The sequence below is a fragment of the Acanthochromis polyacanthus genome, chromosome 23, assembly GCF_021347895.1.
Source record: "Acanthochromis polyacanthus isolate Apoly-LR-REF ecotype Palm Island chromosome 23, KAUST_Apoly_ChrSc, whole genome shotgun sequence".
NCBI classification, from domain to species: domain Eukaryota; kingdom Metazoa; phylum Chordata; class Actinopteri; family Pomacentridae; genus Acanthochromis; species Acanthochromis polyacanthus.
The window spans coordinates 12481514-12552501 of NC_067135.1; the positions used below are offsets into that span (position 1 = coordinate 12481514).

General features: G+C 39.6%; 6 protein-coding genes across 6 annotated transcripts in view; 3 read left to right on the forward strand and 3 right to left on the reverse strand.

Annotated features, from left to right (window-relative positions):
- The first annotated feature begins 2657 nt into the window (after positions 1-2657).
- LOC110946458 (H-2 class II histocompatibility antigen, E-S beta chain-like) lies at positions 2658-6124 on the forward strand. Its single transcript, XM_051943802.1, has 7 exons — positions 2658-2961; positions 3069-3341; positions 4241-4454; positions 4526-4593; positions 4674-4787; positions 4984-5036; positions 5657-6124. Exons 1-7 carry the CDS (start codon positions 2907-2909, stop codon positions 5681-5683), a joined length of 804 nt encoding a protein of 267 aa, XP_051799762.1. The 5' UTR covers positions 2658-2906; the 3' UTR covers positions 5684-6124.
- A 1658-nt stretch (positions 6125-7782) lies between these two features.
- Positions 7783-14642, forward strand: tfr2 (transferrin receptor 2). Its single transcript, XM_022223123.2, has 18 exons — positions 7783-7902; positions 9507-9536; positions 9610-9820; positions 9909-10095; positions 10561-10701; positions 11139-11247; positions 11317-11559; positions 11647-11786; positions 11857-12032; positions 12164-12283; positions 12368-12450; positions 12524-12587; positions 12671-12738; positions 12821-12891; positions 12970-13054; positions 13146-13370; positions 13454-13594; positions 14061-14642. Exons 2-18 carry the CDS (start codon positions 9516-9518, stop codon positions 14310-14312), a joined length of 2337 nt encoding a protein of 778 aa, XP_022078815.2. The 5' UTR covers positions 7783-7902; positions 9507-9515; the 3' UTR covers positions 14313-14642.
- Positions 14643-25678: 11036 nt separating this feature from the next.
- Positions 25679-46512, reverse strand: LOC110972683 (uncharacterized). The gene is made up of 10 exons (XM_022223045.2): positions 46319-46512; positions 44757-45107; positions 39123-39336; positions 37702-37766; positions 37130-37243; positions 33874-34511; positions 29676-30030; positions 29309-29554; positions 27886-28041; positions 25679-25740 (listed from the first exon to the last, which is right to left on the reverse strand). The coding sequence occupies exons 1-10, from the start codon at positions 46362-46364 to the stop codon at positions 25679-25681; spliced, it is 2247 nt and encodes a 748-aa protein (XP_022078737.2). The 5' UTR covers positions 46365-46512.
- A 7594-nt stretch (positions 46513-54106) lies between these two features.
- LOC110971813 (butyrophilin subfamily 1 member A1-like) lies at positions 54107-56450 on the forward strand. The gene is made up of 3 exons (XM_051943806.1): positions 54107-55171; positions 55257-55538; positions 55626-56450. Exons 1-3 carry the CDS (start codon positions 54829-54831, stop codon positions 55724-55726), a joined length of 726 nt encoding a protein of 241 aa, XP_051799766.1. The 5' UTR covers positions 54107-54828; the 3' UTR covers positions 55727-56450.
- Positions 56451-56698: 248 nt separating this feature from the next.
- On the reverse strand, positions 56699-60027 carry LOC110946080 (H-2 class II histocompatibility antigen, E-S beta chain-like). Its single transcript, XM_051943801.1, has 7 exons — positions 59922-60027; positions 59542-59814; positions 58405-58618; positions 58248-58315; positions 58020-58133; positions 57710-57823; positions 56699-57185 (listed from the first exon to the last, which is right to left on the reverse strand). The coding sequence occupies exons 1-7, from the start codon at positions 59974-59976 to the stop codon at positions 57163-57165; spliced, it is 861 nt and encodes a 286-aa protein (XP_051799761.1). The 5' UTR covers positions 59977-60027; the 3' UTR covers positions 56699-57162.
- Positions 60028-70903: 10876 nt separating this feature from the next.
- The window catches only part of LOC110971812 (type-2 ice-structuring protein-like), a 1734-nt gene continuing 1649 nt past the window's right edge, over positions 70904-70988 (reverse strand). The window contains exon 7 of the mRNA XM_022222220.2: positions 70904-70988. This exon is cut by the window's right edge and continues 284 nt beyond it. The gene's annotated coding sequence lies outside the window, so the exon portion shown is untranslated.

Genomic DNA, 70988 nt, shown 5'->3' on the forward strand with positions numbered 1-70988 from the left:
GTCTATATGGCACAAAACTATTGATTCAACTAACGTTTTCCTTATACTACGTGGAATACATTTTTTGCAATGGCGCACCATTGCCATACATTTTCCCATTTTATTCAAGATATTTTTAATTTGATTGTTCCATGTAAGCATACAATCAACAGTCAAACCCAACAGCTTGGCCTCAGCCACTTGTTCAATAGTGGTACCTCCAACAGACAAATTTAATACAGGAGAGTCTTTTAAAAGGTAAGATGATCCTATCATTAAAGATTTAGTCTTCTCGGTATTAATGACTAACTTATTTTCATTAATCCAGAGCTCTACTAACTTTAACTCTTTTTTCAAAATTGTATTTAGTTGCACAGAATTATGAGCTGACACATAAATAATTGAATCATCTGCATATAGTACAATAGTGGCATTCTCCAATATAAAAGGCAACTCATTCATAAAAATAGAAAATAACAGTGGCCCAAGACAACTACCTTGCGGCACTCCACAAGAGAGACTTATCTCAGAATAACTGCCATTAAATGCAACCGTAAACTCTCGATTATTCAAATAGCTATTAATCCACTGCAAAGCAGAATTTTGGAACCCATACAAACTTAACTTTTCCAAAAGTAAATTATGATCTAGTAAATCAAACGCTGCGCTAAGATCTAACAATACAGTTCCAACTAATCTTTTGTTTTCAATATCATTTAACCAATCATCAGTCATCTGAGTTAAAGCTGTCGTTGTGGAGTGCCCTTTCTTATATGCATGTTGTGATGGCGAATTCAGCCCATTTTTACAAAAATAAAAATTGATTTGTTCATATACTATTTTTTCCATTACTTTGCTCAAAGCTGGTAGAATACTTATAGGTCTACTATTTTTTGCAGAGAAAGGCTCTTTAGTATTTTTAGGAAGAGGCACAATTTTAGCGACTTTCCACTTAACAGGGCATCTACATTTTTCTAAACTGATGTTGATAATATGACTCACAGGTATAGCAACAATATCAGCCACTAATTTTAATAACCTTATATCAAGTTCATCTATACCTGAGGGTTTTACTTTCATTGATATTAAAACACTCTCTGTAGTAAATACACTCACTTTTTCAAAAACGAATGCACAAGATTTGTTTTCCATAATATTATTCATGATAGTACTACATCCTAAATCAGTCTTTGACTTTGAATTCATGTTATTTCTCAAGGTTTGCACTTTTTTTATAATAATCATCTAAATAATTAGCAATATCAACTGATTTAGTCAAAAACAAATTATCTACTTCCAAAAATGATAATACTGGTTTTGAGTTTCTTTTACTTAATTCATTTAGTGTATTCCATGTTTTACTACTATTTAATTTTACGTCCTTGAATCTATTTTCATAATAAGCCCTCTTCTTTATTCTGTTTAGTTTTGTCACGTAATTCCTTAACTTTTTATATCTGTCCCATAAAACAACATCACCTAATGAAATTGCCTCAGCTTTTAGCACATTTCTCTGCCTGAAATATTCTTTCAATTCATTGTCCACCCATGGAGATGCAATACTCCTCACCGTCATACGTTTTAATGGTGCATGCCTATCAATAATTGGCATGATTAAATTCATAAACAGCTGTGTTCTGTGGTTGTCTGTTCTAATTGTTCTCTCAGCTTTATTGTAAATCAGGGCTTCATGATTGTTGCTGATTTGAATAAAAACTGAATGACTGGTAAATATAACTTCAGAGACAAAGTATGACTTACTTAAATCAAAGAAAGCTGCTCTATACTGAGTCCACTGCCTCCTGAGAGCTTTGAAAGGACAAAATGGTTTCTTCTCACTTCCAGTGACTTTGGTAAGAACAGATCTGTAAAAGAAAGCAGGTCCATAAAGTCCAGCACAGAGTAGAGCAGCAACTCCTCAGGAAGACTTCTTCTGATAGAAGGGATCAGTTTATCTCTGGAGTGAAGATTTTCCATCCAGAGAAAGTTTTTAGTCTGTAGCTGTGATCAGGAGGATGAGACAAAGAACAGCCACATTAAAACACCAGAGCAGGAAAATGAAGCTCACTAATTTAGTGATAAAGAATGTTTAAATCAAGAATGGAGGTTTTAGACTGGTGTCCCCAAAACCCCATTAACAATCTGTAAACTGATGAAGAAACAAGGCTGAGTCAAAAAGCCAACAAATTTAGCTGCATTGCACCAATTCTGTCAAGAAGAAAGACTTGTGGATGGAAACCAAAAGGTGAGTTGATGTGAAAATGGCCAAACAGTATTTAACCAGATATAAGCATTGCTGTATGTATATTTTGATCTGGCAGATTTTGTCGTATTTCCAGAAAACCTGGAATAAATTTATTAAGGAACTGAAATAAATGATTGTTTATATGACAAAGATTCATGTGTTTTCATGATTCTATCAGAGAAAATTAAGAGTTGTAGGAGTCACTGGAAAATCCAGACTGACACGATATACATGATCTCTACAGGTGATCATGACGGCAAGAAGTCGCTAACTACCTCAACGTATAAAACTGTTTCTGACAGTGAAATCTTTGGTATAAATGAGGCGATGTGTTTGTAGTGGAACACATTCACTACAGTTCACTCTGGAAGGACAAGATTTACTGTGAAGAAACGTGTTACAGACAAACAACAGAATGGAACATGTTAAATTAGATTTACTGTAAGGTTCATTTGATTGTCTACAGTTATTATTACTCCGCCAAGGAGGCGGAGCATCTGCAGTTATGTGACAACTGGCATTGGTTTATCTGTCTGTCAGCAACATTACTCAGAGCACCTGAGGCGGAGACTGGTGTTCGTTTTCTGCCTGGTAACAGCTGATGCTGCAGGTCACATGATCCTGTTCTGTTTTAAACAGCTGCTGACAGTCAAACAGAATCAGTGTTAGTTTACACAGGATCATGGCTTCATCCTCTGTCACCTTCTTGCTTCTCTTCATCATTGTCCACTTAGCAGGTAGGACCAATACTCTGATCTGTTTTCTTTATACTTCATCACTGTCCACACAGCAATCACTGATCAATTCTCACTGAGGTTTAATCTCTTTCTGTTTTGTCCCACAGATGGATTTATGCATTATTCTATGAAACATTGTGCATTTAACTCCACTGAGCTGAAGGACATTGAGTATATCCACTCTTTCTATTACAACAAACTGGAATATTTGAGGTTCAGCAGCAGTTTGGGGAAGTTTGTTGGATACACTGAGTTTGGAGTGAAGACTGCAGAACAATGGAACAATGATCCTGCAATGGTAAACAACGAGAGAGCTCAGAAGGAGGTGTACTGTCTCCCAAACACTGAGATATGGTACAGAAATGTTCTGTCTAAATCAGGTGAGTCAGTCTTTGTTTGACACTTTCATCACTTTCACCACAACACTGGTTAAAAACAGTTTATCATCGACTGTTTTATCTAATTAACGGAGTTCAGCTTGACAAAGGATCAGTGTTTCTGCTGCAACTCTAAAACATCTGTCTGTGGTTATTGATCCATTAGTCTCAGTAGAAAATATCAGTAATAAAAATACTGACTGTTACGATTACTGGTGAATTTTTTATGATGGAAAAGTTAAAGTTTCCATCTGCTTCTCCAACCACTGATGATGCAGCAAGTAATAAAACTGCTTCTACTGTTACTAAATTCTTCTCAAGTTCCCTTCAATTCAAGTAAACAAAGAACTTTGGCACAAATTTAGATCTTTCCTGGTTAATAAATGTGAATTTCACTGCCTGCAGGTCATCTGAAAACTCTCAGTATTGTTCACTGTTGATAACAGTTCAGTCAGGCACTGAGAAAGACTTTTTTTTCCCAGTTTTTTATGAGAACTGACAAACACAACCTTTTGGAACATTTTGAATATGATTTGTGTGAATTGGGTGGAAAAAAATCTCAGATTTTGTGGATTTTTTTTGATGGAATCTCTCATAACAGATGGTACATTCAAAGACCATCTGAAAGTTGAAAATCTGATGTTTCTTTCTGTTTGTTCAGTTCTGGCTGATAAATTGAGCTCTTTTGGTGATTTTTATTTTTTTAAAAAGACAAGATGCCTTTCATAAGGTTTTGACTTCAGAGGATTGATGTTGAAGCTGAACTTCCAGAAACTGAAGCTGTTTTACTGAAGTAACTGGATAAACTGGAGATCAGCTTTCTGAAACACACTGAAACAGCTCAGAGCCACCACATTCTGCTACTGTGACTACCAGCATTAACAATAATCTGTGTGTTCCAGTTATGCCCTACGTGGTCCTGCACTCCACGGCGCCTCCTCCTAAACAACATCCAGCCGTGTTGGTCTGCAGTGTCTACGACTTCTACCCCAAACAAATCAAAGTGATCTGGTTCAGAGACGAACAGGAGGTCACCTCAGGAGTCTCCTCTACTGGTGTGATGGAGAACGGTGACTGGTACTACCAGATCCACTCTAGCCTGGTGTACACACCCAGGTAGGTCCAGGTCTAGGTCCAGGTTCAGGTCCAGTTTGATGAATCAGGAATGTTGGTTTGTTTTGCTGCAGGAATGGAGAGAAGATCTCTTGTGTGGTGGAACATGCCAGCCTGAAAGAACCTCTGAGGACCTACTGGGGTAAATACCTGTCTGTCTGTCTGTCTGTCTCTCTGTCTCTCACCTGTCTGTCTCTCACCTGTCTTTCTGTCTGTCCTCAGATCCGTCCATGCCTAAGTCAGATAAAGAAAAGATTGCCATCGGAGCCTCAGCACTGATTCTGGGTCTGGTCTTTGGTCTGGCTGGATTCATCTACTACAGGAACCACACCCCAGGTAAACCAGTTTACACCCATCTAACGTCTGTTCACACCAGTTCAAGTCCATTTTATACCATATTACACCAGTCTAACACCAGGTTACCATGGTCGAAGAGCAGCTCATACCAGTTCACAGCAGTTTATACCAGATTATACCAACAATCACAGTGTCTACCTGTCTGTCTCTCACCTGTCTGTCTCTCTGTCCTCAGATCCGTTTTTGCTTGATTCAAAGAAGTCCAAGAACACCATTAAAGGATCCAAGGTCAGACAATTTTACTCCAGTCAAAACCAGTCTACCCCTGTCTAATAACAGTTCATACAGGACACAGTCTAAACCGGTTCACACCAGTTCAATACCAGTTTATACCAGTCCAACATCAATCTTTGCCACTTTACACCAGTTTACCATCACTCTTTTTTGTCAATTGTTGTTGAAAAAACAAAAAATATTGACCATGACTCAATGTTGAAATGCAAGAAAAGAGGGTGAATACTTTTTATATGCACTGTACACCAGTTTAACACCAGTCTAATAGCTGTTTAACACCAGTCTAACACCAGTTTAGCACCAGTCTACACAAGTTTAAATCCAGTTTAGGCCAGTTTATATCAGTGTTTACAAGAGCCTCAGACTCGTTTGTTCCCCTGAAGTCTGTTATTTTACTGAAATAATAAACTCACTGATGGCTGATAATGTTTGATCCACACCAGTTTAGACAGTTCAAACAAGGTCTAGAACAGGTCACATCAGTGCAACAACAATCCAGACCAGTTCAGATGAGATCAGACCAGTTTACTTAAGTTCAGACCATTACAGATGTTAAAACCAGTGTTACCAGTATTTGTTGTTGACCCTGTCCTTGTCTCTTCTCTGTTTCGTAGGACATATTCTGGATCCTTCCTAACTGAGGAAAGATTCTGGTCCTGATCCTGATTCTGTCTGTCAGATGACAGAAAATATCGTTGCTGCTTAAACCTGCTTTCAAATGATCCTTTCTGGACTGGACTCTCTAAACCTGGTCCAGGACTGAAGTCTGAAGCTCAGCTGGCCTGGACCTGGTCCAGAACCACCACAGTGTGAATCCAGTCCTGCTGGTTGATGCAGGTGTTTCAGTGGAGTACTCTGGTCCAGTCCTGGATCAGGTTTAATGTGGACTCTGATGTAACAGCTGGACCTGGTCTCTGCTGCTTCACTGTGTTGAATGAATCATTTTCAGCCTTTTCTGTCTGCAGAACAACAGCTTTGAAATCACTTGTTAGCAAATGTTTGACTGATTGTAGCTGCAGCTCCACTGATTGACATTTATCCTTTTTAACTGTATGATTTTAATAAACTGTGACACAATCTGACCTGAATGTGTCATTCCTCCTGGTTATTTGTGTTCAGATTACTGTCATCCACACCTATCACCAGTTTGTACCATTTTACACCAGTTTAAATAGTTTGCAACCACTTTACAATCATTTAAACCAGTTTTTACCAGTTTACACTTGTTTATAGCATTTCAAAGACTAGTTGACATCAGTTTAAACTATATCATACAAGTTTAAAACTTAGAAGCATGACAGGTAACAGACGATTTCACACCAGTCGAAACCAGTTAATGTTGGTTTACTCCAATTCAAAACTATTTACAGAGTAGTTTACATTAGTTTAAAACAGTCTATACAAGTTTACACTAGTTAAAACCAGTGTAAAATAGTTTTCAGAGAACTTTACACCAGTTCATATCAGTTCACATTGGATTAACACAGTTTATAGACCGATTTACACCAAATTAAAACTGTTTACACACTATTTTAAACCAGTTTCCACATTTAACAGACCAATGCATGATACTTTTAAGCAGTTTATACCATGTAACTTATGTTTGAAACAGTTTACAGTGTAGCTGAGACTAATTTAAAACCATTTTAAATTGCAGAGTTTGATATTTTCCCGAAAATGTTTCGCTTTAGACATTTTTAAGAGAAATAATCAAAATGAAACATCTTCAACTTGAATTTAATTTCTGACATGAAGCTCCAGACTGAAACCTTTACAAGTGAATAATAGTTAGTAGTGGGTGGATTGTTATTTTGTGAGAATATACCGCATCATATGATGTTTTATCTACTGTTTGATTATGTGAAGACACAGCGAGTCATTTCAGGTGTCATGCTGCCATCTACAGGCTGAACGCTGCAACTGCACAGAGACAGTAACTCCTGCAGCAGCTGATTCTAATTACAGCTGAAAAATTCCTCATAAAACATGACAGAGCCAATAACTTCACCTAAAGGAGGACCAGTACATGTAAAAACAGAACTTACAGCATCTGTCTCTCTACATAACAAAACAAGTCTTCCAACATGAGAATAAAACATTACAATATTATCAGAATTTGTAGGTAATGTCGGCCGATGTTGTGGGAACATTCCCGGGTAACATGGAAGTTTGCTGTGACAGTCCAGGATCAGGTTTAACCTAAATCTGACTTTATTTCATGTTATTTCGGTTCTGTAAATCTGATTTAACATAGTTCAAGCTCAGTTGTCTGGTAACTGATGCTAGCTAACTAACCCTCAGGTCAGGCTAACTGAGTTGTCACTTCACTGGAATTGTTGTAATACTGACCAAAAACCCAGATTTTTACCACCGACTCCCTTCTGCCCTGCCATATGATTTCACTTAATTACACAGTGTCAGTGCAAACACTACAGTTTACAGAAAATCAACAATGCAATTATCTTGACTGCTTGAGCCTGAATGGGATTAGCCTGATTATGTTAACTTCAACTGATCTTTATTGAAGCAGTTCAGTCCTGACAGAATTGTTAGGTTCCTTGAAGTCACGTGTTCGACTTTAATCCCCAGCAAAGAGATGAGCATCAGCAGTGTCATCATTGATCAAATGTTGAAGTGGGATTTCCCGGCTGTAGCTCCTCAGTGTGTGTGTGTGTGTTTACTCAGTCGTTAATAAAGTTAACCAGATCAAACACAGCTGACCTCTGACCTCTCTGAGCAGCCAATCACAGCAGGCCAAGGGAGCGAGCCTCACTGGGCAGGTTGACTTCTTCCTGACGCTTTCACTGATTCACCATCAGGACGAATCTTGGAGTCCAGACTGAAAACCTGATGAGTGAAGGTGAGAAAGTTTCTGGTTTAATCAGACATTAAGAACGTTGGGGATTTCCTGGTATTTCTGGTCAGAGCTGTGGCTGCATTAATCTGCAGGGTTAAAGATCCTCTTGACTTCATGTTATGAAAGCTGATGAAACAGTTGTGGTCTATTGGTGGCTGTTTTCTGCCCGTTACTAGAAACATACAGCTGGTTAAAGTTATCCACAGAAGGACAGACATTTAAACAGGTTAGTTAGCTCCATAACAGGTCAATCCTGATGTGTTCCTGATGTCACAATGGTATTATTAAGTCAAAAGATGCATTTGTTCATTGCCTTGTGAGGATTCTCTGTGCCGTGAATATAATTAACTCAAGAAAAATCAAAGAAGAGGCATTATCAAAACCTTTAGTTTAGTATGAAAAGATCTGAGCTGGTTGTCTCTGCAGAGAAAAATAGCTGAATTCTGAATGTGCACTTAGGTTCCTATAACCAATCCAAGTATTTTTACCTTCTCTGTCAGATAAAAATAACCAGTCCAGATGATTTTACCTTTACCTGCTGTATATCCTACATTCTGACCAATCCAGATGTTTTTACCTGCTGTGTGTCCTACATTATCACCATTCCAGATGTTTTTACCTTCTTTGTCCCATGATATAACCAATCCAGATGTTTTCACCTGCTGTGTCCGACTTTGTGATGTTTTGCCTGCCGTGCATCCTACATCCAGATGTTCTTACCTGCTTTGTGTCCTACATTATGACCAATCCAGATGTTTTTACTTGTTCTTTGTTGTATATTATAACAAATCCAGATGTTTTCACCTGCTCTGCGTCCTACATTATAACAATCCAGATGTTTTCACCTGCTCTGTGTCCAACATTGTGAAAAATCCAGATGTTTTTGCCTGCCCTGTATCCTACATCCAGATGTTTTTGCCTGCCCTGTATCCTACATCCAGATGTTTTTTTATCTGCACTGTGTCCTACATTATAATCCTACCAACTCTCTGTACAGCTGCTCCTACTATTAATCCTGTTTGTATCACCTAGAAAAAGGCTAAGTAAAAGCCAACGTTTGGTTTCTGCATCTACAGAAATAGCTAAGTCCAAGCAGCATACCTGTATGTCAAGTCTAATGACAGATTTTTCTCTTTAACCTGCTTGATCCCTATGGTAACTGATGCTGCAGAGCTAGATAGACATGGTAACCTGCTACAGAGGAGATTCTGTTTAAAGTTAGGATTTGAATTAGTTGTAAGAACTCTCTCCCAGTCACCAGTTCTTCTTCCAACCACATTCCCTGTGATGCTTTTTACCTTTGATTGATTCTTGATGAATTATGTCGGACTGATGCTTGTTGCTAGCTTCAATTGCAACTGCTCCTGCTTCCAGCTCTGCCATGAAGAACTTATACAGCCTTTATTAAGGTGTTTGTGCATTCTGTTGTGTGAGGTCAGGTGACCTTCAATGGACAGATTTAATTGGTTCTCTGAATGTCGTCTCAGGTGTGAAGAAGCAGACACTCAGTCAGCTTTTTTTCTGTAAGATCTCGCAGGTAAATTCAGAAAAAACCTGAGTGTTGGTTGTTTCTGTTGTTAAGGTTATAATTCTCTTCTTGTCTGCAGAACGACGACATGACCACTCATTTGACGCAGGTGAGGCAAAGGTCAAATCAAGCCCCGCCTCCTCCGATCTGTCACCATGGTTACCGTCTCTCTCCCTCCATAGTGTTCCTCGGCAACTCTCCGCCACTCGCTGTCCGATGATGATGAGATGGACGGAGCTCAGGGGGTGGAGCTGCGGCTTGTGACAACAGAAGAGGATGAAACAGAGGCAGGGCCTATTAGTGATGTCACAGCATTGGTGCTGAGGCATCGCCATGGTTACCGCAGAGCCGGCATGCTGCTGTGTGCATGTGGAGTCATCGTGTTCACCGCTGGTAATCATCACCTGATTGTTTGGATCGAGCCGATTGATCTTGTGACTGAAGTAAACGTGACCTCCCTCTCTCTCTCTCTTTCCATTAGCGTTCCTATTGGCCTATGGTGTGCTGAGTGGGCGGTACCACTGCTCCCAGTCGGGGGACCAGGAGGAGGAGCAGCAGCGGGGTGGGGCTACTTCACCTGCAGGAGGAGGGCCGGGGCTTTACTTGGGAGAGCTGAGGGTGATGATGAGGAAGCTCCTGCAGGATGAAGACATCCACAACACAGTCAGGTACTTTATACATAATCTCAGCTGGAGGGGAGAGTAACTGAGAATTTTTACACAAATAGAAGATACTTGCAACACGCCAGGGAAAAATACTGTCCTTTTACTGTTCAGCTAAAGCTACCTCGGGGGCAAACCCCTGAAGAGGACCTTCAGGTAGATGTGAGGGGTCAAAGAAAAAAAATGCTAATGCGGTTTTGACAATCATGTATATTTGGTGGGGTAACTGTGAAGAACAGATTTAATCTTTAATTTAAAAAAATCTCACCATGTGTTTTCATATAGAGTCTCACAAAATGTAAAAATATTCATCTGGAAGTCAACCAGTAAATAAAGTATGTTTAGGTAAATCCATCTGAGTCTTATCATATCAGAAGACTTCAGGTGTTCACAAAAGCTATTAAAGTGAAGCTGTGACCCAGAGGGATGTGACTGGTGGACTCAGGTGCACAGATGTGTGTGTTTTTTCAGTCGGGTGAGCAGAGCTCCTCATCCTCCGGGTTCTTCAGAGGGAACCGCTCTGGCCTCAGAGATCCTCCGTCGCTTCCGGCAGCTGCAGATGGACCACACCTGGACCGAGTCTCTGTACGCCACGCTGCAGTTCCCTGACAGGTAGGAGTCTGCCAGCTACACCTTCCACTGCCTTATCCTGACAGGCACTGAACAGGGCACACTGTCCCCTAAATCTAAATTGTCAGAATTTGTTTCATTGGAAGCAGTTCACTCTATCTTAAGAAATTGGCAACGGAAATATTTCAACTAGTGCCTGTGCTCTTAAATAGTTTCTGTTAAAAAAATGAAAAAAAACAAAACTCCTGTTCTTTATGTATCTAATTGCTTGCATTTAATATTTTAGTGTTTGTTGTTACTGTTATCTGTCTGTTTTTGTTTACTCTGACATTTGCTAAGCCTCTCTTGCCCAGGTCACCCTTGTGAAAGAGGTCTTGATCTCAATGGGTCTTTTATCTGATTAAATAAAAGTTACATTATAATAAAAATACCCTGAGCTGCCTTAAAATATCAGGTTCAGGCTGTTTGTTTGTTTACAGGGCTCAGAGGAGCTCTCTGCGGCTCGTGGACTCTGCAGGTGGGATCTTGGAGCAGATTTCTCTGAACCTGTCAGACTTCTGTCCGTACAGTGCCACAGGAACTACCACGGTGAGGCAGTGAGGTAGATAATGTTGGTCACCATGGTGACAGTTTTAATCTTTGGTATTCTGTCTCCAGGGGGGTGTGGTCTATGCCAACTATGGCCGTCCAGCGGACTTCAACTGGCTCAAGAGTGCAGGCGTGTCCGTGGCCGGCTGTGTGGTGGTGATGCGTGTCGGGGGCGGGGTCAGTTTTGCCGAGAAGGTCTGGTTAGCTGAGAGGAACGGAGCGGGAGGAGTGTTGATCTACCCCGACCCTGCTGACCTGCCACAGGACCCCCGCCGCCTTGGACTGAACACACACACTGCCGTGTCTGAACATGTAACACACACCCTAGTAAAGACACAACAGCACTGCACACTGTGCCTCTGACCAATCACCATCCTCCTCTGTGTCATCTAAACACAGGTACACCTGGGGTCAGGTGACCCCTTCACCCCCGGCTTTCCCTCCTTCAATCACACTCAGTTCCCGCCCATCCAGTCCTCCGGCCTGCCGTTCATCCCGGCCCTGCCAATCACTGCCACCGTTGCTGCCCAACTACTCAGGTGAGCTCCACCTCTTTAGACTACCTGTTCAGGTGTGACTGTGACCTCATAGCATTGTTCTTTGTCTCAGCCAGCTGTCAGGTGCATCCTGTCCGCCGTCATGGCGAGGTCGGCTGCCGTACGTCCGCTGCGTGGTTGGGCCAGACTTGAGTGCTGGACGCAGAGTCCAGCTGTCAGTCCACAATAAGATGGCGCCAATTCTGCTGAACAACATCTTCTCATCTCTGGAGGGCCGAGTCGAACCAGGTACACTCAGGTAGAGAGACAGGTACACTCAGGTAGAGAGCTAGGTCTAACCTGATGGGCAGAGAGGCAGATGTCTTCAGGTAGAGAGACAGGTGAGTGTCTCTGTGGTCACCCCAGTGTCTCCCTGTCAGACCAGTACATCATACTGGGAGCTCAGAGGGACTCACTGGGTCCAGGAGCAGTGAAGTCTGGAGTTGGAACAGCGATCCTGCTGGAGTTGGCTCGGACCTTCTCTGTCATGGTGAAGAAAGGTACGACTCACCTGGACACTAGTGTGCTGATGTTCTACAACTTCAGGTGAGGTTCCTGTTGTGGAATATGAGGTTGTTTTGCAGGTTTCAGTCCCAGACGCAGTTTGCTCTTTGTCAGCTGGGATGCCGGAGAGTTTGGGAACGTCGGCGCGACTGAATGGCTCGAGGTTCGACTGCAGAGAAACATTTACGTTAAATTCCTGCAAAGGGCCTCCATCGACCCCTGATCTCTGTTTGCAGGGTTACCTGTCCATGCTCCACCTGAAGGCTGTGGCCTACTTCAGCCTGGACCAGGCCATCATGGGTAACACTGAACTCTCAGTCAATCAGAGGAGGTGTTTGTCCTGCAGACAGAGGTGAACTAGTTAACCGTCCATCTGTCCATAGGTGACGATGTGCTGTCGGCCTACACCAGTCCTCTGCTGGTCGACCTGCTGGAGGCTGCCATCAGACAGGTGATCAGGTCTCTAATAACCTTGATGTTCTCTTCATATAGGTCTATTAAAACCTGTCTGAGCAGGACTGTGTGTGTTCCAGGTGGAACATCCTAAACATGCTGGTCAAACCATCTACAGTCAGGCTGAGCGAGAAGGAGGCAGCTGGAGGATGTAAGGGAACATACAAGTCATGAGAACAAGGGTTTCTTATGCTGTCATGCTAACAGATGTGCTGCTGTCTGTCCTCAGTGTGAAGCCTCTGTATCTGAACAGTGGAGCCTACAGTTTCACAGCCTTCGCAGGAGTCCCAGCCATGGAGCTCAGATTCACCAAGGTACAGGTCACCAACAACACGCCAAACACATGTGATATGTCCCTGGTGCTCAGGTGTGCAGGATGACATCATCACGTGTCCGTGTGTTCAGGAGCGAGCGTATCCGTTTGTCAACACGCCGTTGGACAGCGCGTCCCGTCTGCAGGAGGTGCTGGGGGGTCGTCTGGGGGTGACGGGGCGGAGCGTGGGGGAGCTGGTGGGGGAGATGGTGCTGCGATTGGCCCATGACCACATCCTGCCGCTACGCATCACTTCGTACGCCCAGACGGTGCTGCAGTTCAGCGCTCAGCTCAACAGACACTCCGCTGAGCTACAGGTAGCCCACCTGTACAACCCACTGGGTTCAGGTGTTCGGTTGCCGGGACGACGTCCTCATGTGTCACTGTCTCCATGTCTCAGTCCAGAGGTTTGTCCCCTCAGTGGGTCTTCAGCGCCAGAGGAGACTACAGCCGAGCTGCAGAGACGCTGCAGAGAGCCATCGACTACAGCGACCTGCACGACCCGACCACCGCACGCTTCTACAACACACGCATCATGAAGGTACCAGTACTGCAACCATTATATGATTCTACAACACCCACATCATGAAAGTCCCAGTACTGCAAATGCTGTATCATGAATGTACCAGTACAGCAAACGGTACATGCTCCTACAAAACCTGTATCATGTAAGTACCAGGATTGCAAACACTGCATCATATCAGTAGAAGTGGCACAAATGCTACACTGTGAAGTTACACTGTTTTATGAAGGTAAGAGTATTGCCCAACGCTAGATGCTATGACAACACCTACAAAAAATAATGTAAACCCAGCATCATGAAGGTACAAGTACTGCAGGCAGTGCATCATTAAGGAACAACTATAGCAAACACTGCACACGTCTACATAACCGCCATCATGAAGGTACTAGCACAACAAAAAATACTTAGTTTTCCGACACATGAATCATGAAAGCACGAGCACTACAAGCAGTACTGCATCTGTCCCTCGTTACTCGTCCTCCAGGTGGAGTACTACTTCTTGTCTCAGTATGTGTCGGCGGTGGAGACACCGTTCCGTCACGTGATCCACGGCCGCGGCAACCACACTCTGAGCGCGCTCACTGAGCACCTGGGCCTGCTGACCTCCAACCCCGAGTGCTTCGACGAGCGACGCTTCAGGAGGCAGCTGGCTTTGTTCACCTGGACACTGCAGGGCGCCGCCAACGCCCTGAACGGAGACGTGTGGAGAGTACACAACACACACAGCCACTACTGACACACAACACACCTTGATGTGCAGAAACAACGAATCTATTAAAATGTGACAGTTCTTATCAGCAATTTTGTAAAAACATGTTTCATTAAAAGCATCTTTAGGTTGTTTTGTTTCCTCTTTGACCTGCTTTTTTTTTATTTTCATGTAACTTTATTGAAACTTGGACCACCATAATAAACAAGTAAAACCATTAAAAGGCAATATGAATTCATGCATTTAAGATTGAAAACCAAATGAAGCAACTAAAAGAAGAGTCACTGGAAGTAACATTAGATGAAATTAGGCCTGAACTGCACTAAATAAGGGTTGAATAAAAGAAAGTCACAAAAACATCCTGATTTATTAAAATGTTAACACACACATACATCAGTCTGAATGTGTTTTTTCACAAATGTAATCATGACAGATATAAAATACAGATATTTCAACAATCCTCACATCCCACTAACAAGAGGTTTTGCTTGTAATACATCAGCTGAATGCTATTATGCAGTAAATTAGGACTATTTATATCATCTCCACTGTATTCTATGACAACATTGCTAACATGATATTAATGCCAATAAAGAATATTGAAGTGAATACCGTAATCTGTGTTAATGTGAATTTATTCGACCGCACTTAACACTTTAAAAATCAAACAAATAAAGTCCTCATCAATATCTAAAGTAAAAGTCTAAAACCAATCGGCTGTTAGGTCACAGCTGAGAGTTTCCCTTCCTGTATTTCTTCTTTCAAATCAGGTTTTTACTGTTTTCACTTTTTAACAGACATTTAACATTTTGTTAAATTGTAGCTAACATGTAGCAAAATCTCACAGAAAAGTTTTAATTGATGTAAATGGCAACACATCGTTTTACAATGTTCGACTGTATTTTAATAAATATTATGACTTTAACAGCTATTTGCCGTTATTTTAAAGACAAATGAATGGTAAATTTTTTAAATTATTTTATTTAGATTTTCTCTGTTTTGCCAAATTATAAATAATATCTAAAAATAAATAAATATATGTCTGCACACTGACTGAAAAAATGTAAATGACCTAAAAGTCTCATTATTTTACAGGTGTTTTGCTCTTTACCTTCATTATTTTTGAATGTTGCAGCATTCATGTTTTTGAGGAACAAAAGTAGCTATTCTTTAATGTACTTAATGTTTTTTTAGTGGAATATTATAGAATCATTTTTTTCCAGCGCTTTTGCCACCAGATTTTTAATATTTATTAGTTTATTTTTTACACATTTAATTATTACCAATATATGTACTTTTTGTTTGCCATTATTTATTGATTGCTGCTTACATTTTCTTATTGATTTATTTATATTTATTTTAGTATTGTTTACATACATATTTTTGTACTTTATTGTTTGCATATTTATTTGTCTGTTGTTTTTAATTACTTCATTTTTTATTTGCCCTTTGTTTTTCATTTACTCTTATTTATTTATATATTGTTTACTTACATACTTGTTTATTGTAATGTATTTATTGTTTACATATATTTACTTGTTATTATTTATTTACATTTTTCTTTCATTTATTGTTATTTTATATATTGTTTGCTTATATATTTATTTGTGATTATTTACTTAAATATTTTTTTATATCTATGTATTTATTGTTCACGTTTACTTATGATTATAGGCCAAACACATCTTTTAATTAATTTGACTCAGTGATAACTTGAAAATGGTGCAAGTATAAGGTTAAAATGTGAGACTAGTTTGTCCAGAACCTTAAGAACAACACATTTCATTGAGTGGATGACCTTGTAACCTTGAAATACGAGAATCATATGTGTGGAAATATCAATGGGCGTTCTATTCTGATTTCCTCTTTTCGTCAAGGATTCCCTGCCTACTTAAGAAGATCGAAAGCGAAAGTTTCCCAAACTGCGGTAGCAATCGGCCGCATTTAATCTGCTCTGATCTGCTCTGATCTGTTTTAATTTTTTTCCTGGTAATCGATCAAGTCTGTGGAGGAATTAGCGATAATGAAGCTCCTGTTTCGGCTGTTGCTCCTCTCCGCCTGCTGCCGGCTGTCTGGGTTGGTCTCAGGTAGGCCGATAGTAAATCTACTATTAACATAACTTTCTTATTCAGTTGTTTCCGTGTTAGAATCCCCGTTGAAAGATTAAATCAGTTTCTTTTTTTCCTTCTTTTTTTCGCACACGAAGTTAATTTTATGATTTCAGCACTGATAGTTCTATCCAAAATTACAGACGAGTTCTAGTAACTTCTTACAGACAGTCTGGTTAGCATCGTTACCTCGCAGCGAGAAGATCTCCGGTTCAAATCCCGGTCCGTGCCTGGGATCTTTCTGCATGGAGTTTTAATGTTCTCCCTGTGCATGTGTGGGTTCTCTCCGGCTTCTCCAGCTTCCTCACACAGCCCAAGAACATAATGAGGTTAATTAGTACCTCTAAATTGTCTGCAGGTGTGAATGTGATGTTCAAAGAACGTTGAAACAAAGTGTTTATTTCCAGTAATGTTCCCATAAAGTTCACCTCATGTTTTAATGCCAAGTTGAACACATTATTCCATGTTAACAAAGGAGGAACACTCTCAAAAAAAAATGTTTAAAAAAAACATAAAACATAAAATTAAAATATGTCCACATATTTTCCAGGCCTCAGGAGACAGAATGTTTCATACAGAACGTTTTACAACGTTCCTGTCATGTGATATATTTAATTGGAATATTTTGCCCTTTTATTGGTTGAGGATCTTTCCAAAAATTATAACAAAGGAGGAATGTTTTCATACCAATGTTTAGAAAATGTTTACCAGAAGTCATCGATATGATAGAATAACAAAGGTGGAACGTTCTGTGTGCAGTGTCTCAGGATGTTTTTATTGAGGAACACAACATGCCCGTCAGGTGTTATCAAGGCCTTATATGATTCTTTTTACAGCGTTCCTGTATTTAACACAAATTACAACATTCTGGCTGCAATGTTCTGAGGATGTTTTGGGAATATTTTTGAGGCAACACATTGTAGAATCTGTCAAATATTTTCACAATTTCAAAGTTACATGATAACAAAGACAGAAAGTTCTCAGTGCAGCATTAATGCCTGAGTGAATATCCATCCATCCATCCTCTATACACCGCTTTATCTTCGTTAGGGTCGCTGGAGCCTATCCCAGCTGACTCGGGCAAAGGCAGGGGACACCCTGGACAGGTCGCCAGTCTGTCGCAGGGCTACATATACAGACAAACGATCACACTTGCATTCACACCTACGGGCAATTTTAGAATACTCAATTAACCTCAGCATATTTGGACTGTGGGAGGAAGCCAGAGTGCCCGGAGAAAACCCACGCATGCTCAGGGAGAACATGCAAACTCCCAGGCTCACCCTGGGATTTGAACCAGAGATCTTCTTGCTGCAAGGCGAAAGTGCTAACCACTACGCCACTGAGCAGCCCCCAAGTGAATATAAAACACAAAAAATATACTTTATTGAATGGAAAAACAACCTTTAATATGATGGTAAAGATAATGCAGCTTAAAAAAACACAACAGGCTGTTTTATTATGAGGAGGGGAGGAAAGGGGATTATCAGGAAAACCGATGCAACAGGGAAACGTCCCCGCCACACACAGCAGAGACAATATCACAGTACATCACACGCTACATTTAGTCACAAATTCTTCCCAGCCCTACATGGTAATGTCGATAACACTTCACTTGTGGTTGTTGATATAAAGCACTCTAGGAAAATCAACAGAGGTTCGCCAGCTACAACAGTATAGTTTGGTTTCTAAATTAAAATCAAAGCTACAGGTCGGTGTTTATGTTAGGCTGCTTTAACTTGTGAAACTTAAAGATTTCTATACAAAAAGAAAAAAGCATTCCAAGTTCTGGATGTTATATATATTTGTAACATGTATTTATGTAACACAAATTATCTCCTCCATGTACATTTTATCATACAACTGCTCAGGAAACACGCTAGCTCAGCATCACAATCTGAAAAGGCTTTTCTTGGCGTGAGGATTTAATGCAACATGCAGCATGCAGCAATGCAGCATCATGCATTCTTCACTTGATGCAGGCATCACTAAGGTACAGTCTAACTAAAAAAAACAGATTTTCCTGAACCAGAAGTACTGCAGTTTGATAAATGATCACCAGTGATGGAGAGACTTTTTTTTTGCTTCTCCTCCAGTTAGAACAGTCATTTACCACATTAATGTCTAGACTGCATTTCTGATTCATTTCATGTTATCTTCATTGAAAAACATGCTTTTCATTCAAAATTAAGGACATTTCTAAGTGACCCCAAACTTTTAAATGGCAATGTATATCTACTAAAGCTATACCGGGCTTTGCAAAAGTCCTGTTACACTTGTTGAGACATTTACGAAAATGAACACAAAGATTTTTTGGTGCAATAACATAAAACTTTTGGGTGGCCACATTTCTGATTAATATTATCATTAACACATATATTGAAATATTTGGAAAATGAAAAATTATCTTATTGCACCAAAAAATCTTTGTGTTCATTTTGCTTGCATTTTGCAAGTGTAACAGAACTTTTGCAAAGCCCGGTATAATATCTATCTATACAGATATGGATACATAGCTCCTGTTAAGATTTCAGTCTGTAGTTCACATTTCACCGACTTTTGAGGCCTTTAAACACCAGAAGAATTTGATCTTTATTTATTGAATTCCAGTTTTTTTTTCCCTTTGACATGGCAAAAGGTTATATTTATATAGCGCTTTTATCCAAAGCACTTTACATGATGATATGTCACATTTACCCATTCACACACTGATGGTGGGAGCTGGCATGCAAGGTGCTAACCACAACACATCAGGAGCAATTAGGAGTTAGGTGTATTGCTCAGGGACGCCTTGACATGAGCTCGACGGGCCGAGGATCGAACCGGCAACCTTCCAGTTACAAGACGGCCACTCTACCCACTGAGCCATGCCACCCCCATGGCTCATTTGTAGAAACACAAAAACTGGTGTACACATAGTGCAGTAATTAAACATTTGTTCTGTGCAGGAAACATTCAGTCATTTTGCTGGAAACTATTCTGTCTGTCCTCACCAAATTTCATGGATGTAAGAGTAATTTTTCTGGAGATGCTGAACCCTGAAATGGCTTCTTGAGTAGTTTTTAAGTGTGAAATAGAAAAATTCTAGACACAAAAGTCTAATAACAAAAGAAACTCTCAAAATTCAGTCAAAATGTTTAACAGGAGTCCATTTTGGGTCTACAAATACGTCAACTCTGAACAAAATAGGAGATGTTGGAACAACGCTAAAGTGACAGCTACCGAGTCTTGTTGCATCAGTAAACCTAACACAGTGTTTGTTTCCACAGAAGAGCCTGAAGTCATTGGGTCACATGTCCCAATTCAAGCAGCCGTTGGTGAGGATGTCATCCTGCCGTGTCACCTGGAGCCACCGTTTGACGTCCACAATCTAACAGTGGAGTGGAGACACAATAAAACTACTGTCCACATGTACCGTAGCCTGGCGGATGATCCAGACTCTCAGGACGAGAGCTTCAGAAACAGAACACGTCTCTTCCATGATGAAATGGTCAAAGGGAATATCTCTCTCAAACTCTCCAATGTAACCGAACAGGATAAAGGAATCTACATCTGTTTTGTCCCCAATCTGCACAGTCAGGTCAAAAAGGGGAATATCAGCCTAGAAGTTGGTGAGTGCAGCTGAAGAAATGCAGATTAAAGTGGAATATGAGAAAACATTTTGATATTTATGCCATGTAATGATTTAAACACAATTTAAAACCATTTTTCCACAGTGCAAAAGAGAGAAGAGGGGGAAATAAAAGGTGATCCCAGTAAGTAAATATATTTAGATTGATTTCTTAGTTGTCATTAGCAAAGCTTTCTTCAAATCATAATGTTATCTCATACGTCAATACATCATTTTATTTTCATAGCTTCAGGACCGGGTACAACTACACATAGTAAGTCCAACACAGTCTTTACTGTACTCAGTGATTTACACTTACAGTTTCTCACAGGACAAATGAAACAGATGTTATCATCATTATTTGTTATATTAGCAAATGAAGGACCGAGTTTAACTCGCCTGAGCAGAAATCAAATCAGATTAGTGTCAATATAATCAAACAAAACTGAAAATTTGTGAGAGGGAAAATAAAACTCAATGACACAGAATAAAAAAATCACCCTAAAACTTAACTTGTAATGGAATTATTTGGTCTTCACTTTTTTGCTGATATATATTTGATTATTTTGGCACAAATCTATTTCCAAAGAGTGGACAGATGAATGCTAACCAGTGAAAAACAAATCCTGACATCTTTTTTATGTTCTTACAGAGAATCTCTCCCCTGCTGAGATCACTGGCATCATCCTTGGTGTGATTGCCTTTGCCATTGGCATTGGCATTGTCATTGTCATCAACTGTAAGTCCCAGATTTCTCTTCTCTTCATTTTCACTGCTTCCCAGGATGCATTTCTTTTTTAGTTTGCAGACATGGTGGAAACTCAGTGTTTGTTTTTGTTAAGTTTGGTTGTTTCTTTTCACAAAATTTAAAGCTGTAAGAGGAGCCGCCTGTATTGTTCTGGCGTCTCTGAGTTAAGTTAAAATGAAGAAGAAACTTTTACTTCTAAAAGATGTAAAAGGAAATCAAGTGTGTCTGTAAATACTTATGTGTTCTACTTGTATGAGCTTTATCCAGGACAAACACTTTTACTTGTACTGAGATAAAATAATCACGTATGTATTTTCATGTTTTATTCAAACTTTTTCACGCGTCTCCTTGACTAACTCATTTCTTCTTTTTAACAAAATGAAGCTGCAACTTAATCAGAACTGTCATGTTTAACTATGTCACAACTGAAAACACTGAGAGCCACTGACAAATAACCTGTTTTGCGTTGTTTAGGTCGACGTGAGCAACGACAAAGGAATCTTGATGCAGCCAGGCCTGAGGAACTTGAAAATCTTTAGAACGAAACAACCAGTGTGTGAACATCTCTCTGGGTTTCATGATGCAGCTACCAAATGAAAAAGCATTTATTTTAGTGTAGTAATGTTTTTAAAACAAAAATCAGGTGCATCGACATTCTGTTCAAAACTGAAACCTTTGATATGTGAATGAAGATTTATTATTTTTGAGTGAAATGTGTAAAAGCAGCTCAGAAACTCTTGGGATCAAGCAAAAAATGAGCATAAAAATATGTTTTAAATCTATGGGATATAGGATAGGATGTATACCTCATCAGTTTCACAATAACCATGCAGCATAAGATTGTATAATGACATTATTTAAAACATCAAGTACTAAAATTAGGGCTAGGACTTTAATGCCTTAATTTCAATTAATTAACCAGAGCTAACGTTAGCTACGACAGTCCTGGTACCGGCTAACGGTGCAGCCAGCCCATAACAGTCCACTTTTCAAGACACTGAATGGGATTGAGTTTACAAAAAGTCTCAAAATGTTGTCTATAAAGCTATTATTGCACTTTGAGTTTGCAGTAATCTGTGAATGCAGCAGACTGATGAAAAATGCACAGATAAATATAAATGAAACACAAACATTTTTGTTGTTTAAGGTCACATATATTTCTCTTGGTCCAAAAAATAACACATCTAATTGCACATTTCTCAATTCCCTAATTTCTTGCCCACCAGTAAAGCTTATGAACATTCCAGCCCAGTAGGTGGCGCTAATGAACCTAAAGTCTGTTTACCAGCCACAAAGAAGATGCAGAGGATGACTGATGTCAGCTGACAAGATGATGACAGCTCACAAGAAAGTTTGGTGAACAGTGATGGAAGATGAGACAGTATTAAGCTTGTTAGGTGGAAAGTTTCTTTTAAAAATCTTCCTGATGGCAGCTTGGATAAAAGTGTGGTTGCGTGCAAATCGTCCAACAAAGAGTTTTCTGATCACCACAGCATTTCAATGCAAAACATGTTGCTGCTAGCACCAGACCTAACATTTACTATGGCAGTCCTGTTACAGGCAAACAGGATAACCATCCCATAATAGACCACTTTTCAAGACACTGAAAGGAGTTGAGTTTACAAAAAATCATAAAATGTTGCTACTATTGAACTTTGAATTTGCAGTAATCTGAGAATGTAGCTGAAGTGAATCACAGAGTAAAACTGACGTTACCTCAGATCCTGCTCGCTGCAGATCAAACCAGCTCTGGTGACTGAGTGTCATCTTTGCTTCCAGCGGGTTGTTGCACTGCCTCCATTTTGTTTCCATCTGTATCCTCATGACATCTCATGAGGTGGTGCTGCTCTCTTTGGTAGAATTACATCCTGTGGTGTGTGCTGAGCCATTATTTTTACTCTGCCAAGGAACGTGGCACAGTTATGTGATAACTGACATACGTTTGTCCATCTGTCTGTTCACAACATTACTCAAAAACAGACTAATGGACTTGGATGACATTTTCAGGGAAACTCAGAAATGACACAAGGACCAAGTGATTAGATTTTGGCAGTGATGCTGCTTATAATCTGGATCCACAGATTTGTTAAAGATTTCTGTCTTGCGAGGTAGCGTCACTGTAACTATGACAACAAGTAAACACTACATCAGCTGCCTGCTGACGACCACATGATTGTAATCCCACTACAAATCCACCACTGTGGACTTATCAGGACTTATCTGTTATTGAAATGATACAAGGAACAAATTGTTAAATTGTAGGGATGCTTCCATTAATTCCGTGCACAACACACGCTTGTGCTCAGTGAAAGTTCATGTTGTTTTTATTGAAAATCTCATCTGCTGGTAATGATACAAAGACCCACTTGTTCTGTGCGGTACATGGAGGTACTGTATCTTCTTAGATATTGTTTTTATTGGTTTTATCGTTGTTATTGTGTCTTCTCAGCCATTGTTGTTATCAGTAATCATTTCATTGCAATTTATGTGTTGCTTGCTCTGTATTATTGTTATTAAAGACTGAGCAGGCTTGGCAAAGTACTCTGCTCTCTGAGAGCTTTTCCTGTCGTTGCCTTGGTGCTGATATCTCAGGTCAGTTTGTTCAACAGGAATCTTCTCTGTGCCACTTTTTCTACATGGTTTGTAACATGTTTAGTATGGAGTGACTACAGATACCAATAACACTTTGAAATCTTTGCTATTGTGTCTGCATTGCTAGTGTTTTACTATATGTATACATTTATTTGTTTAACCAAATGTATGGTTTGTGTTTCTATCTTTTTTTAGTTTTTTGAACCAATCTCTAGTTGTATAAGTGATGAATCATTGTGTAAAACTGTGATTTTAGGAATAAAATATATTTAAGCTTGTGTTTGACTGAGTGGAATGCGATCATTTATATTGACATTTATTTAAATTGATTTTAAAGAAACAGTACCCATAGTTTCTTACAATGGTAAAGTCAGCAAATTGTTTTATTTCTTTCCCCTAAAGTGTGAGGGGATTATTAAAAATAGATAAAATCTTATTATTTTAACTTTGTAATGCCAATGCTGCATAGCAATGCTGCACATTTTATTGCTTTTGATCCTGCAGCCCAGAATTTTTCCTATTTTTGTTTTTAGTAATTATGGAAAAATCTTTTTCTAAGTTTTTGTTTTTATTTGAGTGTTGAACTTTACCAAGTGGTCCTGTGGATTTTTAATGTGGGTATGGACAGAGGGAACTTTGAAAGCCTCAACATCACATCATCATTTACTGGAAACCTGTGTGCAGTTTGTTAATTAAAAAATACCCCTTTTTAAACACTATTGTTGCTAAACACTAAACCAAATGCATCTGTTTATACACAATATAGTCAATATATTCCATCCAATATATAATAATTACAATGTTTTAATTTACAATACAGCATCTGTAGTTTCAACACAAGTCAGAACTGTAAGAAAGTCTAGTTTCAGGAAGATAGTAAAGGTCAGAAAGAGAATCTGGTCTGGTCTGTGATTTGATTTATAGTAAGAGGACTGAGCTAAGAAAGTTCATGACTGTTTTAGAACAATGCTGATAAATGCCTCCTGTCAATTAGGGTAATAGTGTAAACCTACAGCACCTATAAAATGGATTCTACCTCTTTGGAAGTTTGACAAGAATTTCCGACAAAACACCCTTTAATGTCAAAGTAAAAACAGATTTCCACAAAGTAAAGCCAATTAATTACAAACATAAAACATAAAATAAGTGATTCATCGTGAATATTCATCCCCTAAAGCGACTAATTCAACAAAGGTGCAGTCAGCTGGTGCTCGAAGACACACAGATAGTGAAATGGGTCATTTGAGTGCAGTGAATGTGTCTCAGTGACTGTAGCATAAAAACACCTGTATCTTTAAACTACCTACCTACTACCACCTGTAACCACAGAGGCTTCCAGCTCCACTGCAAAATGCAAAATACAGACCATTAAATTACATTATCTGCTACAGTGATAACCGCTTAGTTTCCACTGAACGTTGTTTTATTTTATGAATCTTTAGTCGTTCAGATATATTTTCAGTGCACTTTGTGTGTGTGTGTGTGTGTGTGTGTGTGTGTGTGTGTGTGTGTGTGTGTGTGTGTGTGTGTGTGTGTGTGTGTGTGTGTGTGTGTTGTGGTTTTTAAAATGGCACAATGTTGTTTCTGCTGGGAAATGACACCTACTTAGAATTCTGAAAATTAAACCACAGCTGACCCAGAAACAGTTGATTCAGTAAATCACTGACATGGAAACTGTTCCTGTTTGTATTCCCAACGTAACAGTCGTGCTATAAAAGAATTAAGCATGTGAGGAAAACACTGGAAGGTGATGTACAGAGATGTGTCTTCATCCAGTAAAAGACAAACAGTCTAATTCTAGGTACATGTTAGACAGAGATGAAATGCAAAACAAAACACTGTAAAAAAAAAAAGATGCCTGGACAAATACTGATGAAAACAACAGACCACAAACGCCTCTCTAGACACTTTCTCTGAGGCTTGTCATTTCCTCTTGACAGTTAACTGTGCTAACAACACAAGAATTATGTATTATGTGTTGTGATGGACAGTGCAGCATTCACTGACATTTTAAAAATATTTCACCTCAGAAGATGATTTTAATTTCATTTATTCAATCTTATAATTGTAAGAAAATTGACAGATGAGTACTGACAGAGCTCTGGCATATATTTTAAAGGTAACAGAACGACAAAACATTTGTATTTATAGCCCGGTTCAGAGTTTACATGATTTTGTCAGCTCTTTTCGGATTGAACGGACAGTTTCTGCAGGTCTTTGACTGACGGATGCCCCCAGATGCTGCGGGTAATTCCACTTAACACTGGTGGTAAAAATGCTTTCTGGGACATCCTGTGGTGCTGAATTTCTTTGTCACTTTTACCAGTTTGTCTGTCTATACCACTATTTCCATGATGACATCGTTGCTGCCCCGCCTCTCTTTAACAGTCTGAGCGGCTGTGAAGAGAAAGAGATAAACAACAACAGTGACAAAGTTTCTGTTCCTGTCCAAGATAAGAATAATCAGGTTAAAGCTGTGGTCAAATCAAAGTTGTCTAGTTTCTTGAAAGTCTATAAAACAGCTGACTTCTGAATCTTGAGTGACCTGTTAGTCTGTCTCAGTGCTGAGTCTCATTATTAACCTCAAAGGCCTCCTGCATAGGATGTCGTTTTTTCTTTTAATCACAGCTTCGCCATAGTTTAAGCCTGAATTCTGAATGAGCACCGCCTCATTTTCCATTCCCTCCAACAGTTGCAATCTAAGTCAAACTTAGGAATATTTCTGCATCATATTCAAACATTACTAGTCTGAATTGCATTAATCCGTTGAACTTAAATTAGTGCGTGGGTGTTTGATGCTTTTGTCACATTTTTACTCATTGTGGTCTCATTTTTCACTGCAATATAAACTCCTGCACTTAATAATAATTGTGTAGTATGGCACAGTTATAATCTCATAAAGCATGAAAACGACAAAAACAAAAGCTGAATTTCTTTCAATATTTAAGCATTTATTTCCAAATGTCCACGTGTTACCAAATGCTGGAAAATAAAGGTGACTGTCCACACTATAGATATTTAAACATGTACATTCTTGTTTTTATACACAGCCTGCAGTTCAGCAGAAATAATTTTTTGTAATGCATGCACAGGAAACTATGATATGGCTGAACTTTGATAATCACGTGGTACCAGATGATGTGAGTAGCAATCACACTTTTAGCAATGTGTGAAGACAGAAATGTAAATGGTCTGTTGTAAATGGTTGTAAAAAAATTGGCCAAAATTTCAGTTTATTTGGAATAAAATCTTAAGTTAGCCTAGCCGCGCTAGACAACCCACAGTAACAAATTTAATTCTCTGCCAGGGTGGGTCTAGTTACCCTCCATAAGGCTCGAGGTTGGATGCTCCTAAAACTGGCCGACGAATCACCATGAAGTGTAGAGTCAGAAGGCGGGCGTAACTAAGTGACAACAGAGGCGCGACGATTCTGACAGAAACAACCGGAAACAACTAGCCTAGCCGCGCTAGACAACCCACGGCAACGAATTTAATTCTCTGCCAGGGTCGACAACAAAAACGACAACAGTCGTTGAGCTCCATTAGCACCGACTCTGAATAATCTTTCTGTTAACATGTCTGTAATATACTGGAGCTTCACCCATTGACTGTATAAATAAGGCTTCACCAAACTACCGCATCCTCTGATTTCCGGCGCTCTAGGAACTCCGTCAGCCTATTCGTTGCGCTGATTGATTCTATACCTACCCAACTGCTGCAGAGTGATTTGAAAGACAACTTTTTAGCCCGCCTCCCTCCCTGTCGAGAGTTCCTAGACCCTTGCGTCTTCAGACCTGGGTCTAGCGCGGCTAGGCTAATCTTAAGTCATATTACTGATCAAATGTTACATGTAAATAGTCAGTGAAATCATCAGCTATGCAGATGATACCTGATTGTTTTTAGAACACTTTCTTTGTTATGTGAAGACATCTGTGTTCTCTAAAATGAAATGGTTTGTTGCAAACATGGGTTAAACGGGTTAAAGGTTGGACATGTTCAAGTTTATACAGTCAGAAAGTTCACATCTTGTTTGCAGTAAAACCTTAATTATTGACCATATTGTATGTATATAGTAGGTGAAATCATTAGTTATGCAGATGACACCTGATTGTTTTCACATGGCTTTGATTCATACATATCAACTCTAGAGGGTTTGAAATTCTTAACCTATACTACTTGTGATGGAAGTTTTGTCTATTTGACCAAATGTGGAAACTTTAACAGAAGAACAGTCAGGTCAAAATTTGTGATTGGATTTTGCTTGACAGGCAACGTCTTTTAGTTTTTGAACATTGTTTGGCAAGTGATTGAAACATAACTCAGGCTACATTAGTTAGAACATGGCTTCAAAATGTTTTTGTCCTTGTCTTTAATGGTTAGTAGACCGAGGATTTCTTGCTTCAAAGGTTGGGAGCCATGACTGTTTTCATCTACCATGGTGGTAAATCTGAATGAATCATACTTTGGTGCTTTTGGTTTCCCTGAAATGAATTGAGTCAGTGAGTTGTGCTTTATAGTAGTAGAAAAATTGTTTAACTCTACCTTTTTTCCTGTCTCTGCATATGAGTCCAAGTAAGATGGTGGACAGCAGGTACGGCGTTCCCACCACAAGGTGACACATAAGTCTGAAGACAGAAATGGAAGAGGAGGCTGCAGGTGGAGCTGCAGATGAAGGTGGAGCTGCAGATGAAGGTGGAGCTGCAGATGGAGCAGAAGATGGAGCTGAAGGTGATGGCAAAAGAGAAGCTGCAAAGTGAAATAAACTCTTAAACACTGGTATGTGAGAAGTTAAAGACAAATGTTGTAACACTTTACTAGCAGTGTTTAGTATCAGTATTTCTGAATATCTTACCCAAATGCAACGTGTAAGTAACTGGGGTTTTAGAAACTATAATAAACCCTTTCCTCCTAAAACTGCTTGCAAACACAAGCCTTGGATATCTGTAACTATTTACATGTATTTTTTTTACATCAGCAGGGTGTAATATGAGGCAACATTAATATGTTTCAATCTCAGCTAAGGCAATATGTTACAGCCACAAACTGTACTTTAGTAATGCCACTGAATGAAACCAAACAACGGTAGCAGTGCAAACTGTATGTGTTGTGTTGCCACGGAAACCTATATTTTTTTAAGCTTGTAATGCAGAAAATCCATGAATTTTTATTAATGTTTGTTCCACATTTTCCACTGCTAGTACTGCAGCCAATATAACATAAATTAGAAAGTTGATTACTTGGAGTAAAACCTTAATTTGTATTATTTACCATACAGTATGTGTACACAGTCAATGAAATCATCAGTTATGCAGATGACACCTGGTTGTTTTAGATGGCTTCCTTTCTTATGTGAGAATGAAATAAATCCCAGATTAGAAAGTCTATTAGTCAGTTATCACTGACAATATTCAAAAAGCAACATTCCTTTCACTCTGATTTGGTCAAAAACTAAAATGATTTCTCTGTATCTTTCATCATGTGTCTGAACTAAATTAATTAGACTTTTAACAGTTTCAGACAATTTTTTTTTTTTGTAGTTTCAAAGCTTTCCACCCTGATCATTTTTAATACCCCTCATAGTTCTGCATTGTAGCAACCTGGTCCTGCAGCAAAGTAAAAGTCCAAAAGAAGAGTCACAGGATGCATTAAATGCCCAACTGTGAAGAAAATCATCTGGATAACAGGAAAGTTTATAACCACCAAGTGATACCCATGATGGGATTTTAGGTTTTGTTGAAATCCTGACTATGATAAACTTGCTTTTTCGTACCCCTCTCAACAAAACTAAGACAAAAACATTGCTCTATAGCTCTACGAGTGGTCCAGACTTCTACAGGTAGCTTTAATACCTGAATAAAGGGCAGAGATGTCATATGTGTCAGGCTTTCTTTAATAAGTTGCTTTAAAACCACGGTTACATACTTTACCCTCAGTCTATAGTCTAACTGTAGACTGTTTGTCTCACCTTCAACAGCCAGCCAGCTGACTGCCGACTCTGGACCTCCAGAGGCGCTGCACTTGTAGAGTCCTTCATCGGATTTGGAAACACTGTAAATGGTCATCTCTCCTGTGGAGCCGCTCTGGATGTTGTGGCCATCTTTGTAGAAGTCAAACACGCGATAGGAGGAGTTCGCCTCACCTTTGCAGCGCAGGGTCACGACAGCGCCCTCTATCACTGGGAGGACAGGACTCTCCAGGACCACAGAGCGATCTTTGACAGAGAAAGAATGTGATTTCATTCAAGCCTTCTGCACTTTGCAGTTCAAAAATCTCGTCACACATGGATTCTGATGCACAATCTGCTACGCTTATACACGATTTGTGTGCAGTACCAGTGATGGTGATGTTGACAGTGTTGCTCTGCTGCCCTTTGACAGACTCGCACCAGTAAAGCCCGCTGTCCGATGGGTAGGTGTTTCTGATGACGCAGGTCGAGCCTGTGGAGGTGTAACCCCATCCGGAGGAGCAGAGTCTGATGCCACCGTCCAGCGTTCTCCTCTTAATCTTCCAGCCCGTGGAGTTGGACTGATCCTCACAGCTCAGGGTGACGGAGTCGTACCTGAAGAACTGAGTCTTGTCGGGGGTGACCCGAAGACAGGCTGCTGGGAAGAAAGAAGGGATAAGGGATAACTGAGAGGAGAAATGGAAGACAATAGCAAAGAGGAGGCGATAAAGGAGACAGAGAAGCTAACAGAAGTGATGAAAGAATGGGGAGAGGCACAGCGAGAAGGAATAAATGGACGGAAATGAGAAAGGAGAGAAAGAAGCAAGTGACAAATTAAACAGAAATGAATAACAAAAAATCTGTTTCAGTAAAAAAAAAAAGAAGAAAAGACAGCGATAAACGGTTAAAAACATAAAAACTGAAAGAGCACGTGCAAAGTCACAGGTCTGATAAGAGCAGCGAAGGTAAGGAGTGAAAATTGTCCCGACAAAAGAGAAAACGACGAATTCAGAGGTAAATAAAACAGCACCAATGACAGCAAACAGTGAAAGTCGTGTCAGAGAAGGAGGGTGTGGATGAAATTAAGCATGGCAGTAAAGCGTGATGAGATTTCAAGAAAGAAACAATCAGCAGAGGTAAATACAAAACACAGGGGAATAGAAAACTACCACAAGAAGCAAGAATAACCATACTGAGGAGAAAATAAAGAATTACATTTTAAATCAAAGAGTTCTAAATTCAAAAAGACAATAAATGATTGATCAGCAGCATGCAGAGAGGCTGAGCAGTTTGAGAAAGCAGATTTATTTTCAAAAGCGCAAAGAAACATTAGCGTTTGTACTCACTGAGCATCAGGCACAACGGTGTTACCTGCATCCTGTCCAACCGACAACTGACACCCTGACTCTCATGTCTGTACTTCCTTTCTGAGGGCTAAGTGTCATCATAGCAGAGTGTTTGTTTCCTCTACCAAAACAAATAAAGTGCCACAGAAAAAGCTTTTAAACTGGTTCAGTATGAATAAACAGCCTCTTAAGCAGACAACCTGCATTCATTTTATTTCTTAGTCCTCCAAATGTAACAGCCTGGTATCACAAAACTTCCCTTGGTGTGTGCACAACGGCATGTTTTGCATTCCACTAATGCCATGTATTTGCAACCCTCCCTGCTGTTTTTCACGAATATTAACCCTCTCGCATATCGTTTAAACGCCTTAAAATATCACACCAAAAGCAAATAAACTTAGTAATGATGCCCAAAATGTGCCAGAACAGGCAAATATTTTGTTTCTGGTTGCAGTATTTAATCTCTTAGCTCTGCTTTTGGTCTCTTGAGAAAATGAATGTTTCTTTTGAGACGCTAATTGTGTAATACTTTTTGTGTCTGCATTTTGGTGCTTTAAAGGCAACTTTGCAGATTATATCTGACAGTGAATCAAACTAGTACAGGCACCGATCGAAACCTTCTGAAGCTGTGGCTATAAAAACCTGTACCTGATGTAAATGTGACTGCCATCTTCACTAAGGAAGTCTTCTTGCTCTGCTCCCAGTGTTCCTGCAACAATTCATGGAGTCTCAAACTGTGTCAAAATGGCAACGGCTTCAATTGAATTTCATTCCGAGGAAATGGAAGAAGTAAAGCAAGACAAAACTGGTGAATACTGTTGTGTTTCTGTGGCTCTTCCACTGTTAAACTGCTGTTTCTTCTCTTTGTGGTAGATGCAGATCCCCTTAAAGGGGAACTTCGGTTTTTTTCAACCTGGGGTCTGTTTCCATATGTCATTTCATACATGTGAGTGATGGAGAAATGGATTTTCAACATAGCTCCAGTATTTAGCCAGGCAGGCAGCTTAGCAGCTCAGCTAGCAGCTCAGCTAGCGAAAAGTATGGGGCAGCTGGCTCCCCCGCGTCAAAGTCCGCCCTAATGTGCTTTTTGCCCCACACTGACCGGCTCATATCGTCTCACAATCGGTGTTTTGGCGCAAGCTCTCGCGCGATTTCTGAACGAGATTTGCGTTCTAGCCTCCTGAGATTTGGATACAGACCACAACAAAGAGCGATCGCCAGGTAATGTGGAGGTTTTCGTTCACTTCTCATCTCTAGTATGTTGTGGGAGACTCATTGAGACCATATGAGCCGGTCAGTGTGGGGCAAAAAGCATGTTAGGGCGGACTTTGACGCGGGGGGGCCAGCTGCCCCATACTTTTCGCTAGCCGAGCTGCTAAGCTGCCTGCCTGGCTAAATACATGAGCTATGTCAAAAATTGATTTCTCCATCACTCACATGTATGAAATGACATATGGAAACAGACCCCAGGTTGAAAAAAAACGAAGTTCCCCTTTAATGTACCAGTGATGGTCCTCCATATAAAGGTTGGATCATCACAGCCACAGATTGACTGACAGTGGTCACAAACAGTCAAGCAGCATCCTGACTCATGACAGTTTAGTGTTGCACATGCTCATGATGGTGACAAACAGTCCCAGATCTTTTTGATAAACCCTTGTTCATTTGAATCTTGCCAAACCAAAACAATGAGCTGAAAAGATGCTGAAAGCTTCCATAAAGTTCAGTGTTAATTCTTCGTGGAATAATCACAATAAAAAAAACTTTCACATTGCACATAGCAATCTTTTTTCCATTTATAATGCAAAAATGTAAATTAGTTCAGCTTTTAAGATGAAAAAAGAACAGTATGTCATTAAGATTACTGTTCCAGGTTTAAATAAACTGCGTGCAGTTTTAACAAATGCCCCACATTTCCCAGGTTACCCTTCAACAAGAACTTGACACGAGTGTTAGTGTTTTGGTTCATGTCAGATATCGTAACCCAGATGAAGAAAATTACACGACAAGACAGAAAAACGGAATCAGAAAGGAGTAAATAAGTTGAATTTTCGTTGATCCAAATTGCATTCTTCAGCCCAAAACTTCAACAAAGTTTGGAAATGCTGAGTGATAGTACACCTAAAAATAGACAGCATTGCTATTCAGCACTGAATCTGCTTCCAGGTCTCACACCAATATTGTATGAAAGAAGGACTTAAATTGTACAAGGAGAGAATGTCATAACAGAGTGTATTGGACATAAAAATGGGAACCTTAAATACAAACATCTACATTTCTATTTATACAATCAACCATTTCATTGCTAATAAAGATTTTATAACATGTGCAACCCCACAAGTCAGAAAATAATGTGTTTAAAAGTGTATTTTGTCAATAAAAGGTGAAAAAGTATAAAGTGCAAGATGGGAGTGAGCTGTTTTTTTCTTAGAAATGTGAGCCCCAAGTTTAAGTAAAGCCACTCTGATATCACCAACATTAATTTAAAAATAAATACACATCCTGCAGATTAAGCTTAATTAAAACCAGGCTCTCTTGAAGAGCCGTTAGCATAAGCAGGTGAATCATTAGCACCATAAACCGTAGCTTGGTTCTACTTTTTTGACTAAAGTCACAGCAATTAAACATTCAGAAGAAGTACACCTGTGTCAAGTTAGCCTAGCTTAGCATAAAGACTGGAAATGAAGAGAAACGGCTAGCCTGGCTCTGCTTGAAGCAGCCCAGTCTCATAAAAAATCTGTAAAATATATGAATGTCACAACAAAGGCTACAAAACTTACACTTCTCAGGGGAAAGTAGAGGACCTAAGAAACAAGTTGTGTGTTTAGTCTTCGTACAGGTGCACTTTAACCAAAACTGTGATCTTTTCCAAAACCAAACCAATCAGCATTGGTGCCTCAGTGTAACCAAATAGCTTTGTGGTGTAAACAACACCAAACAGTGACCAAAAATGAAAGCAGACAGTGAGTAAAACACCACAAACCAACTGGACCATTCAGGACTTTGTACCATGATCTCCTGTTTGAAAGTCCTGAGAAACGAACATTTTTTGCACCATGTACCAACATAGCAATTACACTCAAATTGCGTTGTCCAAAGCTAACACAACCAGTGTTTCACTAACTGATTTGGGTTAAAATTTTAACCATTAAAGGTTAGTTTTACGAAATGTTGGTGACTTCTTGCTTGTTGTAACCACATTTGAGGTCCGCCCCCAAAAAAACCCAATCCCTTCTCTCAGTAAAGGGATTCGCTGACTTCTGGTAAATTCGCCAGATGTCTGTAGTGGTTGACAGGCTGGTATAACTTTGGAAGCACCAAGGAATGTCTGCGTTGAAGCAGGACACCGTTCTGACCCTGCTGCTCATCGAACACACTGCTCAACTGTTGGACTTGCTGCCGCTTTTTCTCTGCAGCGGCGGATAAAGAAGCCTTGGATGATGAATGATGAAAAACAGCTGGACTGCTGTTGATGCGGAGCCTTCTATGTGGTGGGCGGTCAGGTGTTGGGTTGCTGATTGGTCTTTGAATGGAAGGATTTTGACCAATGACTTGGGGGAAATTGGTGAATTGTGTTGGGTTAGTGTTGGATGAAGCTGCTGGTGAGTTGCTGGACTCGGAGCGTTGCTTGACGGGGTCGAGCTGGCAGAAATCGCAACGCTGCTGGGATTCTAAGCTGCTCTGTAGCTGGCGGATGGTCTCATCCTTCATATGAAGCTCTGACTCGAGGTCAGCCACTCTACTTTTCAGCTTTTGGACTGTGCCGTTTTCTGGCTCGTCGGTTGTGTTTTGCTGAACCAACAGAGGGCGGTGTTTATCAGCGGTACTGAATGTACTTTGATCTGATTCCTGCCTCTTCATTGGTTGATTTCGCTTGCCTGTGTGAAGAATAAAAGATAAAAGATGGAGCTTTAGTCACAGGTTCTGTCGGTTCTTTAAACATTTCAGTTGTCAGACTATTTGAAGCACCAGCAACAAAAAAGCTTGAGACAGAAAGACAGTTGTAAAAAAGCACAACCTGCTGAAATTTTGACTCCACAACTTAAGCATGTGTCAAGGGTACATGGATAAACAGGAACTGGCTTCTTTCCTCCTGTAGACACTTTTTACATGTTTGAAAAAGATACAGAACATGCACAGCTTGTAAAGAAAGTCTCGATTTATACTGAAACAAATGAGCTGTTAATGAATAAAAGGGCACAAAGAATAATGAAATTAACAGTGTTCAATCTACTTTTTTACTACTAATAGATATCCCTTACTTAAAAAAAATATATTTCTGTCTGTTTGTGCTTCAAGATTTGGATTTTCGATGCACTAAGAGAAGCTGCACTTCCAACGAAGAGCGTAAGGCAATCAGTTCTGTCTGATTTGTGATTTCTCACGTTTGAGTGACATGTTTCTGGCTGTTTCTTCTCTGAGTCGAGCTTTTTTTGCCATCTAGTGGCATATCGGAGTCATTACAAAATGTGAAGCCCTCAAGGAAAGGCCAAACAATTAGGGGATAATACACTGCTCAAAAAAATTAAAGGAACACTTTTTAATCTAAGTATTGCATCAAATCAGTGAAACATGTGGGATACTGATCTGGTCAAGTAAGTAACTGAGGGGCTTTTTAGTCAGCTTCAGCTGCTTTGGTGTTCATAAAATTAACAACAGATGCACTAGAGGGGTAACAATGAGACAACCCCCAAAACAGGAATGAGTTTACAGGTGAAGGCCACTGACATTTTTTCCATCCTAATGTTTTCTGACTGTTTTTCACTAGTTTTGCATTTGGCTGGGGTCAGTGTCACTTCTGGTAACATGAGGCGATACCTGGACCCTACAGAGCTCTACAAAATGACCTCCAGCAGACCACTGGTGTGAATGTCTCTGACCAAACAATCAGAAAGATATGTAATGAGAGTGGTCTGAGGGCCCAGTGTCCTCTAGTGCCCACTGTGCTCGCTGACTGGCACCGTGGAGCTCGGTTGACATTTGCCATAGAACACAGGAATTTGCAAGTCCACCACTGGTGCCCTGTGCTTTTCACAGATGAGAGCAGGTTCACCCTGAGCGCATGTGACAGGGATGAAAGGGTCTGGAAAAGCCGTGGAGAACGTTATGCTGCCTGTAACGTTGTTCAGTGTGACCGGTTTGGTGGTGGGTCAATGATGGTGTGGGGAGGCATATCCATGGAGGGACGCACAGACCTCTACAGGCTGAACAATGGCATTCTGACTGCCTTTAGGTATCAGGATGAAATCCTTTGACCCATTGTCAGACCTTACATTGGTGCAGTGGTCCTGGATTCCTTCTGGTGCACGACAATGGCCAGTCTTATGTGGGCATTCTTTGTATGTGCAGTTCCTGGAGGATGAAGGAACTGATACCATTAGCTGGCCCCCATGCTCACCTGACCTGAATCCAATAGAACACCTTTGGAACATTGTTTTGTTCCATCTGACACCATCAGGTTGCTCCTCAGACAGTCCACGGAGCTCAGCGATGCCCTGGTCCAGTTCTGGGAGGAGATACCCCAGGACACCACCTGTCGTCTGATTCAGAGCTTGTCCCGGCACCGTCAGTCATGCATACAAGCACATGGAGGCCATACAAACTACTGAATACCATTTTTAGTTGCTGCCAAGGAATTTCAGCAAGATGGACTAGCCTGCCACATCAGTTTTTCACTTTGATTTTGGGGTGTCTTGAATTTAGCCCTCCTGGGGGGTTGATAATTTTCATTTCCATCAAACAATGTGGCATCTTTTCATTCCTAACACATTATCCAGTCCATATCAATGCTAATATCCAGTTTGTTTTTTCCCCGTATTGAAATATGATGTATTTTCAAAGTGTTCATTTAATTTTTTTAAGCAGTGTATTTAATCTTTGTTTTTTTTTTTCTTTCTGGCAAAAAGTGCAGTTTGATTTCCAGTCTAACATTTTAAAATCAAGGTAAAAATCAAAACTTGTGTTTTGCATACATTGTATACAATTTTGCATACAATGTATACAAAACACAATTAAATATAAATACATGTTTTCAATGTGGATGTTATTTGCAGTTAACATGTGAATTAATAACTTTTCTAAGTTATTTCACAACCTATTATCTGGAATTTAACACAACCAGGCACATCTTTAAGTAGCAATAAATAGTTTTTTAAAAATTACAGTTTTTTAATATCACAGAAAAGTAAATTCAATGCAGAAGTGACTGAAATCTGCTTCCTTTCTAACAGCCAGCAGGGGGCGACTCTGACTGCAAAAAGATGTCTGTGTTGAAGCCAATTAGAAAATGAAACTACTTCTACTATGATTTATTGCCTTAGTTAACATTCTCCTCATAAATTTATGTTCTCAGCTGCTCGACAACAGTTTCCTTCAATACACCGTGATGTTTATTTGGTCCCATTTAGGGGAATATAGATAAAAACAAATAGAAACAGACGACGATACACTCACTTTACATTTGTGGCATTTCTTCCACTTGAGAATTAGGACTTACCAGGTTTGCCACATCTCTTCCCCAACAACACAGCTCCACATGTGACCAAGAAAAACAAAATCGTCCCTCCAACAGCGATGCCAATCATTTGAGTGTGGGACCTCGTGCACTCGGCTGAAACGACACCAAGCAGTAAATATTTTTTTAGCATGAACATTTTAGTCTAGACGTAAATAAATGAAGAGAAATAGTCCAAATTTATCCCCTAATACAATATCTTTTGGTCTTTGGCTACTTGTTTTTATCATCTCCACTCAGAAGAAACCTGTTGGTGAATAATTTTGTGTTGTTCACACATCTGACCACCAGATGGGGATGTTCGGAAGCAAGTGAACATTTAATTTGAGGAAGCGATGAGCTCCAGGTGTTTTGTGAAGAAGCATCCAGTTTGTGCTCCACAGTTTGTGATTTACACATTTGTTTTTCCTTTAGTGGAATATTTTCCTGTCGCAAATGGATCCAGGGCAAAGGATTAACTCATGTTGGCCACTATAGAAATCACCCAGCAAATTAATTGGAAATCCATCAGTGAACTTAATGCAGACTCCATGTGAAGCATGTGTGTGGATTACCTGGTATGAGGATTTCTATGTGCTTGGTGTGGTTGAACTCTGGCTGGTGAACTCTGCAGGTGACCCTGCCATGAAAAACACGTCACATATAGTCACAACTGGTGAGTTAAAAGTGTCACATTCAGCGTTTATTTATGGAAATGGTAGTTTTGCGGTTTGCGAAAAAATACCACATTTTAGACAAAAAACGAAGCTGCTTTTCAAATGATTTTTAATCAACATTACACAAGATTCAGCCCATGTTTATGATGTTCCGTGCAAATTAATTCATACGTTTAACCCCTTGTATGCTGGCTTAACGGGAGCACAGCACCATAGTTTTAGATTAAAACTTAGTCGATAGTAGATCTAGAAGCATATGTTTATTTGTCTTCATAAAAATATAGGTCAGTATTTTTCTTCAAAACATGTATATATGTGCCTTTTGTTTAAAAAAAAAAAACATCACCTTGTACACCTGTTCAAATGGTCTTGGTAATTTCTACACGTTTGATAGGATTTTAACACTAAACTGGGAACAGCTGATGAAGCAGTTCTGCTGTCAGTCACTGGACAACCCGAAAGACAAAACCTGACCAGGAAGAGACACAAACAACCCATGAAAACACAAAAGTACTAAAAATAGAGACAAAACAAGCACAAACAGACACCAAAACCACAAAAATCACACAACAACAACCAGAAAGAGACAAAAAGATGTACAGAAAATACAATAAGACTCAAAACAAAAGCACAACGAAACAAAATGAGTAGAAAGGGAAAATGAAGAGACACAGAAAGACACAAAATGCAATGGAAAGGGACAACCACAAACACACACGCAATTACCAAGGACACGATATAATGAGGCAGAGACACGAAAAAAAATGCAACCAAAAGAAACACAAAACGACAAGAAAGGCAATTACAAAGAGACATGAACTGACCAAGACGCACAAAAACAAACAGTCAAGAATCTTTATTGTCATTGTGCAGTTAGTGTTCACCAGTCACATACACCACAGTTCTGTTGGCTTAAAAGTCACCATTAAAAGTAAAACAGTAAAACATACAGAGCACTAAAAAAAAATGCAGAGACACTGAGAAACAGAAAAAGGAGAAATGCAAACACAAAGAGACACAAAATGACCAGCAAAAGACACAAAAGAGGAAATGTCCAAAATTCCAATGGAAAACATGCAGGAAGCTTGTTCTCCAAATTGTTTAAATAATGTGGGTGCACATTAAAGTCTTGTTGGGGATCATTAAGAATAAATCATTTAAACATATATAATTAACATTAAGATGTGTAACATAATGTCTCACTCTCTGTTCTTGTTTCTGTCATTTCCAACCAGAAGAAAGTCAGTGAAATAGAACCAAGTTTGAGTGATGCTTAGTTAATCATCAAACAGCACCTTCATCAGTTTCTCTGATCTCACCTGTTGGTGGCGCTCTGCACGGTGACTCTTTGTCTCACGGTGTCACATCCACTCTGGTCTCGCTCTCTTTTGGGCTCTTCGGCCGGGATTTCGTTTCCTTCGTGGTCCAGAAACTTGATCTCAGGCTTCGGCAGCCAGCAGCCGGCTTCACACTGCAGCGTCACTCCTCCTTTTTCTGCTGAAACCACCGACAGCTTCGGCTCCGAAACTGCAACTGCAAGAACATTTGAACCAATCATCAACGTGGAACCTCTGGGGGTCCAACAAAGAAAGTCTGAAAACAGAAATTTAACGAGCTTCTCTGTTAGCTTGTTCTAACTTTTCATTAGGAGCTTACAGAGACAAAACAATCACAGAGAGATACAAAAAGCAGAAAACGACAGAAAACAAACACAGATAGACAGAAAGATGCAAAACAACCAGAGATTCAAAAGACACACAAAGGGACAAGAAAGAGACAAAAAATACCATAAAGAGACCAAAACAAACATATACAGACATACAAACAAATACAGGCACAAAACAAACAGAGACAAAAAAACACACAAAAACAGATTCAGAAAGACACGAAACCAGATTCACCGAAAATACCAGAAAGGGAGTCAAAACATGTAAAAAGACAAAACTACGAAAATTAGATACAAAAGTGACAAAGAAAACCAAAAGAGGCATAAAACAAACGTAAAGGAAGCAAAACAAATACAAACACACCCAAAAGAGGCAGAAAGTCACCAGAAAGAGACAGAAAACCAACACAATAGACCCAGAGAGATGCAAAACAATGAGAAAGAGATTTAAGAGACACGAAGGGACCAGAAAGAAACAAAAAGACCAGAAAGAGACAAAGCAAACAGGTATTGGCATGAAACAAACAAAAACAGGCATAAAATGAACACAAAGACACACAAAATGACTGCAACATGACCAGAAAGAGACACAACAACAAACAGACTCAGAAAGACACAAAACAACTTGAAATACACCCATAAGAGGCATAAACTGAGCAGAAAAAGACACACTGCGACTACTTTTAGCTTCAGAAGTAACCGAAAGTAAGATCATGTAGTTCAATTAAAGGGCAAGTCGTTGACATCTCATTAAATCAAGCCCAAATGTAAAAATATATATATATATATATATATATATATATATATGTTTTTTTAGCTGTAGTTTTTTGAACAATTGACTAATATATACAGATTTGGCATGTTTTTAAAAATTAGAGTAACATCTACTCCAGGGTTCCCACTCTTTCCCCGAAATGATATTCCAGGACTTTTCCAGTCGGTACAGACACACGTTATCAGGTAGGAGGACGTAGGACAGGGGTGTCAAACTCAGTTCCTGGAGGGCCACTATCCTGCATGTTTTAGATGTTTCCCTCTTCCAACACACCTGATTCAAATGATCAGGCTCGTTATCATGCTTCTGCTGAGCTTGACGATAAGCTGATCATTTGAATCAGGTGTGTTGGAAGAGGGAAACATCTAAAAACATGCAGGATAGTGGACCTCCAGGAACTGAGTTTGACACCCCTGACGGAGGAGGTGAAGTGAGCGACGTCACCATCATATGCAGGCAGACTTTTCGCGACAGACAAAAGGATGTTATCTGTGACTTTATCTGACCATAGACTGTATTCTATGGTGTTGACCGGCGCCATCGACTGAAAGTTTGATTTCAGAGATGAAACGCTCAGCTGCACCCTCAGCTGTTGCGGGAAGATGTAAGTTTATACGGACGCCACCACACACCTCGGCAGTGAGGGGGGATGAAATGATGTTTCAGTAAAAGTGTGGGTGTCGCAACACCCACACAACAGAATTCCTAATGTTTTCATTCCCTTATTTTTATCAGACAATAAAACAACTGTGAACTACTGAGTGAAACGTGGCCCATACCTGTTAAGCCGCCGCTATGCCGATATCAGAGTTGTGTTTCATCTCGCAAGTCACAGCCAACTCAGGGGAATGCAAATTTGATTGGCTGGTAGCGTCACATGGGGCGCTGCGCCGGCTCGAAGCAGAGAAGCGCTATTTTATATATATTATATGCCCATAGGCGTCAGTTTAGGGGGGGACGGTGGGGACGTGTCCCCCCCAACTTTTTGTCAGGGATCATTTTGTCTCCCACACATTCAAATTCTTCACATGTAAGCCGTTGTAAACCCAGTTATTTTCATTAGTATAGAAAATTCCGACGCCCCTGAACGCACCATCCGCACTCGGCCGAGAGTTGCACAGACACGTAGCACACCTTCGTGAGATTAAAAAAAAAAAAAAAAACAAACGCGCAGATGCTAAATTTGCTCCTGTGCCAAGTGGAAGCTCCGACCAGAGGCATGCAGGGGCAAAATTTCGGTCCGGGAGAATTAGTACAATAGCGGCCCACAAACTTCTCTACCTGCCTGTACTGATAGCTCATCAGCTTGATCCTCTGCCTTTGGTATGGTGGTTGTGAGTTCGAGCCCAGCTTGTGGCATTTTGCTGCCGTTCTTCGACATTTTCTCAAAGTGCTGTGGTCTCCGTCCCCCCCACTTTTAAAAACAAACTGACGCCCTTGTATATGCCTCAGTGTTGCCCAGAAAATACGTTGACAGTGCCAGAGTTATGCATGCGCATAACTTGTAACCCGTTTGCATTGACAGGGGGAGGATAAATATTTTTCCAGGACAAGTTAAGCGTTTCCAGGACATTTGACCTTTTTTTTCTCATTTTCCATGTTTTCCATGACTGGAAAATTGGTCAGTCATTTTCCAGGTTTTCCAGGATTTCCAGGACGCGTGGGAACCCTGCTACTAGTAAAATGACAGAAAGAGTGTCTTTATTTAAATGTTAACAAGTAAAAGAGCAGACCAAAGCTGTTTTTTTGCTTTTTTTGTTCGCTTACATTTGACAGTAACATGTTTTTAAAGTAATTTTACTTTGTTAAAATCTGCAAAAAATGTTATTTTTCAACTTTTGTTCCAATTTGAAAGAACAATTGTGTAAAATAGGGTGCTACAAATAATATCTCTGCCCCTGACAATGACTTCATGCAGCCTTTGCTGGACTGCTGGTCGCATCAAAACTTTCTTAATCTTCACGAAGATAAGTATGTATGTTTGGTCGACCGGACTTTTTGGCATGCAATCAATATTTTGTGAAAAATCTTTAAGTGATCTTTGACAGTGGTCCAGACAAGCCAAAGCAAAGGCCCATTTATCTCCCTATTGTCACAGTCAAGTTTTCAAATACAAACACAATATTTTAATATATCTTAAGTAACAAAAAGACAAAAGGAACGAAGTGTGACAAATGTTTACATAAGTAATGAGTGAGTGCTTTAAGATGTGTGTGTTGAAGTTGAGTGCAAAAGGAATCACCAACCGAACTAAAACCAAACCAAGCTGCGGAGGAGAGAGTGTAAGGGAAACCAGGTGATCTTTTGTAGCCTCCTAAAGCTCTACCAGGTGCCACATATTAGTCTAACGACCCGCCCTTTCTGCCAGCTCCTGCAGGAGCGGATCACCTGCATGAACAGAAAGGGAAGGGGTGGTAACACTTTGTTCGACTGTTGTAACTATTTGTGAGGGTGTCGGTCAGTCACCTGTTCAGAGTCTAACTGCTTGTCTTCAAACCGGAAAAGCCAAGAATAATAACATTATGACTGAAATTAAGGAGCTTGTTGCACCGGAATTTGCAACAAGCTCCGGAATTTCAGTCATAATGTGCACCATCTGGTGTATGTTCTGGTTGACAATGAAGTTTCTATTCTATTCTATTCTAATAATGTTGTCCTTCCATGAACTTCTTGTCTGTTTCAGGATTGGTTTAAACCTCGTGTTGTCCTGTAGGCCAAAACTGACCCGTTTTAAAGTTTGAAAATATGGGGGAAAAAAATGTTTTGACGGTGAAACTTCTGATGTCCACATTTTTCAACACTTTTGGGAAATCTTTGAATATTTTTTGGTGGAAAAAAACAAATGTTAAAAATGTTTCTAAAGAACATTAACAAAAAAAATCATCCAAAATCCAATGAAATTCACTGGATTTTGGATGATTTTTTGTGAATGTTTAAACAAATAGAAGTTTTACTGATATTTATGAAAGGTAGTGTCTACAGATACGGACCCGTACCCGTAGCCTGTGGCAGACGGATACGGCACTTTGCCTTACCATAAATAAAATGAGACGGACATGAATATTAATGATCGGCTGATGAACGCGCTTTGTGATTGGCTGGTAATCCGACGTACATAAATATTAATAAGCCGGCTTGGTAATCCGAGTGATGAAGGCGCTTCCGTGATTCGAGGTGAATCTGCGTGCCGAGCCTGTCATGTCAGTCATCTGCTGTTCTCTTTTCTATCATGCATAATGTCTTATAAATATCATTATCTGACTTTTTCACGGACAGCGATTTGGGGGTTGAAATCAGCACTACTATTAAAAATAGCAAAACTTTTTATTCACGTGATCCTGTTCTAATAAAGCACAAACAGCAAACAAAACAAATGGCGGAACTAACAGCCAGCAAACGAAACGTATTTTTTTACCTTCAAAAGTAGCGACAGACTATTACATATTAACAACCTAAACAAAACCCTGACGTATTTTCTACGTCTGTCAACACAGACACTGCACGTCAGTCACTTTAATGTTAGCGGACTCTGTTGAATGGCTAATTTACATCACCACAAACAAATCTCACAATATCACAGTAAATCGAGTTTGTGGTTTTTTTAAATTCATGCGGAATTAAAGAGCTGCTCCTCACCATTCACGAGTGTTTGTTTCATATTCGACATCCTTAAGTTTCTCTTGTAAATTAGCGTCCGAAACTAAATGGGAACATTTGCAATGGAGTTTGTCAGCCGCTTCCACCACTGAACGCGGTAAACTCATTAATAGGAACTGGACTTCAAACAATTTAGACACGGCGTCTAAAAGCGTAAAAACTGCAATGTCTAAAGTGTGAGAGGAGACGGTGTATTTTTGGTTAAATTATACAATGTTCACCGTCAAAGTCATTCATATAAACTGCCTGTAATGTGCAGCAAATAGTAGTTAACCGGCGCCAGCTCTTCAGTGACCTTAACGGGTCCGTACCTCTAGTACAGATGCTACGGGTACGGACCCGTACCTGTAGCATCAACCTTTATGAAATCACTTTAGATTTTTTGGAAGATTTTTACTTATTTTTTGAAAATATTTACAAGAATTTTTCTGCCAAACTTGGGCCATTTTTTTTGTTTAAATAAAACTTTTAAGGGAAATTCTTAAGGAATTATTGGAATTTTCTTCCTAAACGTTTTGTAAATTTTCAGAAATTTGGGGAATTTTTCTTGCTGACTTTTTCGATTTTTTTCAGAAAAGGAAACATTTTTTGGTGCCCGTGAATGAGGACAGCAGGAGGATTAAGGATTTTAATACCAATAGCAGAACTCTGACATCATTTCAACCACCCAGATCCATCTTGGCTCAATGGTAGACCCAACTGAGACTTTTCTCCTGATCTCTGCAAACTAACTGCTCAGACTTCAGGAATTTCTTCTTGTTGGCATTTAATTCGAGGAGATCTCGACACTCTGGCAGCTTCTCATTACTTCCTTTTAGTCAGATGTGTCTTTTCATCTGTCTCGTCTACACCTACCTACAACCAGCTCCACCGTCGTCACCTCCCGGGGCGGGTCCTTCCACAGCCTCTTGCACTGGTACTTCCCAGCATCCGACAGCTGCACGTCAGAGATCCTCAATGAGACGTTTCCGTTTTTTAGCTCTCTGGCAATGAGGCTTGTCCTGTACTCGAAGGCCGGGTTCTTCATCTCGTGGGTCTCGCAGCCATCCCGGTACAAGAAGATGACGTTGGGCTTCAGGCCTTCCTTGGACCACTCCACTGTCGGGAAGTCGTTGCTGGTGGCGATCTCGAAACTGCAGGGCAGGACTGCATCTCCGCCCACAAAGGCCAGGACTGGCTCTGGTGGACCCTGTACGAAGGACTCACCTTGAAAATCGAAGAACAAGAAAGTCCAACAGTACTAAAACATAAAAATAAGGATAGTAGACATTATACAGTGTTAAATATACAAGTGTTAAAATGGCAGGTTGTGGTTTAGATCACATGCTTTTAAACACATTCCTCTCACTCTGCAGTCTTGTACCTTTCCTCCCATGAACTCTAAAGACGCTGAGAATGCAAATACTTGCTTGTTTGATTTGATATGATTCACTTTCCCACTATGCATATGTGGACAGGTTAACAACTTTCAGCTGTATAGACAGAGGCTGCAGTGACTCAGACACCTCTCGGATCAAACTGTCAAACAGGAGCCGATCATTTAAATAGAGACACCGATACTCATGAGAACACCCTTTTTTCTGTGGAAACAAGCCAGTAATTTAATATCAGAAAGGAATGTGGTTGAACTGGAACCAAAAGAGCAAGAAAGTGGCTGACATCCAAGAAAGTGCTCGAAATTTTCCATCTCATGTTTTCAAAGACTATGGTTGCCTCTGATGAACTACCATAGTAAATAAATAAAATGCACTTTATATTGCTATTCCAAGCTTTAGAAATATATTCAGATAACACAGAATTTTGTTAAAAAGGTCTTATCAGATCTGAATCTGCTTTGTAAAATTCCCTGTTGATTAAACAGTAGTGGTGGCAGCTGCAGCAGTTTATACATGCTCATGCAATCTCAGTTTTAACTAATACAGAACACCTTGTTTTGCTAAAGTTCATGGACTTGAAAATCCTGCAGCAGAAAATCATTAGCTGAGCTGTAAAACCATCATGTGCTGACCGTCAGCGAGCAGTTTCTTAAAACTGAGTCATGATTAACGCTTTGCTGAGTACATTAGTTCATTTCTGTGAAACACAAAATGCGTTTAAAACATTTGTGGAAAATGTGCAGCTTTTTTGTTATCCATGTAATCACGTTTCATTTGCTCTTATCACAGCAGTCAGGCGTCTGAGTCGGTCCTGTGTGACCTGTTTTCTGCGCTCTTTAATTCAGGAAGTAACAGTTTCAGTGCACTTTACCCTCGATTTCCAATCACATGCAGCCGCTCCACTACTCATTCAGATCCGTTTATATCCACATTTTTAATAATATGTTGATTTGTAGCACATTTCAAACCTCTTACAGATGAATCTCTGCAAAAAAAAAATGCTTCTAAAGTACCAAAAATCAAAGACGTCTTTGTACATACCTGTATAAAACAGCAGAGTACCAAGCAGGAAAAGGCAACAATACATCACCAAAGGACAGCAGTTGATTTTTTTCCTGCTATAAATGAAACAGGCAAAAGGTTTCTGTAAATATTCTCCTCTCAGCGATTTTAAAACCAAGCAGCACGGCAGTTTGAGGCAGACTGACGCGTTCAACTTTTGAACTGGGGTTGGCTTCAAGTGCCGCCCTCGCTTTACTTCCCTTCACACCCTTACATACCTAGTCTAAAAATAAAATTTGATAGACTGATGTTCTACAGCTCAGGAATTTTTTCCCGTTAGTTTTCATGGTCAAAATGAGAGATCAGGTGGCCGATCTTAAAATAAATCAATACTGAATTTTAAATAAATTTTAAAGTTAGCGGAGCCAGGGGGCGTGGCTATACTTGATAGACAGCAACAGAAGCCTCTGTGGTAAAAATGTGGGCGGGATAAGAGAGTCCTCAGCCAATCCTGCCCCTAGTTGCTCTCCGGTCCAGTCTGTTTGATGACGCTTTTTATTTTTTACCCAAACGGGACGAAATCTTAACCACAAGTACTAGGGCCCTCGGTGAGTCGGTATGTACAATTTCAGCCTCCTAGGTCAACAGGGGGCCAGATGGTACCTAATATTTGACTGAGTAGGTGTGTTCTCCATTCTCCAAACTTCAACATGGTACCATCTGGCCCCCTGTTGACCTAGGAGGCTGAAATTGTACATACCGACTCACCGAGGGCCCTAGTACTTGTGGTTAAGATTTCGTCCCGTTTGGGTAAAAAATGAGGGTGAGGGTCTAATTCCACTGGCAAGAAGGCTCTCAGGGTTTAAAAGTCTGACAAGACCTGATTTTCAAACATGAACACTTGGTCAGATTTTTCTACTGGGACCCTGGGGCTGATCTTTTAGTATGTTATACTAGGCTATATTTGGAGCTGAACTGTGCTGGTTTGGTGTCTCTGTGACCTTCCTGTGACCCCTGGCGCAGGGTCAAAGTTTGACATTTTTGGACTATGAAGCCCCACAAATCGGTAATTTTTGCATCAAATGAGCTGAAACTTTTAGGGGTGATTCAGGTGACCTTGGTAAACAATTGATTTGAAGCACAAGTCTCTAGGTCGTTCCTGGAGCTACTTCCGGTTTGGGAGGGGCTAGCAAAACAGTTCTAGTGGATTTAGATTTTAGATGTTTCAGAGGTACCAGATCCCAGGTTTCAGCTCTCTGAGTGTTACAGAAGAGAAATGAGAGCAAAAGAGGGACATGTATGAAAAAACGTGTTTTTTTTTGGCCCTCATTCCTTTTTCAGGGCCCCTGGAGGTCTGAAACGTGCATGAGCGTTCACATTACCCTCTGTATATAGAACCTGTGCAGTTTGGTCCAAATTGGTTTAGGATTGTGCGAGATTTTGACCTTTTTAGCCCGTTTTGAAGCATTTGGACATTAAAGGGTTAACCGTAGAGTAAGAAACAGGGCCATGATCGAGCCCCTTTTGAGTAAACTCTCTGAAAAAAAATATGCAAGGTCAGGAGGTGGTCTACTAGGAGCGTGTACAATTTGGTGTCACTAGACCCAAAAATGACCGAGCAGGAATTTTTTTTTACATGTCTGAAGGCCTCAGGCTGCATCACTGCTAGCAGGCCTCACTGCTGAAAAACGCGGGTTCCCGTGGGGCTAGACCCTTGAAAACAGATACAGTGCTTCATGTGACTGCTCTGAATAGTCCCACACAATATCAGACTTGAATTCCACTGGGAATGACTTTTATGATACTTGTTGCACAAAATGTCTCCTTCATTTGAAGTCTTCTTCCGCGAAGCTGTCGGGCTACTGAACAGGTCTGTGTAGACTCTGTTTTCATATCATCACCACCTCTCCCCCGCAAATACACATGCATGCACGCATCCCCACATACACACACAAGCATACACACATTCATACACACACTGCACTACTGGACTAGGCTCTTTATTCATTTACCTACTAAATATTGCACAAACTGTTGGTTCACTGCACATATATCTATGTTGCAGATTTGTATATATTAGTGTGTCTCTTTATACTTATATTGTCTTTATGAGAGTGTTTTTATATTTTTTTGATGGCTGAAACTGGGACCAGGGTCAAATTTCATATTGTTTCATGTGCAAATGTGGAATGATACGACAATAAAGTGAACCCTTGAACCTTTGAACCTTGATTTAGTGACCCTTGACCCCTTCAAAAGTGTTTTCACTGCAGACTTGCTCCCAGAGCATTCAGCACCATAGACATAATAAAAAGTAGACGCCGCATCGAGCGCTACTGCCTATTGGGGCTGACGAGCGGTGGGGCCGCCATCTTGGTCCGGTCATCCGCTCCACTCAGCGCTGTTTGACAGCGCATTTAATCCATCTTAACTCTGAATATTAAACTGATTTTCACGCGTTTTTTAATTTTTTTGCTGCAAACGTCATACATGTAGCTATGATACAGGACAAATGGTTCGGCGTATTTTAATATTCATAGTGGGATTAACAGTAATAGAATATTCTGATATTAAGCTCGACTGTAGACAGGTATTTTGCAAACACTGTAAACACACACACACTAATATATGTTAGAGAAGCGGATAATGGCAGCAAAGTCAATTATTTTAATAATTTGAAGAGACAATATATGATTACGCCATATATACACATATATAAACAAAATACTGACTAATGAACACATATTTTTATATAAAACAATAGACAGAAGTTATATATCAGAGAAAATTATTATATAAATCACATATAGATTATCAATATAATTCATACATATATATTAAAAAAGATATGTCAGAAAATGATATTTTATATATATATATATATATATATATATATATATATATATATATATATATATATAGTTTTATATAGAAATATGTGTTCATTAGTCAGTATTTTGTTTATATATGTATATATAGCGTAATCATATATTGTCTCTTCAAATTATTAAAATAATTGACTTTACTGCCATTATCTGCTTCTCTAACATATATTAGTGTGTGTGTTCACAGTGTTTGCAAAATACCTGTCTACAGTCGAGCTTAATTTCAGAATATTCTATTACCTATCATTATTATTATTATCTATTATTTCCGCTATGAATATTACTATGTTCAGCACCCCATTGATTTACACCTGCATTTTGTGCTTCATGGCGCTAGGTGTGCTGTTTGCATGTTGGACATTGTTTTACACAGACACCACCGAAGAAGAAAGGTGCCGAAGTGCTGCACGTTTTGTTTTGTTTTGTTTTTTTTAAATTGAAACAGGAGTCTGTCCGCATGAATGTCCAATGGGTTAGGAGTTGTCCATGAGTTTGATATCTTCAATCATGTTAAAAAGTTTTACAGCAGTCCGTTTAGAAATCTGCATTTGTGTATGAAAAACTTCCAAACTATTATAATCAAGCAAACCAGAATCGAACCCGCGTCCGAGACCAGCTCTTGTACATGAGTCACCTACTTAACGTGCTGAGCTATACAGGCATCGGATACCCACTCATCAAAATTATTTAATAAATACCATCGCACCGGCCCGTCGGTCAAACCGCCGAATAATGTTTACACAAATTTTGGCCCGAAGCCACATCTAATTGCCGGCCCCTGCGAATGCAAAATATAGCGTTGGATTCGCAATGCTTTTACATTAAAAATATAATATACCGATTCAAAATGCCCTACGTAACTCGCTTAAATCAGACCGAGGAGAAACATGACACACGAGGAATATTTGATTAATTAAACGTTCTATTCAGGTGTGATTAAGACTCAGATATGAAAACAAAATCAAACCCGTTTGCAAACAAACAAACACTAACGTTTTTTAATCTCAAATACCCAAATCCTGCAGCAAAAATAAAGGCATCACATTATATGTATGGGACGATGTAATGCAAAATATAGCGTTGGATTCGCAACGCTTTTACATTGAAAATATTCGTTTGAAATACGTTCTGAGTGGTATGAAAAGTCCTCCGCTTTGATTCGCAACGCGTTTACATTAAAAATATTCGTTTAAAATACATTCTGAGTGGCATGAAAAGTCCTCCGCTTGAAATACATTGGTTTGAATTTCGTTGTGAGCAACACGTAAAATATGAGAAATCGTGTTGGTGCGCACGTAACCATAGATTAATTTACGTGATAGTTTCACGAATCCTTGTGAGACCGGGTTGGCAAACAGTGACAAATTCTGGCACTGTTTTATTCATCAACTTTGATTGAGACTGAACCAGAATCTCTTAAAAAGAAACTAAAACCACTAAGAGTTTGTCATGTGCTGATCTAAACCACAACCTATGTGACTTGATGATGCACTGATCACGCTGTTCAAAGTCTCATGATAATAACACAACACCAGCAAGCCGCAGGATGTAGCAGACGGAGCTTCACAGTTTTTCTAGGTAGGGTATGCATTATAATTCATAACTTAACATTGTGACACAATGGAATATTGTGCAGATGTTTCATATACTTGTAAATTTTTGATTACGTTCCTTTATAGAACCATTTTTTTGGTATAAATGGTAAGAAACATATATTAAAGCAGTGGTACATACATTAATTCTGCATAAAATGTAATTGTAAGTATATTGTAAGCACAGAACTGAAAAGTACAAAACAAAGGACGTATTGTTAAATGCCAATTTGGGTTTAAGGTTTAATGTTGTTACTCATAACCACCACAAAAGGGCATTAAGGTACCCTACAGGGCTCTGTGGTCAGCAATGTAGCCTGACAATAAAACTAGAAGCTATATGAGACCACATGAGACCACATGTGTCAATAAAGAAAGCTATTGTTGCTAACTTGTTCCTGCTCTACGTCGTTCTTCTCCTTGAGCCAACTTCCACTATGTCTGTTATAAACACAACAAGGTGATTTTCTTTGGGTTGTTTTTTTGTTGATATTGATGTTCCCCCAAAGTGTTTCTTCAGCTTTTTGTACCAGAATCATAAAGGACAGCCCCCAATCCATACCTTATATACTGATTTATTTAAAAAAAAAAATACCAATGTGATCTTACATTTTTCCTTGTTATGTTAATATTAGAAGTAAATCTGCTCTATAAAGCAGAAGGATATGTGGAACGTGCATCTTCATTAAAGGCCGGCGTCTTATGTCCTGAGTTTTCCCACTTTAACGTAGAATTTATTTGTCCAGTCGGAGTTTCTTCACTTTGTAAATGGCCTTTGAAACCCTCTGAGGCCCTGTCAGGATGATCACACTTGGGGACTTATTTCTAAATAGTATGTAACTGCATATCACGGTAACACAAAACAAAACGTAGATTTTTTTCAGATGAAATACTTGACCACAAACATGAAGGTTCACTTTCATCACTAATTGACAGGTATGACAAGTAGAACGAGAAAAACAAAAGTATTGCTGGATATTTTAATCCAAGCAAAACAGAGTTTGACTATTCAAATGGTTCTAAAAACATTGTTCTATCTGGATTAGACTATCTAGCAACACGTCTGTGCTCCGTGAGTATTTTCTTTGTGGTGCATAAAGAGAAAAATGTGCTACATTCACTTCCGCTTTGTTTGTGCTTTGTGGTTTCTGCATTGTTTCTGGTGTATGAGCTGATAAACAGCAAGACGATTTGCCAGCAAAGAGACACTAAGGAATGCTGTGAAATGTCACGAAGGGATTTTTGTTATTGACACTTTGTTTTGTTATATCGTTGTTGACAACAGGCAGTGGTGGACGAGCAGGTAAGCATCTAAACTGCATCTTTACCACCTGGTTTAACCGGTAGTACTAATGTGCTACGTTACTGTATGCTGTTTGTGTATATTTTATGGTTCTTATACAACATCTGTGGCCGCCAAATCTACATTGCATCTGGTGTGAAACTGAATTGTATTTACTAATCCCCTTTGTTTTTGCTATGAATGAAGAAATTTTGTCGTTAATGAAGGATTAACAGTGCTATGAAAGGAGACAAAAGTGTAAGAAATATTCATGATATTTACTTCAGAAGTCAAAATACTCCATTACTGTGGAGTCATAGGAGTGCCAAATCAAAATATAAATAAATAAATATATAAATGTGGAAATATAAAGAGAAATAAATAAATGTGGAAATATAAAGAAAAATAAATAAATAAATGTGGAAATATAAAGAGAAATAAATAGATAAATAAATAAAAAGGAAAATTTTGTCTTTGCTTTTACCTTTTCTGTTTTTCCCTTTTATTTATTTATTTATTTCTCTTTATATTTCCACATTTATTTATTTATTTATTTATTTATTTATCTTTATATTTCCTTTTTTTCTCTTTATATTTCCACATTTATTTATTTATATTTTCATTTGGCACTCCTGTGACTCCATACATTACAGGTAAAAATGCTGCATCGTAAATGTTGCTTAAGGGAATTGTCGCCGTGTGTCGTCATGTGGTCATACTTTATTGCTCATGCGTTCATGCATAAACAGCAAAATATTGTTGTAGTTGGATGGATTTTAAATTTTTAGCTGTTTTTTATATTAATTTACAACTAATCATCTGATTACTTTCTTAATTACAAAACTGAGTGACTGATTTGTAAACCCACAACCCAAAGTGACACATTCAAACAATTCAAACCTTTAAACTGATAAAATCCAGAAATTTGGATGCAAATCAGGGTATTCTCTTTTGTAATTTCACAGTGAATCTGTGAAACATCAATTATTTTATGTCCTGAGCCACACTCAGAGGCGTATTGTTAATTTGTTCATTTACTTTTTAAAATCAATACAAGTCAAATAAACATGCACTTCCATTTCTTTTCGAGTTGTCAGGAATCCAGGATGATGAATTCGATGACGGCGTCCAGTGATTTTCTCTCCATCAGTGCGATTCTGTGGCATTATGCTGTTATCTACAGTTTTCTGCTTCAGTCCTTTGGAGGTAATCTGCATATAAAACACATAATTACCTGTTTGTCTGTATACGATTGAACTGCACTGTGAAGTAAGACAGTGGAACATCTGAGCATTTAAGCTGGGTTTCCTCAGTAAATATGGCTATTTTTTTTTCCATCATCTACTGTGAAAGTCACTGTGGAGTCAGTAGTAAATTCTGTCTCTCACTGAACAAAGCCTCTGATGGTGTGCTCACTGTGTGGTTTGGACATAACTATTTCAGTTTCCATCAAGTGCTTTAGAGCTTCATGCACTGCCCCCCCAGAAACCTTCAGTTCAGTCATAATGGGATCCTATGAAATCCCCTCTTTGCTCAGAATAACAATCTGACTTGTAGCTTTTTCACTTGATACCATCTTTCCTTCTTTCACAACGCTACTTAGTAAGAACGGATCCTCTAGAAACTGGAGGAGGCAAAGCAACGTTGCTAGCAGGTGAACAAGGACTGACATTTGATTTTGTCCAACAAGAAAACCTGATCTTTCTACACAAGAGGTACCATGGCCATTGATGACTGAGAAGCAGAGTAGAATTTTTCCTTTTCTGTTTATGTCAGAACTTTGTTTTCAAATGTTTCTGAATCCTTTCCAGAATCTAGAAATGACGTAAACGCTGACAGAAGAAGACAAGGTTTTTCCAGTGATGATTTTGTACAAAGTGATACAAAGTGTGGTCAACAAAGTGATTCCTGATTTGATTTTGGCCAAAATTCTCTTCAAACCAGTCACCTTGTGCAGCGACACACAGCTCCAAGTGCTCCTGCTATCTTGGCACATTCTGCAAGATTGCAGAGCGACTTGCACTGGGTTACTGTGTCAAAATGTTCTTCGACTTGAATTTCCATTTAGGGAAGAAGATGCAGGGAGCCAAATCTAGCCAGAGGATCAGATGGAGACCAATGATTGTGTTGGTGAGGCTGAAGAACTTGTCATGACATAGTTTGCACCAGCAAACCCTCAGGATGTTACAGTTAAACTCAGTGGTACCAGTCCAACCTTGGGGGACAAATCCATGGTATACAACCCTGTGAATGTTGAAAAAATGATAGGCATTCTCTTGCTCCTGTGTTGATGCAACATCTTCGGTCTTGGAGACTTCCCTCTGAAGATGCTGTTTGGTCTTTTGGTGGTAGCTGCAGACCTATGTTTCATTATCAGCAATTATCCTCCATTTACGGTATGCTCCACTTTGAGGTCCAAGGAAAAAACTGCAAAAGTACATCCAGCACTGGTCACAAAAAAGGACCTAACATAGGTCTTAATATTGATCGTACAACATCACATGGAAGCCTGACTCATGACTGTTACTGCTTGCATTCCTAAATGCAACATTTCTGTGATTAAGGAAAACACGTGACAGTGGTTATAGGCCCAAAACATTTGAATATGTGTACGTTCATGCAAAATAGCTAGCTGTAACCGAAGAAAAGATGAATTAGCTTATTTAGCCCTGATAGACATTCACTGTCCTGAATGGTACCAGGACGCTGTGACACCTTCTGGATTATGATTTTATTGACTATGTCACTGTATTTGTTTGTTTACTTCTTCTTTTTTCAGTTTTCCCTGATATGCAGGTGAAACTCATTTGCTCAGATCAACCAATCCTCGCCCTCGTTGGTGATGATGTCATTCTACCATGTCGTCTTGATCCTGCCATCAGTGCTGATTCCATGACGGTGATGTGGACCAGACCCAGTTTGGACCCAAAGTACATCCATGTTCACCAAGATGGACGACTGCTGTATGAGAGTCAAAATCCAACTTATTCTTATCGCACAAGAGTTTTCGTGGATGAGCTGGTACATGGAAATGTCTCCATGAGCATCTTCAAAGCTAAAATTTCTGATGAAGGCCAATTCTGGTGTTCCATTCCCTCCATACAGAAAGAAGCTTCCATCCAGCTCATTGTTGGTGAGTCAGAAAACCAAAGATATCATGTTTGATGCAAGGTTTGCTCCAAACCCAGAAACTGAAATATCTTCTCTTTCATTCTCAGGTTCAGTCTCCACACCAGTCATAGAGGTTACTTCGAGTAACAGAGGAAAGATGGTGCTACAGTGTGAATCTGCAGGCTGGTATCCAGAGCCTGAGGTGTTGTGGCTGGACGGTGAGGGAAACCTCCTCTCTGCTGGACCTACAGAGACAGTCAGAGGTCCTGATGACCTCTATACTGTCAGCAGCAGAGTGACTGTGGAGGAGAGACACAGCAACAAGTTGACCTGCAGAATCCAGCAGAGCAACATCAACCAGAGCAGAGAGGCACAGATCAGAGTAGCAGGTAGATATGTTAATAAAAACCCTCTACTGTGACTCACTTCCTTTAATGTTTCCAGATAACTCACTGTTTTGTGTTTCTTGATTTCAGATGATTTCATCATGATCTCCCCTCAAGTTAAAAACCTTCTGATGTGGATGTTGGTCTTCATTACTGTTGCTGTGCTGTTTGTGTGGTGGCGTTGTAGCTGAAATCTTGTTGATGTCCAATCTGGATTAATAAATAACTAGTTTTACCTATTCTCACATTTTGAAAATAGTCGATTTGCATACAGCAGATGATCTGTGTGTGTTTTCTTGAATTAACATCAGCTGCTGCAGGAGTTACTGTCTCTGTGCAGGTGCAGAGTTCAGCCTGTAGATGGCAGCATGACACCTGAAATGACTGGCTGTGTTTTCACGTCATCAAACACTGTGGTTAAAACATGACCTTATGAGGTATATTCTCACAAAATAACAGCACACCCACTACTAACTGTTACCGAGTTAGTAGATTTCAGTGTGGAGCTTCATGTCAGAAATCAAATTCAAGTTAAAGATGTTTCATTTCGATTTTTTCTCTTAAAAATGTCTCAAGCTAAAAATTTTAGGGAAAATATGCTGGTTAAAATCGCTTTAAATTAGTCTCAACTACTCTGTAAACAGGTGTTAAGTGGTATAAACTGATTAAAAGTGTTGTACACTGGTCTGTTAAAGCTGGAAACTAGTTTAAACTTGTCTGTAAACTGTTTTAATTTGGTGTAAATCGGTCTATAAACTGTGTTAATCCAACGTGAGCTGGTATGAACTGGTGTAAAGTTCTCTGAAAACTATTTCCCACTGGTTCGAACTAGTGTAAACTTGTATAGACTGTTGCAGACTAATGTAAACTACTCTGTAAATAGGTTTGAATTGGAGTAAACTAACATTAACTGGTTTCGACTGGTGTGAAATCGTCTGTTACCTGTCATGCTTCTAAGTTTTAAACTTGTATGAAATAGTTTAAACTGATGTCAACTAGTCTTTGAAATGCTATACACAAGTGTAAACTGGTAAAAACTGGTTTAAATGATTGTAAAGTGGTTGCAAACTATTTAAACTGGTGTAAAATGGTATAAACTGGTGATAGGTGTAGATGACAGTAATCTGAACACATAAATAACCAGGAGGAATGACACATTCAGGTCAGATTGTGTCAAAGTTTATAAAAATTATACAGTTAAAAGGATAAATGTCAATCAGTGGAGCTGCAGCTACATTCAGTCAAACATTTGCTAACAAGTGATTTCAAAGCTGTTGTTCTGCAGACAGAAAAGGCTGAAAATGATTCATTCAACACAGTGAAGCAGCAGAGACCAGGTCCAGCTGTTACATCAGAGTCCACATTAAACCTGATCCAGGACTGGACCAGACTACTCCACTGAAACACCTGCATCAACCAGCAGGACTGGATTCACACTGTGGTGGTTCTGGACCAGGTCCAGGCCAGCTGAGCTTCAGACTTCAGTCCTGGACCAGGTTTAGAGAGTCCAGTCCAGAAACGATCATTTGAAAGCAGGTTTAAGCAGCAACGGTATTTTCTGTCATCTGACAGACAGAATCAGGACCAGGACTAGAATCAGGAACAAGATCAGGACCAGAACCTTTCCTCAGGAAGGACACAGAATGCGTCCTGGGAAACAGAGAAGAGACAAGGACAGGGTCAACAACAAACACTGGTAACACTGGTTTTAACATCTGTAATGGTCGGAACTGAAGTAAACTGGTCTGATCTCATCTGAACTGGTGTGGATCAAACATTATCAGACATCAATGAGTTTATTATTTCAGTAAAATAGCAGATTTAAGGGGAACAAACTAGTCTGAGGCTCTGGTAAACACTGACATAAACTGGCCTAAACTGGATTTAAACTTGTGTAGACTGGTGCTAAACTGGTGTTAGACTGGTGTTTCTCTCCCTTGTGAGTTATTTCCTTTTCTTGCATTTTAACATTAAATCGTGGTCAGTATAATTAGGTTTTTGAACAAAAATTTGCAAAAAAGAGTCATGTAAACTGATGTAAAGTGGTATATATTGGTGCTGATCTGGTATAAACTGGTACTGAACTGGTGTGAATTGGTTTAGACTGTGTGTACTGGTATGAATTGGTATTAGACTGACGTAAACTGGTTTTGACTGGAGTAAACTTGTCTGACCTTGGGCCTTCTTCTTGGAGTAGATGAATTTCGCCAGAGATAAGACCTGATCCAGAGTCAGTCCTGACTCTTTAATGGCAATCTTGGTTTTCTCTGAATCAAGCAAAAACAGATCTGAGGACAGAGAGACAGACAGGTGAGAGACAGACAGGTAGACACTGTGATTGTTGGTATAATCTGGTATAAACTGCTGTGAACTGATATGAGCTGCTCTTAGACCATGGTAACCTGGTGTTAGACTGGTGTAATATGGTATAAAATGGACTTGAACTGGTGTGAACAGACGTTAGATGGGTGTAAACTGGTTTACCTGGGGTGTGGTTCCTGTAGTAGATGAATCCAGCCAGACCAAAGACCAGACCCAGAATCAGTGCTGAGGCTCCGATGGCAATCTTTTCTTTATCTGACTTAGGCATGGACGGATCTGAGGACAGACAGACAGACAGGTGAGAGACAGACAGGTGAGAGAAAGACAGGTGGGTGACAGACAGAAAGACAGGTGGGTGACAGACAGACAGACAGACAGACAGGTATTTACTCCAGTAGGTCCTCAGAGGTCCTTTCAGGCTGGCATGTTCCACCACACAAGCGATCTTCTCTCCCTTCCTGCAGCAAAACAAACCAACATTCCTGATTCATCAAACTGGACCTGGACCTGGACCTGGATCTGGACCTAGACCTGGACCTGGCCTTACCTGGGTGTGTACTCCAGGCGAGAGTGGATCTGGTAGTACCAGTCACCGTCCTCCATCACACCAGTAGAGGAGACTCCTGAGGTGACCTCCTGTTCGTCTCTGAACCAGCTCACTTTGATTACTTTGGGGTAGAAGTCGTAGACACTGCAGACCAACACGGCTGGATGTTGTTTAGGAGGAGGCGCCGTGGAGTGCAGGACCACGTAGGGCTCAACTGGAACACACAGATTATTGTTAATGCTGGTAGTCACAGTAGCAGAATGTGGTGGCTCTGAGCTGTTTCAGTGTGTTTCCTGATACCCATCTCCAGTTTATCCAGTTACTTCAGTAAAACAGCTTCAGTTTCTGGAAGTTCAGCTTCAACATCAATCCTCTGAAGTCAAAACCTTATGAAAGGCATCTTTTCTTTAAAAAAAAAAAATCACCAAAAGGACTCAATTTATCAGCCAGAACTGAACAAACAGAAAGAAACATTAAACTTTCTACTTTCAGATGGTCTTTGAATGTACCATCTGTTATGAGAGATTCCAGCAAGAAAATTCACAAAATCTGAGCTTAAAATTGGGATTTTTTTCCACCCAAATCACATACATCTTATTGAAAATTTTCCAAAATGTTGTGTTTGAACCAGTTCTCAAAAATACATAAATAAATAAATAAATAAAATAGTGTTTCTCAGTGCCTGACTGAACTGTTATCAACAGTGAACAATACTGAGAGTTTTCAGATGACCTGCAGGCAGTGAAATTCACATTTATTAACCAGGAAAATCTAAATCTGTGCCAAAGTTCTTTGTTTACTTGAATTGAAGGGAACTTGAGAAGAATTTAGTAACAGTAGAAGCGGTTTTATTACTTGCTGCATCATCAGTGGTTGGAGAAGCAGATGGAAACTTTAACTTCTCTATAATAAAAGAAAATCACCAGAAATCGTAACAATCAGTATTTTTATTACTGATATTTTCTACTGAGACTAACGGATCAATAACCACAGACAGATGTTTTAAAGTTGCAGCAGAAACACTGATTCTTTGATTTGTCAAGCTGAACTCCATTAATTAGAAAAACAGCAGATGATAAACTGTTTTTAACCAGTGTTGTGGTGAAAGTGATGAAAGTGTCACAAAGACTGACTCACCTGATTTAGACAGAACATTTGTGTACCATATCTCAGTGTTTGGGAGACAGTACACCTCCTTCTGAGCTCTCTCTGCGCTCAGCAATGCAGTATCTTTGTTCCATTGTTCTGCAGTCTTCACTCCAAACTCAGTGTATCCAACAAACTTCCCCAAACTGCTGCTGAACCTTATCAACTCCAGTTTGTTGTAATAGAAAGACCGGATATACTCAATGTCCTTCAGCTCAGTGGAGTTAAACACACAGCGTGCTGTATGATAATACAGAAATCCATCTGAGGGACAAAACAGAAAGAGATTAAACCTCAGTGAGAATTGATCAGTGATTGCTGTGTGGACAGTGATGAAGTATAAAGAAAACAGATCAGAGTATTGGTCCTACCTGCTAAGTGGACAGTGATGAAGAGAAGCAAGAAGCTGAGAGAGGATGAAGCCATGATCCTGTAAACTAACACTGATTCTGTTTGACTGTCAGCAGCTGTTTAAAACAGAACAGGATCGTGTGACCTGCAGCATCAGCTGTTACCAGGCAGAGAACTGACACCAGTCTCCTCTTCAGCTGCTCTCAGAGTTTACAGGTCTTTTCCCTACTTTTTTACCATCTGACATTTGCAGCAGCATTATTACATTTATACCATTACATGTCCAAACCAACCGTGATCATTGGTCCATTCAATACAATACATAGTTAAAAGACACATTAAACTGTGGTCATATCTTCACTTGATGAAGTTCTACAGACAAAGCTTTTCTGTCACTAAAGACAATAATGGTAACTGTAGACAATCAAATGAACCTTACAGTAAATCTAATTTAACATGTTCCATTCTGTTGTTTGTCTGCAACATGTTTCTTCACAGTAAATCTTGTCCTTCCAGAGTGAACTGTAGTGAATGTGTTCCACTACAAACACATCGCCTCATTTATACCAAAGATTTCACTGTCAGAAACAGTTTTATACGTTGAGGTAGTTAGCGAACTCTTGCCATCATGATCACCTGTAGAGATCATGTATATCGTGTCAGTCTGGATTTTCCAGTGGCTCCTACAACTCTTAATTTTCTATGATGGAATCATGAAAACACATGAATCTTTGTCATATAAACAATCATTTATTTCAGTTCCTTAATAAATTTATTCCAGGTTTTCTGGAAATACAACAAAATCTGCCAGATCAAAATATACATACAGCAATGCTTATATCTGGTTAAATACTGTTTGGCCATTTTCACATCAACTCACCTTTTGGTTTCCATCCACAAGTCTTTCTTCTTGACAGAATTGGTGCAATGCAGCTAAATTTGTTGTCTTTTTGACACAGCCTTGTTTCTTCATCAGTTTACAGATTGTTAATGGGGTTTTGGGGACACCAGTCTAAAACCTCCATTCTTGATTTAAACATTCTTTATCACTAAATTAGTGAGCTTCATTTTCCTGCTCTGGTGTTTTAATGTGGCTGCTCTTTGTCTCATCCTCCTGATCACAGCTGCAAACTAAAACCTTTATCTTGATGGAAAATCTTCACTCCAGAGATAAACTGATCCCTTCTATCAGAAGAGCTCTTCCTGAGGAGTTGCTGCTCTACTCTGTGCTGGACTTCATGGACCTGCTTTCTTTTACAGATCTGTTCTTACCAAAGTCACTGGAAGTGAGAAGAAACCATTTTGTCCTTTCAAAGCTCTCAGGAGGCAGTGGACTCAGTATAGTGCAGCTTTCTTTGATTTAAGTAAGTCATACTTTGTCTCTGAAGTTATATTTACCAGTCACTCAGTTTTTATTCAAATCAGCAACGATCATGAAGCCCTGATTTACAATAAAGCTGAGAGAACAATTAGAACAGACAACCACAGAACACAGTTAAAAACAGATTTAAGAGTTCAATCGTTCATTCTGGTTTTAAAGTGACCTGTGGTTCCAACTGTGTTCAATTTTAATGAAGCTTACATTACATACATTTCAAAGATTCTTTAATATCATTTGTATTTGAAAGCAGCTACACTGAATAACACTTAGAAAATGAAATAATAAAACAGTTTTTATCATTAATGCATTTCTGCTGTCAGTGACATGAAGCTGGTGATACAATGATGATTCAGTGACAGCAGCAGATAGCTGTCTCTCAGATAACCAGCTTCACTAGATCCACTGTGATCCAGATCCAGACCTGAACCTGAGCAGTCACAGCTGAGGGGATAGCGCCCATTTTCACTCATGTCAAACAAGAAGTCTGACTCAAAATGAGTCAGAATAACAGAACTGAGTGTTTGTGGCTCAGAGGGAACAGAAACCTTCCAGACTGTACAGAAAATGAAACTGATCACATTTAACAGAAAGGACAAACTGTGGACATGGAAGTGAAATGAAACATTTGATGATTTGATGGGGCAGACTGTTGAGGTTGTTGTTGCAGCTGAACAGCAGAGAACAGTCAGAGTTGATCCTCAGGTTAAACATGTGGAGCTGATTGTTTAAACTAAACACTGAAAAAACAGTGAAGATGTTTGATTCATACGATAAAGTATGAGTACATTCATTTAAATTCAAAGGAAAACATCTGGATTTTGTCCACATAAATCTGCACGAACATCAACAGTCTTAGACAATCAGCTGTGCTTCTGTCCTTTGATAAAGACGATTCCAGCTGCCACACCGAGCAGACCGACTGTCAGACCAGCTCCAAAGAACACTAGAGGTCCAACACTGGGCGGAGTCATCGTCAAATCTGGATACATGAATCTGTACATCTGGGGATCTGAACATTGAGACACACAAACCTGCACATCTGGGAACCTGCATGTCTGGAGATGTAACTCTGCACGTATGAGAACATGCACATCTTCACATATGAGCCTGTATGTCACATAGTTTAGTCTAATAAACAATAGTATCTTCTGAAAGAAACACACCAGGGGGTGCTGTAGGTCAAACTCTAACTGCCATAGATCTGGGAAATATAGTAGAAAGGCTGCAAAAATTGAATAATCTCTACAGAATAAAGTGAAGTTAACTTTGTCTGGTGAAAACGTTAGATAATATTAATTCCTGGCTAACTATACCTGCTGTTTCTCCAAACTCTACGGTTTTTTATCCGGAGCTTCTGTAAATGTAAAGTGATGTGAAGTCCTGATACAGGGAGATTATGTTCACATTGTGGCACAGAAATTAAATCTACAAGGAAAGGGTATAAAAAAGGTTTAAAAAAAATGAAATCCTCACAATTTTCTGTATAAATCACATAAATACACAAACTGTAAATTGCACTAAGTACAAGTCTAAATACTACACAATAAAAACTGTTTATGGAACAGATTACTTTCAGGTTTCTATTCTCTCAAGCACAGTCTTTAAATCTACTTTGCTCAAAGATATCCTCAAAATATTACAATCAAATCATGCCGTGTCTAAGTATTACTCAAAACTTTCACAGCAAAATTGCAATTTACCACTTGTGTTAAAACGCATCTGGGAGACCGACCTGAGGCTGTCATTCAGTGAGTCAGAATGGCTTAAAATATGCCAGAATTTTAAAATTCTATCAAGGGATTTAAGGATAAGATTAATACAATTTAAAATTGTTAATCGTTACTACTGGACACCAACAAAATTATATAAACTAGGCCTAAAGAACACACCAAATTGTTGGAAATGTCAAAAAGACAATGGAACCCTGCTTCATGCTCTGTGGCAGTGTCCCAAAATTTTGGAGTATTGGAGTAAAATACATAACTGTATTAGGGAAATTTTGAGTTCTCTCCCAGATTATATGTGCTCGGAGATCCAGCAGTTGCAGATGGATGTCAAAATGCCTCATTCATACAAACAGCAATAATCATAGGCAGACAGACTCTACTGAGAGAATGGAAGAACTCTAGAATTCCACCCTTGAAAGATTGGTTCTGTGAGCTGGGACAAGTGGCATCCTATGAACAGCTGTTTTATAGGATGAACAACAGATGGGTAGCCTAGCCATGCTATACCCATGTTTCTGACGGCACAAGGGTCTGGGGAAGCTGGACAGGGAGGGAGGCGGGCTAAAAGGTTGTCTATCAAATCCCTCTGCAGCAATTGGGTAGGTATACAACCAATCAACGCAACGAATAGGCTGACGTAGTTCCGAGAGCACCGGCGGATTGTGGCTAAGTCCCATTAGCTTCCCAACCAGCGGAGCCGCGGAGCCAACTGGTATATTAAGGATTTGCCATATCCCGTCGGCATAAGTCCAAATACGTCTTTCTTCTCAATGAAACACTTAAGTGCCGTCCTTTGTTTATCTTTCAAGTTGAATTTTAGCTTCAAATCTTTAAGGGCTGTGGCCAAAGCCGAGTCGAAAGATAACTGTTTATTGTGCGCTGGTTGTTTCTGTCAGAATCGTCACGCCTCTGTCGTCACTTCGTTACGCCCGCCTTCTGACTCTACACTTCATGGTGATTGGTCCGGCCAGTTTTAGGAGAATCCAGCCTCGAGGCTTATGGAGGGTAACTAGACCCACCCTGACAGAGAATTAAATTCGTTGCCGTGGGTTGTCTAGCGCGGCTAGGCTAACAGATGGGAAGAGTACAATCCAAAATGGGGAAAATATTATTATATTCGGCATTAGGTAATACATTAATGTATAGGTCGCACTGCTTTAAATGTGATGTTTTTTTTTTTAATTTGTTTTTATTTTTGTTTTTTTGAGTTTGTTTGGTATTTTGTGGTTTTTTGTTCTGGTTGTTGTTGTTGTTGCTCGGTTTTATTATTTTTATGAGTGTGTGTATTGGGTGTTGTACTTAAATGGATGATGTGTATGATCTTTATGGAGACGGGGATGCAATATTCAACATTGTGGACTGTGTGGACTTGAAAAGCCTGGCAATTTATATATATTATATGAATGAGCAGACTTGAGGGTTTCCTTTGTTAAACATGCTGTAAACTATACGCACTCAAAGAAAATAAAATAAAATTAAGTTGTAAAAAAAAAAGAAATTACATCTACAAGGAAAGGGTATAAAAAAGGTAAAAAATAAATAAAATCATCACAATTTTCTGTATAAATCACATAAATACACAAACTGTAAATTGTACACACACAAAACTTGAGTAGAGATTTGCAGAAAAACTAACAAAAAGATGTCGAAGTTAGAAAATAGAAATGAACCAAATGTGCAAGTCAGTACAAAGAGAATAAATTTGGAAGTGTTCTGCAGTGAAAAGTATCTCCCAGTCGGCAGAGAACGTTCCCACAATATTAGATTACCTACAAATTTTAATAATTAATAAGAAAATGTTTCAGTCATGTTGTTAGAAACACTGATTATGTTTCTCTAATATGATGTATTAACAGAAGTGGAACATTCTGGCTGAGATGTTTTGGGGATGTTGTTGAAGGAACACGGTATAGAATAATGGAACAGTGATGACAATGTGAAGATGTTCTCAGTGCAACATCAAAAAAAGTTTTCAGGATGTTATTGAGACTTCAGATGATGTAACATTCTCTATAAAACTTTCCAGTAAAAATGTAACATAATCACAGAAGTGGAACATTCTGGCTACGGTGTTTTGAGTATGTTTTCGGGATGTTGTTGAGGGAACACTTCACAGAATCTATGAAACATTCCCACAATGTTGCATGGTAACAAATTAAGAACGTTTTCAACAAAATATTTCGTTTGAGACCATTAGAGAACATCAGACCATAGCAATGATATCAATGCACATTTTTAGAACATTCTGGGAACTAAAAGAAATTTTCTCACTGAAAACATGATCAGAACTTTGCAGAACTGTCTTCGACCATTTTTTCAGAACAAGAAAAAAATGTAACTTCTACCTCTGCATCAGCCCAACTCTTTGGTTGGGGAATGTAGATGTAACAGGAACCTCCATACCAATACCAGCCTGTGGAACAATGTAAGGACCTCTCAGCAACATGGTGTTCTCCTAAGAACAACAGAAGATCAATGATGAGACTCCAGATGAAACACTGCAGGCTTCATATTTACCTCCATCATTTGCTGTCACTGAACCACCTTCATCCGTCACTCCTGAAAGAGCTGAACAGTTAAACACGGCAGATATACAGATTAGTTTTATTGTGTTGCTGTGTTGAGACACAGAATTGAGCTTTGTTTTTTCCTCACACACAATCAGCCACTAGGCACAAAAACACTGATACTCACCAGCAGCAGTGGTCAGAGCCATGACGGCACAAAGAAGTGCTGATAAAGTCAGCATCTTCATGGTGGACAGGGTACAAATATGATGATTACCTTTAACAAACATAGACATATCAGTCACACCTCTAAAGTTACAGCAACTCCAGATAAATAATCAGTATTAGAAAGACTAAAATGAGGTGGAGAGAGGACAAAGTAAAGCAAACCTGCAGCAGGATTATCTTCTCTTCTTGCCTCCGAGTGCAGATACTGAAGAAGACCAGGGGCCAGTTTCACGAAGCAGGTTCACTGAAAACTCTGAGTTTCTTAACCCTGAAATGAGGGAAACTCAGAGTTTTCCGTTTCACAAAGCGAGGTAACTCTAACCAGGGAATGCGGGGTAACTCTAGCCTGTTAAGAGGGGTAACTTCAACTCTCGGTCAGTTACCGCAGTAACAGACTCTATGACTCTAACCTGGTCGGCAGCAGGTTTATCTGAGAAAACCTCGAGTTTCTCTCCATCTCCGCCCTCTTTCAGCCACACACGCTGTTTCATTTCCTCATTCATTCAGTCAGTAAGCCATGGGCGTAACCACCATCTCAGAAGTGAGGGGGACAAATTTTTCAGAGCGATTTATCATTCTCTTACATTTAATTGCACCATCCTTAGTGGCTAAAGAACCACATAATCCCTAACAGCCACAGTACAATACCAGGGGACCAACTAGGCTAGTTCTTTAAACTATCAAGTATAAAACTTTAAACTATAAAATCTAAAGTTTAAGTGGCGAAACTCTAGTTGAGTTGACAACAATGTCCCTTGAACATCTACTGGACGAGTAGCCAAAGGTGCCAAACACTGAACATGAAATGATCAGTACTGCCTGGTTTCTCCCTGCAATAGATATCTTATTCTCAGGAAGTTATAATCTCTCCTTACCTGTAAAGACCCACCATCCTTGTCCCTGCTGCTGGCCTCTGATCCATCTCCTCCCTGACTCTGCTCTTTCTATTATGGCAATAAACATAAAAAAAATGTGGTAAGAAAAATTCTGAAATAGCATTAGGAAGAGTAAAAATTGCAGTAGAATTTAACCTCAAAATGTAATGTAACAGAGGCAACCACATTTAAATTATTGTTAACTAGCTTAACATATTGATATATTGCCACGTTTTACCTTGTCATCATTTAGCTAACAAGTCTAACATTGTTTGCATCCAACAAGGTCACACAACTTACACGGTTTGTTTGGAAAGAACTGTGTAAAGTTTTTTGCTTCTTGCTGGCTCTGGCTGGTTTGCTAAACATTACTCCAGACGCACGTTCAGCACTGCTCAGCACAGCAGCACGTCTCCTGTGGAACACCTGCGTTAGCATGCGCTCATGGTGCATTCAAAGACGGCTCGGGAAAACACGTTACTGGATGCTCATAACGGGTTTAGCTGTTGTAACGGCTGAAAAAAAGTGCGGGGGACAGAGGGGACAGATGTGGAAAGTGCGGGGGACATGTCCCACGCGTACCCCGCGTCCGTTACGCCCATGCAGTAAGCGAGCGAGTTTTGGCGTAGAACAGCTTTTATTAACGATCCAGCATTACTGCACAGATAATTAAATATTCGTCGGTAGATTGTTATCAGACCGCGCATAAATGTTCTCGCATTTCCGGACAATTATCGGTTTGAGCGGTACCGTTTCGTTTTAAGTCCATAATCTACATAAACAACCTAATCCGTCCTTACATTTACATTACCAGCCGTAGTCATGCTCTCACATCCAGCTGATATTGTGTGTTGCGCTGCGGTTCTTTGCAAATGAAAGTTTTTATATGATGTCAGAGATGCAGAGCACTACAGTAAGACAACTGTATGCAGCACAGTCAGAAAAGTTGTCCTGGCTCTGAAACGACTTTTACTCATCATTGTGGACATAAACCTGTCAGAACGTCAAGAGGAGATCCACAGGATTGCAGGTGAATGATGTAGAGATCTGTTAAATTCATTTTAAATCATATTCTGTTAATGACATTGTGCTGCAGCCTCAGACTGGGGTTAGTCATTTTAATTTCTTTTAGGATTTCCCAGTGTGATTGGCTGCATAGATGCACACACATCCCCATCACAGCTCCCTCACATCATGAACAGGAAGTCCATTCACAGCATAAATGTGCAGGGAGGCTACAGGTAGACTGACTACTGTTTCTAAATGTTAAAGACTGCATCATAGTTCAACATCTGTCATTCTCTGCACTGTCCAGATCAGATGTGATGCTGCATACATCATTTCTAATGTGGAGGCCACGTGGTCTGGGTCTGTTGGTCTGTTCATGACTCCAGGATTTATGGAGAGTCTAACCTGAGCAACAGACTGCAGCGTGGTCAGCAGCATAAAGATTTTCACAATAGAATTCACTTGTCTCTCTCCTTTAATATGCTCTGATGTATCCACTATACATTACAGGAGAGTTTGATGGCCTTCTGCTGGGTGACAGGGGTTACCATGCCAACCCAGGCTGATGACCTCATACCCTGACCCGGAACCAGGCCCCCAACAGAACTTCAGCCGGACTGACTGCAGGACCAGAGCCCGGGTGGAGATGACCATAGGCCTGCTGAAAGCCCGTTTCCAGAGCCGACGTCTCCTCAGGGTGACCCCTGAGAGGGCCTGTGATATTACTGTGGCATGTGTTGTTCTTCATAATATTACCACTGTTAGAGGAGAGCAACACCCTGCCCTACAAACTGAAGACCCAGATGATGACCTCATCCACCTGCAGCTATCCAGGACAGCAGAGCAGTCAGAGACACCGTATGCAATAATCACTTTAGAGTTTAAGTCACCATCATCACCACCACAGCAAATAAAGACATGAAACACATTTCATTTGCTCTTCTTTATTTCCTACAAATAAAAGAGATAGTTCAGTTCATGTTCCAGTAGTTAACATAATTCACCTGTGACCATCACCACCTCTAACTTGTGCTCCAGTATTTCAATTTCCAGATCTGCCCTCCTAATCTGTTGTTTTGGATTTATCTCAGCAAATGCAGTTTATAAATCCGTTTTACTGATAACTGGGAATACATAGAGGACATTCAATTATACAGTTGCACATGAATTCCACAGAATGAAGCTCTGGTGTTTCCTGAACATCCATCTCACTGCAGTGGAAGCTGAGGAACCATCCTGCTGCTGTCCAGCCATGCTCTGTTAAAAAAAAGATGAGAATGTGCAATACTTCAGTGTAGGCTAAATGTCACACTCTATATTCCACCCAAAATCTGAATGGGAAGAGAACCATCAGTAACATACCTCTGTATGCCTTTCTGGATCCCCCTCTGTAAAGGCAGCAGACACAGTTTCATCCTCTTCATCCTAGATCAGTGACATGTTTCAGTAAACTTAAACTACCATTTGGATCAATCTTTGGAGTGTTGCCTACTTAAAATTACAAGGTCTGTGGTGTGAAGGGGCCAAAAGACACAAAAGACAAAAAGAGAACTAAATAATCAGATATTTCATAAAGATTTTAAGCTCATAATTTGTTGAATTCTGTCTTCCAGGAGAACGTCTTTCTCTGGAGTGATGGAACACCTTTCCACTACACCAACTGGTGTCCTGGAGAGCCGAATAACCTTCAAACCATTCAGCACCATTTACCTCCAATTTTAAAGGTAAATCAAATCCCATTATTTCATCACTACAAGTTCTAATAAGAACATCCACAGTTTCAGGTTTCGGCTTTCTGTCTTCACAGACACCAAGTGCTGGGACGACTTGCAATGTAATGCTCGTCTTCCTTCTGTCTGTGCCAATAGAATCTGATGACTCCTGAAGTCCCTGTCTTTGTGCCATTTGTGTCATTCAGAACATGAAGGATCTTTCTATCATTTCACAGCTTTTTGATTAATCCGTAATGCAGCTGAAGGAAGGAGCGACAAGTCACACAAACAAAAGCTGGATCATCTCTGAGGCCTGGTGGCTTTTAATAAGAGTGAATGTGGAATGAAAAGAAAGCTTTCAGCACGACTCTCCTTTCTTGTCTTTTGCTAAATTAAACACTTTCAGCATCGAAACACACTCGTCTCTGCCTCGTTTTTATAAAGGTAAAATCCTGCTCTGTTCCAAAAAAAACACACACTCTGTAACAGCACAAAGTCAAAGTGTTCAAGTCCATCCACCGAACTGACGCCAGCAGGCGCAATTTGTGTTTTTCAAACGATTAAAAAAAGTTTATGACTAAGTGATTCTGCCATCACACACACTCTTCATGTGAACAATCAAAGATACCAAAGGTGCTATTCAAGTATTCAACTCCTGAAATTTCTGCAAAGCCTCCAGTCTTCACCAAAAAATGTTTACAGTAACAACTGATGCATCATTAGAACGCAGAAGTGCATTTTAAGGGTTTAAAGTGTCCATATGGTGAAAATATAATTTAATATGTTTGTGTTTGATTTGTAAAACCACTGATGTGACAGTTGAAATGCTGCAAGATTAGTTTATTGAATGAACCAACAGAGTTACAGTATTAGTGTCGTTATTCAACAGCCACACCTCATATAACCTTCCTAAACTGCAGCCTTTGTGTTTTGCTGATCGTGTGTCTCATACTGTGATGTGAAATAGCTCGACCCATGTGACAACGCAGCTGCATAGTTTTTGAAATCTGGCTCTTGTTGTTGTCTTTATTATTGCTGTTGTCATGTGTACAGCCTCTGAATGAGTCCTGATCAGAGCCTGCCGAAAGAGACTTGATAAATGATGATCATCTTTTCACTCTGCCTTCCAGAGACTGTAACCCAGCCCTGACAACCTCTGCCATCATAACTTTACATAAATGAAACACAGCAAGTTTACATTTAAAAGTGATTTTGATATTTGAGTTCTCATTTAGTGGGAAATTTCCACTGAAGTCAATGGAAACATTTGATATGAAGAATTTTGAACGATACATGACATTTCTCTCTGTCAGTGGGATACATGTTGACCTGAAAGGTTAACAGAGGTGGAACATTCTAGCTGCAATGTTCTAAGGATGTTTTAGGGATATTGTTGAGGGATGACTGAATTTTCAACAGTCCAACAATGTTGGCACCAAACATTTTTTGAAGATCTTTAGTAATCTTACACTTAAGAATATCCTTTGAAAGAAAACCTCATACTAAACACATTTGTAAAACTCTGTAGAACATTCTAGGTGGAAACAATAAGAGACGAGTTGGATTGAATGCTTGAAATTTTTAATGTTGCAAATGACAAGAAAGGAGAGTCATGCTAAAAGCTTTCTTTTCATTCCACATTCAACATT

Bases quoted from the DNA above. Each gene is read 5' to 3' on its own strand.
- LOC110946458 (XM_051943802.1), top strand. From the start codon at position 2,907: ATGGCTTCATCCTCTGTCACCTTCTTGCTTCTCTTCATCATTGTCCAC. The intron at 3,342-4,240 runs GTGAGTCAGTCT...TGTGTGTTCCAG, and splicing joins AAATGTTCTGTCTAAATCAG to TTATGCCCTACGTGGTCCTG. The intron at 4,455-4,525 runs GTAGGTCCAGGT...GTTTTGCTGCAG, and splicing joins AGCCTGGTGTACACACCCAG to GAATGGAGAGAAGATCTCTT.
- tfr2 (XM_022223123.2), top strand. From the start codon at position 9,516: ATGACCACTCATTTGACGCAG. The intron at 9,821-9,908 runs GTAATCATCACC...TCTTTCCATTAG, and splicing joins AGTCATCGTGTTCACCGCTG to CGTTCCTATTGGCCTATGGT. The intron at 11,560-11,646 runs GTAACACACACC...ATCTAAACACAG, and splicing joins ACACTGCCGTGTCTGAACAT to GTACACCTGGGGTCAGGTGA.
- LOC110972683 (XM_022223045.2), bottom strand. From the start codon at position 46,364: ATGTATTGTTGCCTTTTCCTGCTTGGTACTCTGCTGTTTTATACAG. The intron at 45,108-46,318 runs GTATGTACAAAG...TCGATTTTCAAG, and splicing joins TACTCTGCTGTTTTATACAG to GTGAGTCCTTCGTACAGGGT. The intron at 28,042-29,308 runs GTGAGACAAACA...CTCCATCTGCAG, and splicing joins CAGCTGGCTGGCTGTTGAAG to CTCCACCTTCATCTGCAGCT.
- LOC110971813 (XM_051943806.1), top strand. From the start codon at position 54,829: ATGCAGGTGAAACTCATTTGCTCAGATCAACCAATCCTCGCCCTCGTT. The intron at 55,172-55,256 runs GTGAGTCAGAAA...TTTCATTCTCAG, and splicing joins TTCCATCCAGCTCATTGTTG to GTTCAGTCTCCACACCAGTC. The intron at 55,539-55,625 runs GTAGATATGTTA...TCTTGATTTCAG, and splicing joins GGCACAGATCAGAGTAGCAG to ATGATTTCATCATGATCTCC.
- LOC110946080 (XM_051943801.1), bottom strand. From the start codon at position 59,976: ATGGCTTCATCCTCTCTCAGCTTCTTGCTTCTCTTCATCACTGTCCAC. The intron at 58,619-59,541 runs GTGAGTCAGTCT...TGTGTGTTCCAG, and splicing joins AAATGTTCTGTCTAAATCAG to TTGAGCCCTACGTGGTCCTG. The intron at 58,134-58,247 runs GTAAATACCTGT...GTCTGTCCTCAG, and splicing joins ACCTCTGAGGACCTACTGGA to ATCCGTCCATGCCTAAGTCA.